At 39.6% G+C, this 68,862-nt stretch overlaps 2 protein-coding genes and 1 long non-coding RNA gene across 13 annotated transcripts; 2 read left to right on the top strand and 1 right to left on the bottom strand.

Moving 5' to 3' along the window:
* Positions 1-2,314: 2,314 nt before the first annotated feature.
* LOC106093102 (protein Smaug) lies at positions 2,315-59,616 on the top strand. 11 transcript variants are annotated; one of them, XM_013260091.2, is made up of 9 exons: positions 2,315-3,199; positions 3,320-3,435; positions 13,451-13,716; positions 29,860-30,920; positions 30,987-31,968; positions 32,084-32,774; positions 32,873-33,092; positions 53,103-53,835; positions 58,249-59,616. In XM_013260091.2, exons 4-9 carry the CDS (start codon positions 30,121-30,123, stop codon positions 58,288-58,290), a joined length of 3,468 nt encoding a protein of 1,155 aa, XP_013115545.2. In that variant the 5' UTR covers positions 2,315-3,199; positions 3,320-3,435; positions 13,451-13,716; positions 29,860-30,120; the 3' UTR covers positions 58,291-59,616. The 11 variants fall into 11 exon arrangements, with proteins under 11 accessions (XP_013115545.2, XP_013115546.2, XP_013115538.2 ...); XM_013260092.2 differs by having other exon boundaries at positions 53,118-53,835; XM_013260084.2 differs by lacking the exon at positions 58,249-59,616 and having other exon boundaries at positions 3,320-3,586; positions 53,103-56,892.
* On the bottom strand, positions 38,885-40,151 carry LOC106093104 (uncharacterized). Its single transcript, XR_009396665.1, has 2 exons — positions 39,987-40,151; positions 38,885-39,868 (listed from the first exon to the last, which is right to left on the bottom strand). It is a non-coding gene; the product is annotated as an uncharacterized LOC106093104 (long non-coding RNA).
* LOC106093103 (endothelin-converting enzyme homolog) lies at positions 47,079-49,249 on the top strand. The gene has a single exon (XM_013260094.2). The coding sequence runs from the start codon at positions 47,128-47,130 to the stop codon at positions 49,105-49,107; it is 1,980 nt and encodes a 659-aa protein (XP_013115548.2). The 5' UTR covers positions 47,079-47,127; the 3' UTR covers positions 49,108-49,249.
* Positions 59,617-68,862: the final 9,246 nt, after the last annotated feature.

Genomic DNA, 68,862 nt, shown 5'->3' on the forward strand with positions numbered 1-68,862 from the left:
CATTTTGCATATTATTATTGCATTTGTTATATTAAATGTTTCGTACGTATCACACGATGTGTAAAACTTTCAGAGTTTATATTTTTGAAATAACATATTCCATGTTGATCGTTTAATGGCAGTTTTTGCTGTTTGCTGTACACTACCTTGGTTATTATGTCTTGGCTGGTGGCAAAACAAAAATGTATTTTTGTTTTTTGTTACGAAACTTCCCCCCTAAATATAATCAATCCCACTGAGGGAGCTTGATTATAAATATATAGGTTAAGTTAGATTGAAGAAAGGGTGCAGATATTAATCCGCCCATTGACATGCACCTTAGCCAGTAATCGGCTTGTTGTGCGCTCTAAATACTAAAATCGTAACCTTGAAAAAGAAAATCTAAGTTAGGAATTCCGTGCTACTTATAAAATCCTTAATTGTTTTCCATGCCACGCCCCCATTGTCATTGCCATTGTATATGTCGTGTGATACCAACGAAACTAACTTATGAGAATCACTTTTCAAAATAGTACATGTAATTTTTTTTCGATTAGAGTGTGCTATATTCCTTCTGACAAAGACATAAAGATATCAGCTGTTTTTGTTGTCAGTCTATCCAAATTTAATTGTTTTCACAAATTTATGATTCAACCAACTTTCTCAAAACTTTAACAATTTTTACGCATAGAAACAGCTTTTGCTAAAATTTGTGGTTATGTCCTACGAAAATAACACACAGGTGTGATAGCAAAAATGATGAATCGCATGTAAGTTGATAATTTTGACAAACACTTTCAATAACATAGCCATACAAAAAGTGACGTGTCATAAGACATCTACATGACGTGTAACAGCGTCTTAAGGAACGAGTTCCTCTATCGGAACGGACCGAAAGGATCGATCTGCTCGATGATAAGATTTTGGCCCGGATCTCTGGCTGCAGGACCGTATTGTGGCCAGGCAGTCTAAAACAAATCTCAGTTCCTGGGTTCTCAATGTAAAAATATATAAATAAGAATGTCTAATTATGGGAAAACAGAGACACTGTTCAAATATAGAAGGCAGCGTCACTTGCCCAACAACAACGATACAAGGGGGTAGAAAAATTATTTGCATTGCCAAAATATTAAAAGATTTGTGATTACAAATGTGTAAATTATAAACTAAAATATTATAAATGTGGAAATATAAACAAAATGTTCAAAAAAACTTTAAAATCTAAACAAACAATTTGACATCAGAGTTTACAACTCTAAAAATTGCAGTATTTTTTTTCCGGTATCCCATCACTTCAGCCCAGCTGAAGAATTATATGGCCATGGAATTACTGCGCCAACGCAAAAAATTGCAATATGTTATCAGCGGGTCAAGTGACTCAACCTTCTTTAATGTGCCATCACACTACATGTTCTTTTCTTATGGCATGTCAAGTTGGGTGATACAAATGAAAATAAAACATGAAAATCATTTTTCAAACTTGCACTAGTATTTTTTCGATAAGAACGTTGCTCTATTCATTCTGACAAAAACATATAGAAATCAGCTGTTTTTGTTTTCAGTTGAATAAAAGCATCTCCAAATTAAATTGTTGCACAACTTTATGATTAAACAGCTTTCTCACAAATGTTTAGCTATAAAAAACCTACTTTTGCTCACATTGTCACATGTCAAACTAAAATAATACATACAAGTGTGATAGAAAAAATGTATATAAATTGGTAATTTTGACACACAATGAAATACCAATGATACATAAAAAGTGGCATGTCATACGACAAGAACATATAGTGTAATAAAGCCTTTAGTGAACACCATGGCGAAATAATTAAAGGTGGTTTCATTAGTACAACAACCAGAAATCATATTGTGCAATCCACCATCTTGTCATCAAGCTGATCGACGTTTTTGCATCACACACAAAAAAATGTGTGTGTGTAATACGTGTGCGTACATGAGCAGAGAATATGCGAGAAAGAAGATAATAACAAAGAGAATGCAAACAAAAATCTGACATCTTAATACCGTCAAACCTGGCCGGCTGTTAACAGCTGTTCGCGTGAGTCTATCTGTTCAAATCCGCCTTGAGTGCACATTGAACAGAGAAAAGTTTAGTGGTATCGTCGTGTGGTGGCGCATTCTCACGTTACGTTATAGTAACGTCGTGGCTTCTAACGTAGACTCCTGAGCCGTTTCCATCATTCCTTCATTCCACTATTCACCATTCCTTTTTATTTCCACTTTCGTAACACACACAAACGACGTATAAACGTAATTTACGTATACGTAACGTACATCATATTGCAACTGTCAACTGTCTCGCTGCGGTATCAGCCATACATAGTTCCAGGTTTCTAATTATCTGATCTCTCGCCAACTTTTCATCGAAATAATTAGCCAGTCTTGTGAAAATTCCCACAAATTTACTAAGAATACCTTATTGAGCAGCAACAATATGGGGATTATAAAATTTATGCCTAAACGTGACAAAGAACGCAAACGTGGTTGATATTCGCATTTTCGTGAAAAATCGAGTGACAAGTGAAAAAAGGTGCCACCAATAATCAGCAGATTGTATATCGCAGCAGCAGCAGCAATAGTCGAAACAAAATATAAAAATATTTCGTAAATTGTGTCTAAAATATCAAAAGTGAGAAAAGATTATTCTGTGGTAAACGTGGTGTGTCTGAATTGTTGTTGGTTCGCAATAATATTTGTTGTGTGCAAGGATTTTGGTGTGGCCTGAACGGACGAAGCATATAAGTAGCCTAAAACAAGCTGCTATTTTAAGTACAAAGTGTAGCGGTGTGGTGTTGAAGGGTGAAGTAAACGATAAAGAAAGAAGAAAATGATTGCAACAGAAAAATAAAGATGAAATAAAAAAATATTTTCAAGGTTTTGCAGCGCTGTTTACTGCGTTGGAAAGAAATCTCTTCTGGCACCCCAAAAAAGAAAAGCATACAATTTAGCACAAAACAACGACAATAACAACAACAACAACAGCCATCGACGACGACGACGACAAATTGTAAATCAAACACATCACATCTTCCTCTCTGTAGTCGATCAAATAACAACACAGCAACAAAGTTAATTGTTTGTGGTGTATTGACGATAGTACAAAAGTGATGTACATATGTGTGTGCTGTGAGTGTCTCAAAAAACACATAGATACAATAATCATCCGTCGATGCCGTCGTCGTAGTCGACGCCGCTTTCAGTACGTATAAAAACAATGTGTGCGTAGATTTCGATAAATGTCTTTTTGCTATAAGAAATTTAGCTTCGTATTTTTGTTTCTCCGCTGCGAGTAATGTGATGATTTCCTCTTTTTCTTTAGAATGTATACAAAAAATTAAGAAAATTCAAGAATGAACAAAAAAAATACTCTTGGTACACAATCAACCAAACAAGTGAATCAACCAATCGAGACAATATATATTAGCACAAAATATAGTAAGCAAGTAACAAAGACAACAACTGCGTTGACGCTGAATTAAGCGCTGCTGTTCGCCGTCGACATCAAAGTTGTCTTATTTAAATATCTGTTGTGTTCAAAAGTCGAAAACGGCAAAAACAAACTATAAAAACCGTATCAATTATAACGGTAAAGCAACAAAAGCATACGCAGCAGCGACGTCGCAGTATATATCAAACAAACTTTCAACCAGAGAAGATTTACGGTCATTTCAGTTTTAGAGAAAGAAGAAACGCTCTACACTCTTATACGATAAAACAAACACACACACATTAGAGAAGTCATGCCCCATCTATGACTCCCCTCATGTTTACAACAAAGAGAAATCGCTTGAAATGTCACCGCTCCCAACGCCCCCTTACCTTGTAATCGAAAAACTCTGCCACGATGGTAAGTTGCTGCCAGCATCCATACGATTTGTTGTAGTTTTTGTTTTTGCAAAAAATTTCCAGTCTGGACATTTGATGTGATGACCATGGAGTTTTGTTAATGAAAGATTGAGGAACAATGAGTTCTGTTTCTACAAACAGGGTAATCCATATATTAATATAAACCTGACACTTTTATTAAATAAAATGTTTGTTTTACTTTGAGCAGACCTAGCTCCTATGCATTGGAGCTCTCATTGGACGTTAAGACATTTCAATAATGGACTAGCTAGTGAATTCAGAATTCACACTATAAAATTTACCAATGCTGACCGCACATCGTCAGTAGACAGTTCTGCGGTATTGATAAGTTGTTGTTGTAGCAATTTATTGTGTTCTATCTTTCGTCTGTTTGATTCTGTTGAGTGTCAAGACCCAGGAACTCTGCGACTAAGATGGGGTGCGTCCACAGGGATCTGGGTCTGAGTCGAGTGGGTCTGGCCGGGCAGTTAAACAGGTGACGTGTATTGTGCGGTCCCTGGTTACAATCGGGACATACATCTTGCACGTCGGCATCAATCCTAACTCTGAAGGAATTGAGGCGGCTGCACCTGCCGGAACGTTATTGAGCCAGAACTACTCTGGTTTGCCGGGGGAGGTCGATTTCTTCAGGTGAAATGGGTGGCGGTCGTTCTCCAAGGACTACATTCACCCGGTAGCCAATTACCGCATCTGCTACCGTGTCTGCATGAATGTTGTTTAGATCTGCTTAATATGCCGCTTGATCTAGAAGTTCGCTCTTGTAGCGGTGAACCTCACGATCTAGATTATGTAGATCTACCTTAAGTCTTTTGGGCGTTGGATATCTATCCACAAGTTGATGATTTGGATGGTCTCTGCGATAACAGCCCAAAAGGTATTGCCTAGACAGCATGTGGTTATGTCTTCGCATTGGTAGGGTCTTTGTCTCCTGATGGAGGTGGTCCACATGAGAGCTGAGGAGACAGCCCGTCGCAGTTCAGAGGGCGGCATTCTGACAGATCTTAATAGTATTCCACTGCGTGTCACAAAGTTGACGAGACCACACTGGCGCGGCATAACTTACTGCAGACCGGCCAATTGCTTTGTACGTGGTCAACAAGGTTTCTTTGTCTGCACCCCAAGTGCTGCCAGCAAGTGACTTGAGGTCCTTGTTTCTACTTTTGACTTCATCGCAAATCGCTGTGGCATGTGGGGAGAATGTGTAAGAGCTGTCAAATGTGACGCCAAGTATTTTGGGACATTTGATGGTCGGAATAATTTCTCTATCAACCATTACAGTCAGCTCAATATTCACCTCACGCGTACTTGTAGTGAATAATGTGGATGAAGATTTGGTGGCGGATATCTTCAGATTTCTTGCAGCGAAATATGAGGCAAGTTCGTTGAGGTAGACGTTCAACCTATCGCAGATGTCCTCAATGGGTGGGGGCTTGATGCCATGATCGTACAATCGTCCGCATATGATACGATCACTATGCCGTCTAGAGGGGGTGGAATGCAGGATAGGTAGAGGTTAAACAGTGCCGGAGATATCACACCACCTTGGGGAACTTCCTGTTTCACTCTACGGTGCTTTGACTTCTTATCCCTAAATTCCACAAATGACTGGCGACCACACAGATAATTCACGACCCATCGTTTCAGGCCTGGCTGGAGGGACGTGTTGGCGATGTCCTCAAATAATTTGGCATGGCTGACCGTGTCGAATGCCTTCGATAGGTCCAGTGCCACGAGGACCGCCCTATCACATGGCCTGGGCTGATTGAAGCCACGGCAAATGTGTGCGGTGATGGCATGCAAAGCTGTTGTTGCGCAATGCATTTTTCGAAATCCATGTTGATGTTCGGCGAATGGAAATTCTCCTAGGAGGGTCGGGAGGAGTAATGCCTCAAGCGGCTTTGCCACTGGTGAGAGAAGGGAGATCGGTCTGTACGACTCCCCCAAACTCGGGTCTTTTCCAGGCTTCAGTAGCGGGATCACTCTGCCCATTTTCCAGACATCGGGAACTATAAGAGTGTTCCAAGACAGGTTGAGGACAGTGGTAAGGTATTCAACTCCAGTTGAATCCAGATTCTTCAACATCAATGTAGAGATTCCGTCGGGCCCAACTTCGCCCACGATAAATTGTGATGGCTGTTCATCGGCTTGGAGACCACGAATACGGCGAACGGTTCTCCTCCTTGCCCTGTCTCTCTCGTGATGCACAATAAATTGACGGTTGAACAACCTGGCGCATCTCTTCGGATCAGTCACGGTTATTTCGCCAAAAGTGACTGAGGTGCTGTCGTCCCGTCTACGAGGGGTTCAAGAGTGACTTAACAGTAGGCCACAGTTTGCCTACACCGGTGCCTAAGTTACATTGCTCCAAGTGTTCCAGCCACAAATTCCTCTTATGTTCGTTGACTACCCTGTTTATTTCCAGATTCAGTTCGCTGATTCTGTGGTTAGCAGGGTCCATACCACGAATCCCATCACGCTCATCCGCACTTGTGGTATTCGACCGGCTGGTATAAAGCGAGCGGCTGCTGCGGAATGTCTCGGAATTTCTTCTCGGTTACTAGTACATCAGAGGGGGGTGGCAGTTCACTGAAGCGGGATTGGTATACTCTCTGAAGCCAGTCCAATCGGCCTTCTTATGATTGATTATCATCCGGCGCTCAGAGGTTATGAAGTCGGGTGGTCGGTCGATGGTGAGAATTATAAGGAGGTGGTCTGACCCCAAAGAGATGACGGCTTCCCAGGATACGTCACTCAGGAGATCAGGGGATGCAATGGAGATGTCTGGCGAGCTGCTGCACCTCCTCGTAACTCCAGTGGGGGCATCCTCATTCCCCGTGCAAAACGTGGAGATTTCAATCTGCTCTGGCAAAGCTATGCCACGCTGGTCGTTACCTAGGGGAGAATGCCTTGACGTGTGATGCGCATCAAAGTTCCCTACAACCAGACGATTATGGCCAGATAGCAACCCACTTCAGTCGGGGTAGTAAGCCTGGCCACTAATCGGGACACAGCTACCAACCGGCGGTATGTACACGTTATATAGCTCTATCTCGGCAGTACCGGACTTGACTGCTATCCCCATGCATTCCATGTAGGGGTCACTAGCGCTATGCGCAGTCGAGATAGGTCTATATTGCACGGAATGGTGTATTGCGAAGGCCAGTCCCCCACCTCCATTCTTTGAGCGATCCTTGCGTAGCACATTGTAACCGTGACAACTGTGCAAGCTGCATGTGTTGGTCGGCTTTGTCTCCTGGATCGCTGCGACCAATATGCTCTTCCAACTCATGAAGTCCACAATCTCATCGATATTGCTACGAAGTCCGTTGCAGTTTAACTGCAAAAACGATACACTTCCCAGCACTGGCCTGGAAATATTTGGGCTGGGATGCTGCCGTTGCGTAGATTGCCGTACGGGAGAGGTCGGGGGGGTCACATAGTCCGACGACGAGGACGCAGCAGGCGACGACGACGACGCTTGTGACCCGCCGCTGCCGATGTTCGCACAGCACCTTGCGACATAGCCAGTATGACTATACTCCCGTAGTGAAGTGAGGCCAGAGCAAGATCGGAAATGGGTACTCCATGCACCGGTAACACCTCACCGACACCGACCGATGATGAAGGCGGTTCTGGCAAACCGAACAGAACCAGGGTCCGGGGTTCTTTTCAATCCCGGCACGGACCAGAAGCGTGCGGAGAAGGCACTCCGGGATGTGCCTCTCCCATGACGAAAAAAAGACGAACACGTACACTGAGGCGGCAGCCCTTGCCGATGAAGGTTCTATCGGGTCAATCCGGTGCGTACAACCGGCTGCCATGGGATTGGGTATTGAAAACTATTCCCTATGAGTCGAAAGAATGGCGTGGATCATACTACTATACACTGCAATATTGAATTGTCAATGCATGAATCCTGTAAATATGTTTTTACTAGGGACAAGAATTTTTGAATATTTTTATAAAAAAAATGCCTACATAGACCTATACGAAACTCATTGATATATAAGAAGTTTGCCCCTATTTCTTAATAGAAGTTAAGGTAAAGCTTAAGTGTCAGTCTGCAATTAGACTCAGACGTTTCCGTCAATTGTGAAACCACAGATACAGAAAAAGGAAGATGGCTTATAGTTCCTACCAGATCGCTTTGAAAAGACCAACAACTTGGGAATGTTCACATCCGCCAATTCAGACAAATTCTGAGAGAATTGAGAACCTAAAGTGAAACTCTTTCTGTCTGCCAGTCACACACACAACAGATGTTCTACTATCTATTCTTCCTAGACGTACTCACAGCTTCATTACTCGAAACCCTTAGTCTATTAGCATGTTTTAATGTTGGAATGTTCGCAAGCCGCACTTTGCGAGCATCTGTCATTCGTTGCCCTTCGGACCTGTATGCACATATTACTGCTCCCCTGGAATGTGTAAGGCAGTTCCTAGTCTCGCAAGCTTGCCTGCTCTACAATTTGCTGGGATATCTGTTTGGCACCAAGAATAAGTGGATTTTGAGCTGTTCAGTCATCTCATTGGGAGAACTGCGACAAACGACGGCTGATTTTGAATCCGAGGATGGCAAAATCTGTTGCTTTTAAATTCAGAAGTACGTTCCCCAGAGATTTAATGACTGCCTTGCTGTATGAGGAGGTGAGGTCACGGACGGTCTTAGAGTGTAAGAAGGAGATTAACGTCATATCTGAGGATGGCACGATCTGCATCGTTTGTTTGCCAGGCCATATCGAATTAAGGGAGACGGAAAGGGCAGACGATATGGGTTGGAAGGCCAGAGGACTACTATCAGTAAACTTGGTCAATCCGATGCTGTCCGAGCTAAGGGTTTAGGCGACGAACGGTCGATAGGAGTAGGATGACGTGAGAAGACGAGGCAATTACTGAAAGGAATAAAGAAGATCTGTATAGCTTTCGCATTTATGCGGAATAGGTGTGGCAAGTGTTATAATTTGTAGGGCATATAGGGAAGATGGTGTTGTTGCTGTAGCAGTGTATCGTTGTCGTTGTAATCACATTTGTATGTGGAGATGGCGATTTTCATCAAGCTCTAGCCTGTGTGGTGTTCATAGTTTATGTGGCAGTCTACCATCAGACTCACTTAGACGTTTTCGTCCATTGTGATACCACAGGAACAGAAGAAGGAATATACGTTCTAGTTCCTTCCAGATCGCTTTAAAAATTCCAACAACTTGCGCATGTTCACATCCACTAATTCCAAAGAAATGAGAACCTAAAATGGAACTCCTTCTGACTGCTATTGCGGAACACAAATACAGGTGTTCTATTGTCTTTTTTTTTGTGGACTCATAGCTTCTGCAAAAGTCGTTGCTGGTTCTCATAGTCATCCCGTGCCGGGTGTAGCAGTGTAAGCTAACGTTCAAATTAATTCGAAGTAGGAAAATAGATTGATTTCTCTGGCAGTTATATCTAAACTTAGACTGGTTTTGCCCATTTACAAACCCAACCGACCTCCATCCATGAAATTGATTTCTGCATCATTTAGGGAGGCTAGTTTTGTCTTTGCAAGATATCGTGCATTGAATGGGCGGGTGGGCCAAGGACAGACATGTAATTTTTGAAAGGGTCAGGAGTAGAAACATGGCAAAGACAGCACTTGGGTTGCTGGCAAAGAAGCCTCCCCCGGCAAACCAGAGTAGTTCTGGTTCCATTACGATCCGGCAGATGCAGCCACCTCAATTCCTACAGAGCAAGGATTGATACCAATGTGCGTGATGTATGTAAGCCGGGCGGCACCTGCTGTTGCATAAATACTGAGTGCCTATGATGCTCGATATGACAAGGCGAGTTATTTGCGACTTTAAATAACCAATGGCCATCATGTGCCTGCGGCTATCGGTCCTTTGGAGCGGAACGAGCTTGCTCACCTACAGTAGATTGACGAGGATCGCCACCTCCACATGAAAATGTGGCTAAAACAACAACAACAAAAGCTTGTTGACCACATAAAAACGCAATTGGCCGGTCAGGGCCAGTGATTAACTATGCAGCGCCGGTATGGACCCGCAAGCTGAGCTACACGTAATGCAATAACATTCAGATTTGGCAGAACATTCCCTACGTACTGCGACGGGCTGTCTCCTCAATTCTCGTGTGGACCATCTCCATCAGGAGACAAAGATCCTATGCTTGTTGAAGAAATAGGATTGATGCCGGCGTGTCAGATGTATGCTACGAGACAAAAATTTGATTCTCCCACAAAATTTTTATTTTGGCCCACAAGGAACACCAACATACCGTATAGTTGGAGATGCATGGAAATAATTGTTTTTTGCTCCACGAAAAAATGTTTTCAATTGTAAATCGTGATTTTCTTGTTAGAAGTGAGTTGGTCGTGATTTTATCGTGGGTTGTGATTTTCTTGTGAGTCATACCTAAGTATTTGTGTGAGTATCGAGCTCTGATTACTAGTGTGGGGGTCTTAAGTTCGGTTCTCACCAGAGTCTTTGGTATGTCGCTACTGTGGTTTCACAATCGGAGTGTGATTTCAGACTGCCACTATAACCTAACCTTACCTTAGTGTGGGGTGCACTCACGCACAATGGGGGTTTTGTAATCACGTTCACACACGACCACTTGTTTCAATCCCATGCTTGTACGTTGTACGTACTAGATTGAAGCGATGGAATCCTTCATCGGCAAGGGCTGCCGCCAACAAAATCACTTGTTTTGTCAGGAACTCGCCCACGAATCACTTGACTCACGCTCAACTCTAGTCCCAAGTGCAAATCTCTGCTTTGCAACATTAGCCTATTTGTAGTAATCTGACTTGCACTGGAAAGTGCTAAAATAAAAAAGTGTCATGTAAGGAGACTTCAAAAAATATGTGTCACTTGTGCGTTTTATTGCTAAATTTGATGTGCTACTTAAGTAGAGTGGTGGAAAAAATAATAGGGCAACAGTTACTTAGAATAATATTGCACAAAAAGAGTAAGAAAGCATTATTACTTCTGTACAAGGCTGAACCTGAATATTCGTAGACATGCTGGGCTTTGAACGGTGAACTTAAATTTGATAGTAAATTTCGTATAATTCACGGATATCTGTTATGGTGATGTTTTCATTAAATTCACTTAGTAAAAATAATACCAAGGCTTTTGGGCTGTTATCGCAGAGACCATCCAAATGATCATCTTGTGGATGGGTATCCACCGCCCAGAAGCCTTAAGGTAGATCTACATGTTGTAGAGCGTGAGGGTCAGCGCTACAAGAGAGAACCTCTAGATCAAGAGGGTCTAGACAACACTCATGCAGACACGGTAGAAGATGCGGTAATTGGCTACCGAGTGAATGTAGTCCTTGGAGAACCACCGCCTTCCATTGCACCTGAAGAAATTTACCTCCCCCGCAAACAAGAGTAGTTCTGACTCAATTACAATTCGGCAGACGCAAAGATTGATGCCGACGTGCAAGATGTATGTCCCAATTGTGACCAGGGGCCAAACGACACACGTCACCTGTTTAACTGCCCAGCCAGACCCAGATCCCACTGGTCGCAGAGTTCCAACAGAATCAAGCAGATGAAAGATAGCAAAACAATAAACTGGTACAACAACAACAGCCTTTCACCCGATGGAGTTCTCCATCGGCAAGGGCTGCCGCCTCAGGGTACAACAACAACAACGTCTAAATACCCGTAGAAGCCTGTAAACCATGGTTACATCAGATTAATGATTTGTGGGTCTTTTTCCACCACTGTGCCTAGATTTATTTTCTAAAAAATTCTTTGATTTGAGGATGTTCATCGTTTTTACTAATAACCGAGGCAAACATCTATGAAATGTGGTAATTTTAGAACTATAAGGTGCATTGAAGAAACGAAGCTACCAAATTCAATGTCAATTAAAATTTATATTATTTTTTTTAATACTTTTCCATAGACATTCTCCCATAAAAGAGATCATCTCTTGTGCATGTTAATAATATGACCACAATTATTGAAATACGTAAAATTTCACTTGGAAAAGGTACAAGATTGCAAAAACAAATTAACTTTGACCAGGTGATTACAAGATGGATGGTTGTTGTTGTTGTAGTAGCAGCACTGAGGCGGCAGCCCTTGCCGATGGAGGAATTCATCGGGTCAATCCGGTACGTACAACCGGCTGCCATGGGATTGATTACAAGATGGTAATATAGGGTTGCCTAAAAAGTAATTGCGGATTTTTTAAAAGAAAGTAAATGCATTTTTAATAAAACTTAGAATGAACTTTAATCAAATGTATAATTGCCATTTTGTTCGATAACCTTTTGCCATCTTCCTGGCAAATTTAGTATTCCACGCTCATAGAACTTCTGGCCTTTATCTGCAAAAAACTGAACCAAGTGCGATTTTATAGCCTCATCATTGCTGAAAGTTTTACCATTTAAGGAGTTCTGCAAAGATCGAAATAAATGGTAGTCTGATGGTGCAAGGTCAGGACTATATGGTGGATGCATCAAAAGTTCCCAGCCAAGCGCACTCAGTTTTTGGCGAGTGACCAAAGATGTGTGCGGTCTAGCGTTGTCCTGGTGGAATATGACACCTTTACGATTGACCAATTCTGGTCGCTTCTCCTTGATGGCTGTATTCAATTTGTCCAATTGTTGACAGTGAACATCCGAATTAATCGTTTGGTTCCTTGGAAGCGGCTCAAAATATACCACACCCTTCCAATCCCACCAAACAGACAGCATAACCTTCTTTTGGTGGATATCAGCCTTTGAAGTGGTTTGAGCTGGTTCACCATGCTTGGACCATGATCATTTTCGACTAACGTTGTTGTAAACAATCCATTTTTCATCTCCAGTTATGATTCGTTTTAAAAGCGGATCGAATTCATTGCGTTTAAGGTGCATATCACAAGCGTTGATTCGGTTTGTTAAATGAATTTCTTTCAATACATTTGGTACCCAAATATCAAGCTTTTTCACCAGTCCAAGACTTTTTATGTGATAACGAACGGTTGATTTTGGTATATTTAACTTCTCTCCTATCTCACGCTCAGTTACATGACGATCCAATTCGATTAATGCTTAAAATTTGTCAACGCCGACTATATGAAAAATCAGCAATTACTTTTTGGGCAACCCAATAGTATGTTGACATTTCCAAATCTGATTGTCATGACGCTTATCTCATTTCTCCTAATATTGCAAAAGTCCAAAATATTAAATTCTCTCTTACACTCCAAACAAATTAAGCGGCATTAATCACCAACAATAATACAATGCGTCCGCCTTCTTATAGCTCACACTTTACAGACTCTCTTTCTCCAATGAGATTTCGTTAAAAGTGGAGATATTTCATTCCCCCCACACATAAAGAAAAAACGAAAAAAAAAACAATTTCAAGCTTGAGTTTTTTTTTTAAATCTCCATCATAAGTTTTTGCACTTTGCTGCTGCTGCTGCTGTTGCTCAAACCAACTATTTGTGAACTGTGTGTGAAGTTTGTGTGTGTGTTTTTTGCCCAAGCCTCAGAAATTGTTTTTACTTAAATCATAAACAATAATTAACAAAAAAAAAGATCGAAATATTAAACAAAAAAATCGACGTTGTGTTTTGTCTTTTAGAATGTTTGTGCGTGTTTGTTGACAATTTTATAGACAAATGCTTTTTTTTAAAGCAAATGCATTAAAAAGGTTATCGAGCGCCTTGACAAAAAAATATTAAATTTTACGAAAAACCACAGTAAAGCTCAAACAAGTATACATCAAACTAATTAAGCATCGTTAACATTGTATTTATCCCTGACCTTGATTTCCTGGAGAAATTAATAAAAAAGAAAAAAAAACTACAGCAGACTAAAGGATGTTGGACTTGTAATTAAAACCAAATGGTGAGTATTAATAGCATTTGCGCCCATATTTCATGCATGTTTGGATTGCAGCGTCAATTTATTGGAAAGATTTACCGTTTAGCTATTGGAAGGAGTCTTTTTCACACTTGATCAGTATCAGTTGGCAAAAAGTGAGGTTATGTGCGGTAGTATAGGATGTCTTTATTACTGATGTTTTATATGGCACATTAAGAATGTCAAATACTTTTTTAAATTAAACAAAATATTGTCGTTTAATAATTCAGGTTAACTCAAAGAGCTACAAAAACAAAAAACTAAAAGAAAAGTAGTAAAAATGTCTTACACCAAAGAAGTCACACTGTTTCGAAAAATAGAAAAAATAGGTGGCGTAGTGCAATCTCAAGATGCTAAATTTGAATATAAAATATTTGAAATAATATTCGAAACTCAAGAAAATAAACAGAGACTTGCTGACGGTATTTGTAAGGTATTCAGCCGAGTAAAACTTTTCTATTAAATGGGGTTTCAAGCGGGTCTAGATAGCTATCACGCAGACACGGTAACCAAAGGGTTCAACGCTACCAAGTGAACGCAGTCCTTGGAGAAAGACCGCCACCAATTGCACCTGAAGAAATTAGCCTCCTTTGGCAAACCAAAGTAGTTTTGGCTCAATAACGATCTGGGATTGATGCCAGCGTATCAGATATATGTCGCGATTGTAACCAGCGACCACATGACACACGCAACCTGTTTGAGTTCCCAGTCAATCCTACTCGTCTTAGGATCATATCCAGCGACCACATGATACACGCAACCTGTTTGAGTGCCCAGCCAATCCTTCTCGTCTTAGGACCAGATCCCTGTGGACGCACCCCAATTTAGTCGCAAATTTCCTAGGTCTGGATATTTAACAGATTCCGACAGACGAATGGAAAATACACCACACAGCTTCAACAACAAATCAGTTGTGTGGCTTTGCAGCAGGCAGTTCGTCTTCTAGAATAAAAGGGAGGTCGACATCAAATTTGGCTATGGACATTCCATTAAGGAACAGGGGCAAACTTCTCTTACATACCAATGAGTGCTGTCCGATTCAAATTTAAGCCAAGTCCAAACGGCGTGCCGCAGTGCGACAACTCTTTGGGGGGAAATGTGTTTACATGGCTGCGATACCATTTTTATACCCTTCACCATAAGGTGGGGGTATACTACTTACGTCATTCCATTTGTAACACATCGAAATATTGATCTGAGACCCAATAAAGTGTACATATTCTTGATCTTCTTGACATTCTAGGTCGATTTGGCAATGTCCGTTCGTCTGTCGAAAGCACGCTCACTATCGCTTGAAATTTTGCACGAATACTTCCTATAAGTGTAGGTCGGTTGGGATTGTTAATGGGCTATACCGGTCCATATCTTGATATAGCTGCCATAAAATCCGATCCTGGATTTTGACTTCTTGATACAGCTTCCATATAAACCGATCTTCCGACTAAACATCATAAGCCTCTAGAGGGCGCAATTGGCTGAAATTTTGCACAACTACTTCTTCTATGACTATAGGGCGCAATTTTTATCCGATTTGGCTGAAATTTTGCATAATGACTTTCACTTTGGTCTGCAACAACGAAACCAATTATGGCCCCTATCGGTTCATAACTTGATAAAGCTCAAATAGCAAAGCAATTACTATTTATTATCCTTTGTTTGCCTATAAAGAGATATCGGGCAAAGACCTTGACAAATGCGATTTAGATTCGGCCCGGCCGAACACTCTTACTTGTTTTCAAATGACATAGTTTCTCACAAATGTCGCCAGCATTAGGTGGCGAGACTAACCTCTGCGGTACAGTGGCCTCCTGTGAGTCGGACATCATTCATTAATATTAGAGAAATATCCACTCCACCTATTCCTCAGTTAAATGATCATGGAAAATTTGCAGTTTAACTACGAAACATTCAGGGTTTGTCCTAGATAGTAAGAATGAGTTTAAGATGGTGTAAATAACGATGTGATGTCAAAAAGAAAAAACAAAACTATACACATATGACAAGTAAGAGTGTGGTGAACGGAACGAATTGTGCTCACTCCTGTAGGATGTGATCCGGGCGATCACGGAGGACGTCAAGTGTGAACACCTTTTACGGACTGTAAAGGAGGAATGGAAAAGTCAGTACTTTACTACTTTTTTCCACCCGAGGAGTACCGTAGTACCCCGCGACGGATTTAGTACCTTTTTGAAGCTCTAAGAATTTTTCAAACAACTCGGATGTTTTCCAACCTTTTTTTCTAAAGAGGCGAGTATTTCTCACTTAGCGAAATTTGCCACGATAATATAAAATAATCACTAGTTAGCCGATCGAATCAAATCCATCCGATTGTCGAATTTGCGTTATGCAGATCGTTATGCAGGGGCAATATCAGTTCATATTTAGAAACAGATGCCTCATGCACAAGTCATCTTATTTGACTTATTGGGCTTCTAGAAAGCTGTGGGAGAAGTACGGACCCCTGATACTTGGCCTCCGAATTCTATATGAGATTTGTGCTCGAGTCCCAGATATCTCTCATTTAAGTCCCATATTGTACCGATCGGTCTATATGGTGGTGGGGCGTTTCCCCTAGTCACTTGACTCGAAATTTGAGTATCTGATTTGTGTTTTTGGGTAACTATTGTTGTACAATCACAAATTCGTCCAACCATCTCCGATATATGTATATTTCGGATATATCGCAAACCCTTCGTCTTCGGCTTCCATTAAGGTACAAGGGATTCTTCTCCCTTATTACAGAGTTTGGTCAGAGAACCAAAACTTTTTCTTTACTTAAATATCCTTCACACATTGTGTAATTTGTAATCGGCAAGACAGATATATATTTTGTATACCTGAACCCCAATATTCGTAACACCTTTATGGATAAAATAAAAGTACTCTTTCGGCCCCAAAAAATACATTTTATTACCATTTCAAAATTTGTATTTTCCATCCCTGCTGTGCTAAAAACCTGGATGGTAAGACCGCGAACAGTCTTGGAGTGTAAGGAGGAGATGAGCGTCTTATCCAAATCCAATCACCTGATCATGTGTGAACGTGATTGAATTACAATTCTAAGTGCGTGAGCATAAGTCAGTTAAATCCTGCTCATGACTCGCGAGAAACTCACCACTCACAAGAAAAATCACGACACATGAAAACATCATGATTCACGAGAGTCACTCATTGCTGTCACGAGAAGCTTAGCTGCGAGCTACCGGGTGCGTCCACAGGTTGCGGATAGTAAAATGCTTCATACGGAGTAGCTGCAGTTGCAGTCGCGGACAACCGGCTCTTACACAAATACTGAGTGCCTATGATGCTCAATATGACAAGGCGGGTTATTGGCGCCTTTAAATAACCAACTTGTTCCCGGGGCGATCGGTTCTTCGGACCGGAACGAGCTGGCTAACCTACAGAAGCTTGACGAGGAACGCCCCCTCCAAATGAAAATGTGGCTACAGCAACAACCGTCCCGGGCTGTGTGTCTCTGATGACAATGAACACTACACGGGTTGGAACACTTGAGCTTCGATTTATGTGGTGTTCATCGTCATTACGAGAAGCTCCGCTGGAAGCTACCGAGCGCGTTTACAGATAGCGAATAGTGGAATGCTTCGTATACGGAGTAGCTGCAATTGCATACGCGGACAATAAGCGATATCGAGTGGAAAGTCTTGGTGAGAGGCCAGGCGGCCTCGTCTTTTACTTAAATACTCAGTGCCTATGACACTCGATGTGACAAGTGAGTTATTGGCGCCTTTTTGTTACAAGTGGTCATAACGTTCCCGCGGAGATCGGTCCTTTGCACCAGAACTTACCTATGGAGCTTGACGGCAAGTATGGCTACAACAACAAAATCATCAGTCCTGGCTAGGAATCTGCGATGGGTAAATACCCTTCTGATCTCAAAAAGTCAGAAATTAGTTATATTTAGCCGCTATATAGATCGATCGACAAACTTAAACTTAAAGGCAATACATTGGTATTTTTTCATTAGATTATAAGCCATTACGAGAAGCATTTTTCATGCGTTTTTAATTAAATTTGAAACAGTAAATTTTGGTACCCTTCTACACCATTTTGTCGAATATCGTCCAGATCGGACCATATTTGGATATATGGCAGCTATATGGACCGATGTGCAGACATTGGGTATTGAGCACATAAAAGGAGCATTTCTCATCCGATTTTGTTATGGCTTTTTTTTAAATATATGCCTTTGTACTTTTTTTAAACGTTCGCTGTATACCAGATTATTGGCTGAATAAAATTTTCGTGGCATGAGTATGAACAGTCAAATAAATTTATACCCAATTTTCATATTAGCCAAATTGCGTTGGTATAAAATGTTAAGGATATGTTCATATATGTGTGCATAATTTGTTGTTTGTTTTAAGAATCATTGTGTGTGTTTAATGTCATCGAACATATCTTACTATTTAAGGTATCAATAACAAACAAATAATATACTCAACGATAGTTGATAGAAGATGACAAGCTTATAGGTGTCAAAGCAAGCTAAACTGCCGAAACCCTATGTACGTGCATTACGCCAGAGTTTCCTGCACCGGAAAGGAAATAATGCATATTTAGAAAATGCAAATGACGCAAACTGCATCCCACTGAGAGCAGAATTCTGCTTGCGGCATGTTCTTAGAAAACTCTCATTTATCTATATTCACAAGCGCCACCAACCAGTCTATGTGCGAAGTTCAAATTCTTTATCTATATATAATTTATCTATGAGTTTATTTTCAATAAAGACAGTATTTTCTTTCTCACTATGAGTGAATTCTCTTTCAACAATATGCTACTAGAGGCTATGCTAATCGCCAGCCACAGCAGCTAGTCGCAGAGTCATGATTGATGCAAACAAATTTGTCTGAAATACGAATTTGCACATCTCGAAAGTATCAACAAATATCAAATAAGTTATGTACACAAGTTCACGTCCAAATACCTTAGCAATTTATATGTATGTACATTAGACCAGTCCTAATTTGCTTGCGGAATTTGTTATTTATATCAAACTGTAATCGTAAAAAATTAAAATTAAAACTAAAACTAAGAAATTTAACTATAGAGGGTATACTAGGTATATAGAAATGGTAAATGCGTAATGCTGCCGTAACCAAACAACGTTTAAACATATCAAAACATACAAAAGTAAAGCTATGCATAACCTACAATTCCACATTTCTACCACGTTTCACATGGGTTCAAAAAAAAAAAACACATAGCCTTTATACTTATCTCTGATATACACTAATGACCTCTAAAACCCACTCAGATAGAACCATAGAAATGTATAAACCAATCCCATTTTGTAATATTTGAAGTCGAACCGGACAGCTCCCAGATCTCGGTGGTGGGTAAACCAAATTAAGCAAAATTTCTTTTAGGGTGCAGCGCAATACATTTCAATGATTAAATCAATTAATTTTTTAATTGAAAATTTCAATTATTGAATGAATTAATTTTTAATTGAAAATGACAAAAATTATTAAAACAATTATTGAATGAATGAATTAATTTATTAATTTTTAATTGAAAATTACAAAAATTTCCATCAGGATCATAATTGAAAAAAGTTCAGATTCAATTAAAATCATAATTGAATCAAATAATTTTTTATCAAATCAAAATGTTAAATATCCAGATCTAAGAACTCTGCGACTAAGTTAGGGTGCGTCCGAAGGGATCTGGGTTTAAGTCGAGTGAGTCTGGCTGGGCAGTTAAATAGGTGACGGCAATCGTGTGGTCCCTGGTCACAATCGGGACATACATCCTGCACGTTAGCATCAATCCTTGTTGTGAACGGGTTGAGGGTGTTGCATCTGTCGTATAGTAATTGAGCCGGAACCACTCTGGTTTGGGGAAGGTGAATTTCTTTACGTGCAATTTGAGGCGGTCGTTCTCCAAGGATCATATTTACCCGGTAGCTATTCACCGCATCTGCTACCGCGTAAGCAAGAATGTTTTCTATACCCGCTTGATCTACCGATTCTATCTTGAAGCGCTGAACGCTGAAGCGCTCTAGATTATGTAGATCCACATTAAGGCTTCCGAGTGGTGGATACCTATCCACAAGATAGGTGCACTGCCAAAAAATTATAGTCGCTGGCAGTAGTCTTATCATTTTTAAAAATTAATTTTAAGGACAACCAAATAAAATTGCATTAGGTTTGGCCCTGTCGAACCTTGTATACCCACCACCATGGATGCAACATACATAAATTTGCCCAGAAATTTCATTTAACAAAAGCGGCCATTCATGGGGGAAAATTTGTACAATGGTCAATTTGCCTTGTCGTTTAGACGTCTTTCTATCCTTTTCACACAATTCTTAAGTCCACCGATTCTTTCGTTAATTAACGATGTTGGTTAGGTAAAGAATATAGGTAGGAAATCGCACTACAGGTTAATTAAATCTTAAGATGGAGGTGGCTACAAGATTTTACATCAACATTTTAGGCGCGTCTTCTTAAATCTAATAAAACTCAACCGCTTTTATCCTTTGCCTTTAAGTACCACATTTGTTTAGATGTTCTGAAAGCCAGCTGTTTTATGCAAACCATCAATGAGTTTATCTAACTGCGTAATCCGTTGCAAATCTTTACTGTTTACCCAAGCCAAGTTTGTAAGATCCACTCTTTTGTACAGTTGCACGTACCAATGTATATCTCTATAGGCAATGTTTTTGCGTCTACTACAAATTGGAGCTGCACACAATACATACCTGCCATTCGAAATACAATTAAATACACACCATTCAACATGAAAAGAAAAATAAATAAATAAATAATTTGTTTAACAAATTATTTTGTGCTTTATTAAAATGTGAAAGCAAACATGAGCAACCTAAAAATGGTGACAGAAGAAAAAATGATGAAAAAAAACATTAAATCCGTGAAGTTTTCCTAATAGAGTAGTCGTTAACTTTAATATTTTTAATGAAAATAGAAAGTCTAAAAAAGGAGCATATTTCTGTATATGTATTACAAATTACAAGCAAGAAAGACTTTAAAAATTAAAAACAAACAGAAATATAAGGCTGTTGTTTAAAAAATGTACAAAGGATGTCATAAAACTACTCACAACTGAATATGATTAGTTAAAAAAAATATTCCATGGAGATTTAACGTGTACAGAGCGAGACTTTCCTTTAATGAAAGAGAGCTAGCCGACTCTTGCCTAAATACTGAGAGCCTATGATACGTGCTATGAGAAGGGGGATTTATTGACCCCTCATAATAATCAATGGCCTTAACGTTCTCACGGCGATCAGTCCCATAGACCGAAACCCTTGGAGCTTGAAGAGGATCGCTATCTCGATGTACAGAAATATGGCAACAACAACTCAAAAATGTCGCCAGCTTTGCAAATTATAAAAATTTTCAAATCATTTATATGAAGAACCTCTGCAAAACTTCTCTTATATCAATAAGGGGTTTGCGATTCATGTGACATCGGCACAGCATGCGATACCTCTTCGTAGTGTAGTTAGCATTTGTGATTGAATAAACACCACAAAAACATATTTCGGATGATCTTGCCTTGTTGATTCGAACTAAGGATAACCTTTGGACCACAATGACATTCATAAGTCGCCAGCGTTGGAGGGGAAATGCACTCTAAAAATATTTGATAATCTCGTCAGCTCGTTTTTACTGTTGGCCATGGAAACTGTGTATAGTGGATATGGTGTACTAAAAGTTTGGCCAATCCTTTCTATAGAGAAACAAATTTTATGCATATTTTTTGAGTTATTATGAGGGTGGTGCTGGTTCCTATGACTTTTTTGTCTTGCAATTAATTTTCATATAAAAAAAAAAAAAGAATTTTTTTGTTTTTGACATTCAATATGAATTTGTGCCATACATATTAACAAAACGTGTAGCAGACAAACAAATAATTCGAAAAAAAAAAAACAAATTGAAATGAAATAACATAAAGCAGAAATTTTAAACAAACAAAAAAAAAACACAAACAATCCAACTATAGAACAAAACTAGATCAAGTGAAGACAAAAGAAAAAGTGCGCTAACAAAAGTTAATGGCAATGTGAACAACAACTAACCACCCAGCAAAGCGAATAATAACGAATTACAAAATTTTTGAACAAATGAAAAAAATCAACTTTTACATATACAAATTACACTTAAAATATCAAATCTTATGAAATCGCTAAAAAAGATTGGATCCATTTTGAGCAACGACACCTGTTAACCATTACTTATAACTGAAAGATGGGGTCTATTTTTGCTAACGACATCTGGCGTCCAAAAGGCGTATCTTTACCTATTGTATGTCTTTGGGCACTCAGTATTTAAGTTGGAGCCGGTACCGTCCGGCCTTTCACTGCTACTGCTTATGGAGCATTCCACTATCTGCAACTTTTGAACGTACCCGGTAGATTTCAGCTGTGCTTCTCCTGATAACGATGAACACCACACAGATCGAAGCTAATCGGCGCCTATTCCTCCTTTCCTATCCTTTCTACTAAGTGCTGTCGCTCTGTTCCGGAAGAGCAGAAGTAAACTTCTCACATATCAATGAGTGCTGTTGAGCTGGCAAAATATCGATATCACTAGCGATACTATCGAAATTTTATTTTTTGTTTTGAATATCGATTAATATTTTTTTTATCGATATGATCGAGAAAGTTTCACTGTTGCAAAATTAAAAAAGAAAAAGGGTGAACGCTTGCTATCTTCGGCTGGGTCAAATGTTATATATCCTCAACCGAAGATCACTTTGGTTCTTTGCACGGTTTCTCCTAACAGGCAGAAGCTAAAGAAAGAAAATGCTAGGTCATAACAGGGAATACCCATGGATTCATATATATTTGGTTTATACGGGAGCTACATTAGTTTATAAACCGATGCGAATCATTCTTAGCACAGAGGAGGTCATATGAGAAGTCATCATGCAAAATTTGAGCTAGGTTAGGTTAGGTAAGAGTGGCAGTCCTTTACAGACTCACTTAGACAATTTTAAGTCCACGGTAGCGACAGACCAAGGCTTCTGGCGGTAATCGAATCCACGACCCCTGCACTGGTAATCCAAACACGCTACCAACTCGGCTACCGGGTCTCTAAATCGGATAAGAATTGCCCCTCAAGAAATTCGAGAAGTCAATTCGAAAGATCGGTTTATATGGGAGCTATATCGAGTTATGAACCTATTCGGATCATACTTGGTAAGAAGTCGTGCGAGAGTCGTGCAAAATTTCAGCCACATCGGATAAGAATTGCCCTCTCTATAGCCTCATGAAGAATAGTCTGAAGATCGGTTTCTATATCTAAACATGGACCGATTGCGACAATTTACAATTTAAGCCGATCTACATCAATGATAAATATTTTTCTCAAAATTTCGAGCGGATAGCTATACTTTTTCAAAAGTTAGCGTGCTCTCGACAGACGGGCACACAGAAGGTTTTTTTTTTTTTTTTCAAAATATAGGTGATAAAAAAAATAAGTAAAAACGTGCTAAGAGCCGCCGGGCCGAATCTTGAGTACCCACCACCATAAATTCAGTAAAAAGTTTATCAATATTAACACAGTTTGTGTTTGAACTTTTTTATAACAATCAATCGAGAAATTAAGGCTTAAATCAATTTTTAGACCGGTTCTGGTCATAATTGACACGGATGTTGGAAGTCATAACTGAAGTCGTATAGGATGAAAACTGAGGTTAGAAGGACTCAAGAAGTCAAAACTGGGGATATGGCCCATTTGCATTCCACAACTACCTACATCGATATGAAGTATTAGAGCAAAATTTCAAGCGAATATCTTTATTCGTTCGAACGATTTCGTGATTTCGGCAGACGGACGGATGGATGGACTCACGGACATGGCTAGATCGACATAGAATGTCACGACGACGTTCACGAATATATATACTGTATAGGGTCTCAGATCAATATTTCGAGTTGCTACAAACGGAATGGCTATATTAGTATACACCCCAATCTAGGCGTTCAGCGTCAAAGGCGAACACGCTAACCGCTAACCTCTGCGCGAGGGGGCCTCCATAAACACACATTGTTTTATACATTTTACTAATTATTTTTATACGTTTTGAGCTAAATTTATTCGGTCTTGAAATTATTCATATAATCGGGTTTGTCCGTCTGCAGACCGTAGGGTTCTCTGTTTCTATTACAAATAGAAAACCTAATTTTAAAAGTTGGGCAGAAAATGTGTTTGCTTTAACAGCATTTGACTGATTTCCTAGATCGCGATGTCATTTGGCATCACACCACCTTCATCGGTAGGATCTGTTCGCAAGTACCCTTGATTCCACTCAATATAAGCGCAGTAGAGCGTGAACTTTGTCTGTTAAGAGGTAGCTATCACAAAAGTTATGTTTAGTGTAAACTAGAACATAGCAATCGAATAAAAATTGTGGTTACTAAATCCGAACATCGGAGGCCACCGTAGCGTAGAGGTTAGCACGTCCGCCTATGTCGCTGAACGCCTGGGTTCGAATCCTGGCGTGAACACCAGTAATTATTTTCAGCGGTTGTTACCCCCTCCTAATGCTGGCGACATTTGTGAGGTACTATGCCATGTTAAAATTTCTACCCAAAGAAGTGTCGCACTGCCGCACGCCGTTCGGACTCGGCTATAAAAAGGAGGCCCCTTATCATTGAGCTTAAAATTTGAATCGGACAGCACTCAGTGACATGTAAGAATTTGCGCCAGTTCCTTAGAAGTTTGCCCAAGTCCCTTAGTGGAATGTTTATAGGCAAATTTTCATTTTCACTACATCTGCACAAGTGTAAATCGGAAGACTATTGTATATAAGAGCTTTATCTAAATCTAGTTTGGTTCAATGTTGCTAAAACATTAAAGCACAAATAAAAACAAATTTTTGGCTTTCTGTACTTTGGCCCAGAAAAAGGAAAGACAGCCCTACTGATAAGAATACCAATCGGATTGTTATTTTGTTTGCTGGGATAACCATCTTTTCATTCACAAACATTGTAGTTTTCTTTTTTAGAAGCAGATTTTCTGGCCCTAGGGTCTCTGGAAAACACATGCTAGCTGGATGTGGAAGATTCGGTAATAACCATCTTATGCGTCATTGTAATTACTCGAATCCGCTATTTGAAACAAAACGATTAGTTATATTGGATATTTTGTTACTTTTGCAACTATTGTCAAGAATTGTGTATTGGGCTGCATGTACGCTTGTGTGTGTCTCTTAAATTACCTCAAATGTAGTGTAAATGGTCTAGATTTGATTTTGGATTTTGTTAAATGGAGATAATTTATCTTGCAATGCTAACGTGCTTTAAGTGTGCTGCAAACTCCACATGTGTTTTTATAGTAAACTATTGTAGATTCCTTTTAGAAATTATTACTGAACTAGTCTAGGGTTAAATTAAATGTTTATTTCAATAGTATAAAGAATTTAAAAGGGAATAATGTTAAAAAGAAACATTTAAAGTGAGAATTTGATTTGTGCGTCCGCTAAGGTAGTGTGCGTCCAGAGGTATCTGGGCCTGAGTTGTGTGCGCCCTGCTGGACAGTTAAATGGACAATGTGTGTCGTGTGGCCCCAGGTCATTATCGGAACACACATTCTGCACGTTTGCATCAATCCTTGCTTTAGGCGGCTGCATCTGCCGGATCGTAATTGAGCCAGAACTACTTTGTTTTGCCCATGGAGGTCAATTCCTTCAGATGAAATCAGAGACGGTCGTTCTCCAAGGACCACATTTACCCGGTTGCTATTCATCGCATCTGCTACCCTGTTTCTCTTTTGTAGCGCTACACCTCTCGCTCTAGATCATCGACCTTAAGGCTTCTGGGTGGTGGATGCCTATCCACATATATTTTACTATGATCCGATTAGGATCGTATTTAGCATGGAGGTCGAAGATTCCATCCAAGTCATGATTCCAAATTTCAGCAATATCGAATAAAAAATGTTTATTTTACGACGGAACATCGGGAGGTCGCTCTATGTAAGTCTATTCAAATGCAAATTTGCCCATGAACAGGGGCAATCTTCTCTCACATATCAAAGAGTGTTGTCCGATTGAAGTTTAAGCTCACTGATATGGGGACTACTTTTTATAACTGAGCCCGAACGGCGTGCCGTAGTGCGACACCTCTTTGGGAAAAAGTTTTTACATGGATGGCATACCATTTTTCAAATAGCATAGTTCCTCACAAATGTTGCCTAATGCTGGCTGGATAGGTTAGGTTAGGTTGAAAAGAGGGTGCAGATATTAATCCTCTAAATTCCGTGCTACTTACAAAAGCCTTAATTGTTTTCCATGCCAGTAGGTTCATGTCTGGTATAGTATTCCCACCTAAGTGCCGGTAGGACTATATCAATGATTTGACTATATCAATATACATTTCTATCATATAGAGCACAACTTTGAAATTAATAGGCCAATGGGTAAACAATAATTTAAACCAATACTCTGCTCGATAGCTTCATATTTGAAGATTGTAGACTGATTGAAAAAGACAGACATACGGTCATCGACAAATAGTCTTTAACGATCAAGAATATTATACCCTACACCACCACTGTGGTGCAGGGCATAATAAATTCGTGCATTTATTTGTAACGCCCAAAAGGAATAGAGGTAGACCCATTGACATGTTTACCTATCGACTCACAATCACTTTCTGATTGGATTTAGCTATATCCGTCTGTCCATGTTAATTTGCGTATTTTTATCCATTTGTCTTAAAATTTGGCACAGTTTTAGTTAAACTTTTTTTTTGCATAGAGACGAAGCCCTTTAAATTGGAAAAATCGGTTTAGATTTGGAACAATCCAATTTTGACTCCAAATGACTGGCGACCACGCAGACAATTCGCGACCCAACGTTTCAGGCCTGGCTGAAGGGACGTGTGGTTGATGTCCTGAAATAGTTTGGCATGGCTGGTCGTGTTGAATGCTTTCGATAGGTCCAGTGCCACGAGGAACCTCCTATCACATGGCCTGGGCTGATTGAAGCCACGGCAAATGTGCACAGAAAAAAACGTCAAAAATTTTTCAATTCAAAATTTAATTGAAAATAAAATTGTTTTCAATTAAAAATTTAATTGATCAATTATTTTTATATTTAATATGAGTTTTTTCAATTATATTCGTTATTGAAATTTTTGCCGTTTTCAATTAATAAATTCATACATTCAATTAATTGATTCAATTACGTTTTTAATTGAATCTAAACAATCATAATCAATCAATTATACAATCATAGTCAATCATTTTTTTTTAATTGAATCTTAAAAAATGTTCAAATATGATGCTTAAGTAAATTATATTAAAGGCACTTTTGTTCTCGACAATATAAAGTGAAGGAGATTTCAAAGGGCCACACGTCCCCCATTTCGACAAATTGGCAACACAATGGCAACTGGTTCTACGTGCCGGATTAAGAGCGAGAGAGTTTTTATTATACGGGTGGCCACGGTTCTTTTTTTTTCTATCAGCCAAACCGCAGGGGATGTCCCCTATGAATACAGTGCATTGTGTTGGCGAGAGGAAATTAGGAATTGGAGGGAGGGAAAAGGATGTAGTGCTTATTGACATTTGTCTTAATTCTTTGGGTGTCAAAGTGGGTGGGGAAAAACATTAACCGGAAGTCGATTCCACATACGAACGGTTCGGGCGAAATAAGAATTCTCTCTATAAGGCATTGTGCGGTCCGCTGACCAATCAATTACAAACGGGTGTGAGTTCCTGGAATGTCTAGTATCCCTGACATATATCCTTACATCAGGAATAAGAAGACGAATATCAGACGAACACACACAATGAAAGTACCGATAGAACAGCGCCAAACAACCCACATTGCGATGATCATCAAGGAAAGTAGTAGAGTTGGATACCCCACTGTCCCTAATCCACGCCATCGCTTTCCTCTGTACACGGTCCAGTAGCTCCAGGGATGATTTTGAAGCTCCAGCCCACACATATGAGTGTACTCCATTTTCGGCCTTATGAAAGTGGTGTGGATGTTAAGAAGATCAGACGGAGTGAAGTAATTCTTACACCGTTTAAGGAAGCCTAAACACTTGAATGCGATTCATTCGACCCCACACAGAAATGGCCAGCAAATCATGGCAGAGTGTATCATCCATAACCCGCTTCTTGTCCTCAATCTCTCGAAGACTCGGCCTAGGGTCGAATGAGTACGAATGACAGAGATTACTGTCATCCGCAAATGAGTAGATCAGATTCAATGTCTGACCCAACAGATCGTTGATGAAGAAAGAACAGAGCCATTTATGCTCATTGGAAGTGAACCCATCTACAATGACTCGAATAGTGCGATCTTTGAGAAAGCTTAAAATAAATCGAACAAAGCCTTTAACGACACCAAATGCGACAAGCTTTGATAGTAGTGCACCGTGCCAGACCCTATCAAATGCCTTGGAGATATCAAGAGTCACAACCTTACTCTCACCAAACTGGTGGATTGAGGGACTCCAACGTTTCGACAGAAGTGCCATGAGGTCGCCCGTAGAGCGATTTCTGCGGAACCCATACTGTTGGTCGCTAAGAAGGCCATTAGGCTCTAAATACCTCACAAGATGGTGATTAACCATGCTCTCCATCACCTTGGAGAGAGCGGAGCATATCGCAATTGGCCAATAATTTGCAGGGTTGCCTCACCCTTCCTAGGTATTGGCTGAACGTTCGCAACCTTTCAACGCGCCGGGAAGGCAAGGTTGAAAAGGTTGCGTAATGGACGAGCGAGCGTCGAAGAACACCTGTGTAAGACAAGTGTTGATATACCAGATGGGCCCGGGGATTTATTTACGTCTAGATTCTCAAGAATCTTTTTAACTCCACTAGTTCGGAAAATATTTTGGGGTCATGACGCCAGATACATACCCGGCAGGGAAGTGTTCCCTGCAAATATATCAGCCAACAGGTTAGTCTTATCAACCAGGTCAGTGATCGTTTGATCATCCTTAACAAGAGTTGGGATAGATGAAGAACTACCCTTTACCCTTTTCACGAACGACCAAAAGCTCTTACTTCCTCGTGTAAAAGCAAGAACCTCAGTACGCAGATGGTGTTGTTGTTTTATTGGCTTATGATGTTATGGGTATGTTAGATTTGTTTTTGTTAGATATTTGTTATTATTATGGTTTGGTTTTGTTATTATTGATCTGTTTAAATTGCCCAAACAATGCACCTCAAGTTCATGTTCCAGGAGTTAAACATCTGTGCACTTAATATAAAAATTAATTGGAATTTAAAAAAAAATAATTGGATCAATTAAAAAATTAATTGAAAATTTCAATATTTTCAATCATTTTTTAATGGAGTAATTAAAAAATAAATTGAAACATTTTTATAATTGAATATGCAATTGAAGCAGTTTCAAATGAAAAATTAATTGGATCAATTAATGGGATTTTTCAATAAGGCTCGGGAGGAGTAGTATTTCAAGCGTCTTGGGTACTGGTGAGAGTAGGAGATCGGTCTGTGAGACCCCCCCCTTGCTCGGGTTCGTTCCAGGCTTTAGTAGCGGGATGACTCGGCCCATCTTCCAGAACATCAGGTACTATACGAGTATTCAAATATAGATTGAGGACCGTTGTAAGATATTTGACTCCAGGTAGATCCAAATTGTTGTTATTGTAGCCACATTTTTATGTGGAGTTGTCGATCCTCGTCAAGCTTCTGTGGGTGAGCAAGCTTCTTCCAGTCCAAAGAACCGATTGCCTTGTCATATCGTGCATCATTTGCACTCAGTATTTGTGTAAGACACAAATACTGTACAATGCAAATACGGCGTCTCAAACGCAAACTGTGGATACACCCGGTAGCTCGCAGCTAAGCTTCTCGTGACAGCAATGAACACCACACAGATCGGACCTCAATTTTCCAGCCTGTGTGGTGCTCACAGCTATCCCATGCTGGGGTAGATCCAAAATCTTCAGCACATCAGTGTAGAGATTCCGTCGGGGCCCAACGGACGGCTGTCCATCAACTCTCGGGATGCTCAATAAATTGGCAGTTGAACAACCTGACTCGCGAAAACACCTGTTCTTTTTTGTGTGAATCATTTTGTCTTACTTTGTATTAAATTTTTTGTAACTAAAATGCTTAAAAATCGTATTCGTATTTATATTTGCAGTTCTCTCTACCAACCACGACCTGTTTGCATCCAGCTGATGACAACAAGAACTAATAACCACTAAAACAATGCACTCAACATAGGCTATTGTCAATACAAATCTAACTTTTAGCTATTATTTATTGTAACCTAAAGGCAATTCGAGAAGAAAAGTCCTTTTTTACTCCAACAACTGTGTCAGCGACTAGTTAATCAGTCGAAGGACCAATACAAATTACACTTGGCTAAAGCATATCCATTGAGAAGAGAAACGGCATCAATATGAAATACACAACAACAAATACTGAAAATCAAAATACGACAAATGGTGGCATCAATAATAACAACAGCAACAACAATAATAGCAACCCCAATAACATCATCATCAATAGCCATAGTCATCATAGCCACAATAGCGTTAGCAGCAATAGCAATCCAGTAGTGCTATCGTCTCCGACGACAACTACAAACGCATCCACGACCAATGGCGGTAGCACCAATACCACCGGGAATGCTTTATTTTGCGAACAAGTGAACACGGTCACCAATCTCTTTGAGAAATGGAACGATTGTGAGCGCACAGTTGTCATGTATGCGCTATTAAAACGTTTGCGCTATCCCAGTTTAAAGTTTCTACAATATTCCATTGACAATACCTTGACACAGAACATGGGTTCTACATCCAATCTAAGCACCGTTGTCATTGACATGAATGCAAATAACCCCTCATATTTGCAGAATTTGCTGAATGCCTATAAGACTTTCCATTTGGGTGATTTGGTCGATACACTGTCCTCGTCATCGTCCGACAAAGATTCCATGCCCTCATGCTATGGATCTGATTTTCAACTAACGCACTGCGATGAGAGGAAACTGTACGGCAAGAAAGAGGATATACTGCATGAGGTATTGAATATGTTACCTCTCTTGAAGCCAGGAAATGAGGAGGCCAAAATCATATATTTATCATTGATACCGTTGGCCGTCAAGGATACAATACGACAAATTGTACCCGCAGAATTGGTTCAACAGATATTTTCATATATGCTAATACATTCGGCTATATCGAGCGATGATCGAAGGTGAGTTGGTAGACTTTAATACATGTGTGTTTTCCTTTTTCTATATGGGCATTTCATGATTTCCAGGTCCCTTAATGGCTGGCTACGTCATTTGGAAGAAAACTTGCAGTCATCTAACAACTGCGCATCATTTAATGTGGGCATACCACCCGTGCCAACCGTGCAAAACTCAAATTTTATGCCAAACCAAAGTAGTCTGATGGGCGGTTTGTTGTTGGAAAATCCCACAATGACCACATCGGGTTCGTCGGCTACTTCATCGTCGTCATCGGCTTTGTCAATATCTTCGACCGCGTCTAATGCTTCGGTGGCTTCATCATTTGGTAACTTGACACAGAATTGCAATTCGACAGCAATATCATCGCAATCGATAATGGGATCGCGCAATACAGACTGGCAAACAATTCAGCCTCCGAGTAGACAACAGCAGCAGCAACAACAACAACAACAACAGCATCAACTACAACAACAACAACAAGGTAAAACAACGGACTGGTCATCGCTGGTGGTCACACCAAACAGCAGTGCGATTAATAATGCGGTTGGCAACAGCAATCCTCCTGGCGGTGGCAATGTTGCCAACGGTGTTAGTGTTGGTGTCACTGTCGGCAGCAATAATGTTGTTGTTGTTGGAACCATAGCCGATCAACTCTGTGATAATTTGAATGGTATAACTCTGAATGAACTAGCATCTAGTCAAAATAGTTTAGGACTCAACATTGGGACGAGCATAGTCGATTCGCTTGGTGTGGTCGATACCAACAATTGTGCATCACTGGTCAATGGTTTAGCAGCAGCGGCAGCCTCGGCCAATGCCGCCTCGTCGGTGGCCACCACACCCAGCCTCTTTGGCCCACAAACAAATCCGATTATTAATATAATTAATAATAACAACACCTGTAGTAGTCAATTGAATGGCATCGATGATCATGACACCTCATTCTCAAAGAATGGTACTGAAATTTTAGACTTCGATCCCAATGTTAACTCATTGAATAATTGCGATAGTTGCAGTAACGGAAGCAGTAGTAATCTTGGCCAGTTGCCGGTAAGTGCAATGCAATATGATTTCGATAACTTCTAAATGTTCCTTGGAGCGCCACCCCTTTTCATTTTTAAAAATTAACATTTTTGTTTCACTTTATGTTCAACACTTTCTTCAGCCCCAAATGGGATATGCCTCTATACTAATGAGTAATTGCGGTGACCATTTAGATATAAACCGCTGGAGTTTGGATAGTAAATTTGCCGCTTTAAAAACACGACGTTCCAACAGTCTTACCACTCAAACCATATCCTCATCAGCATCATCCTCTAACTCGTCGGTGATAACTGTTAATGACAATTGTTCAAATTCTACCGAAAATTTGGCGCAATTTGCGAATAAGCCACGCAGCTTTTCTCTTTCGATAGAACATCATCGTGGTTCATTGACCAACAGTGGATCGGATACACGTCTGGATGATTTCAAACCGAACTACATTAAATTTCAAACGCGAAATGTCGGCATGTCTAGCATTGGACTATGGTTAAAGTCATTGCGTCTACACAAATACATAGAGCTCTTTAAGAATATGACGTACGAGGATATGTTGCAGATAAGCGAGGAATATTTACAAAGTTTAGGTGTAACCAAAGGTGCTTCCCATAAGTTGGCTTTGTGCATTGAAAAACTCAAGGAGCGTTCCAATCATTTGGCCAAAATGGAACATGAACTGATGAGTGGCCAGCTCAAGCTGCAGGCAGCCGTGGAAGAATTGGCCAATATTGTATTGACGCCCATGAAGCCAATAGAATTGGTGGCTGCCGGCGATGATAATGTTGCTTTAATGTTTTTGAAAATTGTAGATTTGGGTAGGTATCCAATGACATGTTTATTACATATTAAACATTTTTTCACTTAATGTGTGTGTGTGTGTGTGTGTGTGTGCGTGTGTTCTCTTACCATACAGTGTGCACAATTGCCCAGAAGGATCCCTATGCGGTTGTTGATGACGATAACATCAGTGTTATATTATGGATTTTGGATCGTTCCATACACAATGAGGCTTTTGTTAATCACGTTAATCAATTGAAGGAATTGAAATTCAAGCTGTCAAAATTAAAGATGTCTTTAACACCCAAAATGCATCATGCCAAAAACGGCAGCAACGGCAATTTAAATAAACCCAGGTGAGACGATAGCCCAATGCTTAATTTTGTGCCAAACAACCAAAAAATTGTTGTAATTCAAGATATTGACAAATATGGTGATAATTATGATAAAATTGTAACCGATTTAATCCGGATAGTCTGCAAAGTTTTGTTTGTTTTTATTCTGCTGATGTTTTTCGTTCTGCGTGCTATTTGTCACGTATTTTTTATACGATTTCCAATCGATCTCAACAATGTCGTTGGTGTTGGTATTATCCATGCTTATGTTGTTGTTGTACACTAAGGCGACAGCCCCTGCCGATGAAGGACTCCATCGGGTCAATATGCTACGTACAACCGGCTGCCATGGGATTGATCCATGCTTATGATTTGCAACAGTGCATGTATTGTGTTTTCATCTATTATTCATTGTCTAAGTTTTTGTTAAATATCCAGATAAAGGAATTCTGCAATTATGGTGAGGTGCCGTTCACAGAGATCTGATTAATTTTTTATCGAGCCCTTACCGAAGAAGGACTCCATCGGGTCATTTCGATACGCTCAAACGGCTGGGTTTGATTATTCATTGTCAAAGGTTTTGTTAAATATCCAGTTATAGGAATTCTGTAATTTGGATGAGCTGCCGCCCCCAGTGATCTGATTAATTTTTTTATCGAACACATTTTTGTTTTCATTTAAATTTTTAGTTGAAGAAAAAAATTTCGCGAAATTTTTGTTGTGTATTTTGTGTCCCAATACTTAATTTGCTTGCTGAATTCTATTAAGTATCCAAGTCTAGGATCTCTGCATCTTGCACGTTGCATAAGTTCTAGTCCCACAGGAATTGAGACGGCTGCATCAGCCAACACTACGGTGGTTCGCCGGGAGAGATTAACTTCTTTATGTGCTATTGGCGGCGTATATTCCTCAAGAACTTCATTCCCTCGGTGGCTATTTACCGCTTTCGCGCTATACCTATCGCTCTAGATCATATGGATCTAAACTGATGGGCGGTGAATACTTATCCACAAAATGGTGATTATTCCGGCACGGGATAACTATGAGCATCACACAGGCTGGAACTTTGAGCTCCAATCTGTGTGGTGTTATACGTTATCACTTAGCTGGGAGCTACAGGGCGCGTCCACAGGTTGCGGATAGTAGAATGCTTCACATGGAGTAACTGTAATTGCGGTCGCGGACAATCGGCAGTAACGAGCGGGGAGTCTCAGTGAAAGGCCGGACGGCACCGGCTCTTGCTTAAATACTAAGTGCCTATTATGCTGGATATGACAAAGTTATTACCACCTTTAAATAACTAAACGTGGTGGCGTTCCCGCAACGATCGGTCCAATGGACGAGCTTGCTAACCTGTAGGAGCTTGAGAAGAATCGCTACCACCACATGCAAATGTGGCTACAACTACAGTAGATACTGCTTGAAAAGCTAATAATTGTGTCTTCGCACGGATCTTTGTCTGCTGATGGAGGGGTCCCAGTTAAGAACTGACTAGACAGCCCGTAGCAGATAGTAGCACAGATTTCTAACAGTTATAGTTGCAAAGGCTGTCAAATGTGACACCAAGTATTTTGGCATAATTGGTGGTCGGAATCGTTACGCCATCGATTTTCCCATTCAACTGCTTACGTACTTCCGCTGTCAATGGGAGGAGTACTCAAAAATTGGTTGAGGATATCTAACAATGTGTTGCAGCGAAATAAGCGGCAATATAAATGTGGTCACAGATGCCGCTAATGTGTTTGTACGATTCCGTCTGGGAAGGCGGAGTAGAGAATAGATAGATTCCCCACCTTGTGGAACTCTTACTATATGGAGATTTAACTTTTAACTCTTAAGCGATTTAGGACCGACTGGGGGGAAGGCGTGCAAAGCAGTTTTCGTGCTATGCACGCCATGATGTTGCTGCTTAGCCATAGAAGTTCTTTAACGAGCCTCGAGAGGAGTATTGTCTCAAGAGTCTTGGCTACTGGTGTGAGAAGGGAAATGTTCTGTAAAATTCTCCCTTGCTCTAGTTCTTTTCAGTTTCAGTACCTGGGTCACTATTCCCATTTTCCAGACATCGGGGACTATGAGAGTGTTCAGGAACTGGATGAGGACAGATTCCAGTTTGCACGCTTCAGATGTTAGGCCTTAATCTGGGACACAACTGCCATCCGCCTTATATACACGTTGTATAACTATATTGGTAGTTGTTGTAGCAGTGTGTTGTCCACCCCATAGTTAGGTAAAAGGACACGCGTCTGGCAACCGCATTTGCCTATCGCTTCACTCGAAGACCTCTGATCCATTGTGTTTGTCCCATAAAGAAAAGATATAGGGCAGAAGAGGAACCCATTAGAAAAATATGAATACAAATTAAAAAGCGGGAATAGAGACCGAAAGAAGTCTTACCGACTAGAGGGCCGCCCGTTAGCCATTCTAGATCCTTGCAGAATTCCAGAATGACTTGGGGCTCGAAAGACTGTAGAAAGCTCAGTGAAGATAAGAGGTGTTCATTCGGCACGGGGCACTGGGACAGCAGATGCTGACTGAGATGACCCTACAGAAATTCTCATCCTCCCGAGTCCTTCGCCATGTCAATTCGCTGACTCCAACTGTGGCCGGCCAGGACTCCCACCAACAATCCAAGGTGATGCTTCCCCAACTCGAGAACAATCAACGTCCTCGTTTCGGAGAACTTCGGCCTTGGCAACCCTGCAGCCTACAACGACTGCCCACGCCGATTCAGCACATTCGTCTTTCGTAGGAATCCTCCATCCCAAAAGCCTAACACAAAGAAGGTTTCAACATCAGCGTCGCACTCTCAGAGTGCTTCCGCGACCCAAACCTGGCCAGCCCCTCCGCCGTTTCGTTACCCGCTACTGGTAACCCCATACATTCCGTGAAGTGGAACGATTCTTACGCAACCCATTGTAACATGACAACTATGCAAGCTGCAGGTGTTAATCAGTTTTGTCTGAAGGATCGCTGCGACCACAACTCGTTCTTCCAACTCATAAAGTCCCCCATCTCAACAACCATGTCTGGGAGACTTTTACCATTAAATTGCAAGAATTCATTTTCGGCACTGGGACAGCAATATTTGGAGTGGAATGCTGCGGCTTTACAAAGCTCGACGATTAAGGCGCGAAGGCTGACAACGTGGGAACAGCACCTAGCAACCTAGTTAGTATAACTGTTCTTCCGTAATGATGTCAATCGGAGTACATGAATAATATATCACACGCGCGCTCCACGAGACAAAAATTTTAATTACGCAGCACAATCTTCCATATATTCTTACGACTCACGAGAAATTAAGACAAATAGTTGACAAACAAGCAAAAGTGTACTAAGTTCGGACGAGCCGGCCGCTTGGGTACCTACCACCATGGATTTGCTAAAAATCAACCTTGTTTGTATTTGCATTATTTTGTAACAATCAATGCGGGTATTGATTGCGCCTTCTATGGTCGCAAGAAGTCATATCGGGGTATCGGTTTTAAAGTTCCTATATCTACTTATAAACCTATCGTTGTGGGTATTTGTGAGCACAAGTGTACTTAACGTACCAACTTTCAGCCAAATCAGGCAAAAGCTAAGGCTTTCAGAGCTCAAGGAGTCTAAACCTGATATCGGTTTCTATATAGGGCTTGGCTTGAGTGTTTTAGGGCATAAGTGTACTTCAAATTTCAAGAAATCAAATTCGGGGATCGGTTTATATGGCAGGCTATATCAGTATGTACACATTTGGATCGTACTTGGCACTTGGCCAAATTTAATCCAATTCGGATGAAAATTGAGTCTTCTTGGGCCTTAAGAAGTCAATTCTGAGTATCGGTTTATATGGAGGCTATATCATTTAATATATCGATTCGGGTCATACTTGACACAGATATTGGAAACTATAAAACAAGTCTTTGTGCCAAATTTCATCCAAATTGGGAATGAGAGAATCAGTTATATATATGTATATATATATGGGAGGTAAATCTACATCTGAAGCGATATGGCCCACTTGCAATCCTCCACGACCTATATCAATATGAAGCATCTGTACAAAATTTGAACGGCTTTCCTGTTTTCAACAGATGGACGGACATGGCTAGATCAACTAAGAATGTCAAGAAGATTAAGAATATATTGGGTTGCCCAAAAACTAATTGCGGATTTTTTAAAAGAAAGTAAATGCATTTTTAATAAAACTTAGGATGAACTTTAATCAAATATACTTTTTTTACACTTTTTTTCTAAAGCAAGCTAAAAGTAACAGCTGATAACTGACAGAAGAAAAAATGGAATTACAGAGTCACAAGCTGTGAAAAAATTAGTCAACGCCGACTATATGAAAAATTCGCAATTACTTTTTGGGCAACCCAATATATAAGGGCATAACTCATTTTTTTTTTCCAAAATAGCGTTTTTTTTTTTCCTATATTCTGGAAGACAAGTGTCAGATGCACCTTTAGGTAGGTGCAATTGCAAATAAAACATTTATTAAGATTTAAAAAAGCCTAAGTCAAGTTGTTTCCTTCTCCTGTAAAAAAAACAGAATATTTATTGTAGTAATATTAATTCTGGAAGACAAATGTCGTATGCACCTTGCCTCAAAATTTTCAGACGGATACGTTACAATTGCAAATAACAGATAATAAAATCTCCACCGGGTCAATTAACATGATAATTTGTTTGGTTTGCTTGTCTGCACTTACTTTTATTTGGTCTTAAAATCTTTTTGAGATTATTAACAGCATATTGTACAGCTTCTCATTGTTCACTCCCCCCATTACGACGAAGAATGCATCTACGACAAATAAGTACTGAACCTACAAGCGGGAACAGACTAATAGAATTTATAAGATCTATGCAAAAGAGCAAAGCCGTAGGCGTGGATGACATCCCAGCTGAAATGTTGTTGTTGTAGCAGTTTGTTGCGTTTTATCTTTCGTCTGCTTGATTCTGTTGAGTGCCAGGAACTCTGCGAATAAGATGGGGTGCGTTCACAGGGATCTGGGTTTGAGTCGAGTGGGTCTGGCAGGGCAGTTAGACAGGTGACGTGTATCGTGTGGTTCCTGTTCATAATCGGGACATACATTTTTCACGTCGGCAACAATTCTTGCTCTGTAGGAGTTGAAGCGGCTGCATCTGCCGGAACGTAATTGAGCCAGAACTACTCTGGTTTGCCGGGGAGGTGAATTTCTTCAGGTGTAATGGGAGGCGGTCGTTCTCCAAGGACTACATTCACCCGGTACCTGTTTACCGCATCTTGATACCGTGTGTGCATGACTGTTGTCTAGACCTGCTTGATATGCCGTTTGATCTAGAGGTTCTCTCTTGTAGCGCTGAACCTTACGCTCTAGATCATATCTATCCACACGTTGATGATTTGGGTGGTCTCTGCGATAACAGCCCAAAAGGTATTGCTTGGACAGCATGTAGTTATGTCTTCGCACTGGTAGGGTCTTTGTCTCCTGATGGAGGTGGTCCACATAAGAACTGAGGAGACAGCCCGTCGCAGTTCGGAGGGCGGCATTCTGACAGATCTGAATATTATTCCACTGCGTGTCACAGAGCTGACGAGACCACACTTGCGCTGCATGAAACGTTAAAGCGGACAGCGATAGAATAACCTCTTGTTTCAGGATATTTGCAATGCAGAGACGATTCCCTCAGAATAGATAGAATCAATTATAAGCAAATTTCCTAAGAAGGGAGACCTCTCTAAGTGCAACTGGCGCAGAATAGCCCTCCTGCTGTAAGAAAGGCCTTCAATAAAATCATCCTTAATCGCATTGTCGTCCCCTCAATCAACTTTTAAAGAAACAACAGACTAGATTTAGAGCAAATCAATCGTTTATCGATAATATTAATACAATGAAAATTATAGTGGAAAGGGCATTTGATTGAATCAAAGGGATGTATTTGGAGTGTTTTGGAAAATATAGGAATACCACAGAAAATTATAAATATAATTATCAATAGCTGAGACGGCGACAAATGCCGAGGCAAACTCAGTGAACCGTGATGTCTGCTATAGCCCCTATTATTCATCACTATGTTGGATCGCGTGCTAGAAATTTTTGTAAGCTCTAATATCAAACGAGGAATCAACTGGCGCCATAACGATTGTCTGGAGGCCCTTGAATGCGTCGAATATATTAACCTGCTCTCACTCAAAAAATGGGTCTCAAAATCAACATCAAGAAAACGGAATCGCTGAATACTAAATCATCAAATGGCACGGCTTTCATTATTAATGGGCAAAATATAGCAAACGTCGACAGTTTCACATACCTGGGAAGCGTTCCTTCCACAAATGGAGGAGCGAAACAGGATATCCTTAGCCGGATCCAGAAGGCGCGTGTAGCATTTATCAAGCTTTAAAATATAAGGCGTGCGAACAAAATAAGCATTACAACTACATGCCGAATTTTGAAAGCATGCGCGAAGTTAGTGCTTCTTTATGGTTCAGAAACATGGCAGAGATGAAAGAAAAACTACAAAGCTTGTAATGGACCGGGGTCATTCACAGACCCAAAGGGTTGCAAAAAGAGAGAGCTTATTATTCATGAAGCTTCAAATTTAATCCATTTCTTCAAGTCAATGAAGTATAATGATTTTTACAGCTTCTTTCTTAACCTTGCAGTACCCACTTAAAAATACAAATTGTGTAGACTTTCAGTTTCTTATCGTTTCATTAAAAGGATGTCAGCAGCAAAACTCATTATCTAACAGATGGCGTTGTCTCGGCCGATGTTGAGCGCTCAAAATCATCGTGGTTGTTGCAATTTATAGGTTATAATTTCGTCCATTGGCTGATATTTCCAAGTCAAAGGGAAAAATGAATATTGTAATTAAAAGTTGTACAGAAAATAAATATGTTTTTAGAAAATGTTAGAAGTAATAAAGGAAAATTCTTAGTTATATGCTTACACTTTAAATTTTAAGGAAACACTTTTAAATCGAGTATATCAGAAAAGTTTAAAAGTAGGCGCATGAATTATATCAAAAAGGTTTTTAAATTGGTGTATGAAAAGTGTAGAGCAAGGCGTATTTATAAGGTGGCCGCAACGGCGATTTGCAACAACAAAGCATCTTTTTTTTAAGAACTTGATATGTCAAAATTTTTATACAGGGCGAAAAATCGATTCGCCGTGACATTTAAAATTTACGGCAAATTTGCTTCAACCAATCAGAGCAAGAAGAAAGAAGTTTATTAATATTTAAGTGTCAAGCTAGAAAAAACAAATTATAAAATGTTCAAACTTCCTATAAGCTCCAGAGGCTTTTCCCACAAAACCACCAAGATTGCAGTTTAAATAGTTTGGTATATTAGGTTATTGTAGCGATAAAATAGCTTACAAATACAGCCCAGGGTAGTTCTGGCTCAATTCATTTGGGCTACAATTGTTTCCAAGATGTTGGCGTGTGTCTCGATTATAACTAGGGACCACACATCACAAATGTCACATGCATGGTAGTGCACATGAAGATTCCTCCTGAATTGAGTTCATACTATTTGGAAGGGCAGGATAATTGGCGTACCAATAGCAATGGGCAAATAAATGCAAAATTTGCCCATGAACATTCCACTAAGGAACAGGGGCAACCCCCTCACACATAAATCAGTGCTGTCCGATTCAAGTTTAAACTCAATGATAAGGAGCCTCCTTATTATAGCCGAGTCCGAATGGCGTGCCGCAGTGCGACACCTCTTTGGAGAGAAGTTTTACATGGCATAGTACCTCACACAAATGTTGCCAGCATTAGGAGGGGAAAACCACCGCTGAATTTTTTTTTTGATGGCCTCGCCAGGATTCGAACCCCGGCTTTCAGCGTCATAGGCGGACAAGCTAATCTCTAAGCCACGGTGGCAATGGACTCAAATAGAAATATTGTGATTAGAGCTCAGTCGCCACAAGGACGGTTTTTGTACCCCTTTTTGAGGCTCTTGCATAATTGTGGGATTTTCAAATTTGTTGGCTACGAGAATGATTTAATCTTGGTGTGTAGTCGTTTAGAGTGCATATAGTATGTTGCCAAGATTGGCCAATGGATTTGACGTTAAAACCCGAAAGATAACATGGTGTGTTCAGGGAAACACTCCTACATGTGGAGCTGCCGCTCACAACTGATAAGGATCCTTACAAGCCATTGCAATGTCAAGACTTTGACGTCGCGCTGGACACATAACGGACTTACGCATTATTTGTGGGGATGAGGAAGAGTTATAGACGGTTGAGCATCTATTGTGGCATTGGCCTGAAATTACGGGGGTCGGTGCAGGACAATGTCTAAATGAATACCCTTTTTACTTGTCTAAATTGTTTCCGGGCTCATAGTCCTTTCGCCATTCTTGACTACAATAGGGGCTGATATTTATAATTGTCCATGGTTCAAGCAGAAAATACAATGTTGTGCAAAAGAGTAAAAGTGAATAAAAATAAAAAAGCATGTAATAAATAAACCATATATTGGATCGAGGTAATCATTAAAGTTTACAAATTGTTCAAATGTTTGCTTTATATACTTCTCATCAAGAACCAAGACAAAATGTATGTTAAAGATTAGTACCTGAGTCTAGTTTGTAGAATTAAGGAGAGACCTTTTTGCTGCCTAATACTAAACTCTTCGCACTGTGTTTCGCTCAGCTGCGGGTCTACATTGGCGCTGCATTGTTTACTATTGATAATTGGAGGTGGTGATATTCGTCTGGCTGCTGTAGCTAAGCGGGCTCGTTCCGGTCCAGAGGACCGATTCCCGCGGGAACATGGTGACCATCGGTTGTTTGGGAGCGCCAAAGGCTCGCCTTATCAAATCGAGCATCGTGGGAGCTGAATGTCCGCCACTGCAATTGTAGCTACTCCGTATGGAACGTTCCACTGTCCGCGGCCTGGTGGCTCGCGGCTGGGCTTCTCGTGATAGCGATGAACAACACACAGATCGGAGCTCAGGGTTCCACCCTGTGTGGTGCTCGTGGATATCCCGTGCCGGGACTTAGGTTTCGGCATTGGTAGGCTGTGGTCTACTGTTAAGTCTCTCTTAAACCCCGTCAGAAGTGATAACAGGAGCGGAGAGTCTCAGTGACAGGACGGTCGGCACCGGCTCTTGCATAAATACTGAGTGCCTATGATGCTCTATATGACGGTAAGTTATTGGCGCCTTTCAATAACCTGTGCCCATCATGTTCCCGCGGCGATCGGTCCTTCGGACCGGAACGAGCTTGCTTACCTATAGGGGCTAGACGAGGATCATCGCCACCTCCACATGTAAACATGTGGCTACAACAACAACAACAATAGGGGCTTGAAATGGCAGAAAGGAGGGAACTACTCCAGCCCGCCTGGCTTCCATTCTCGTAGGAGAATGATTCAATCATCGAATCATTCTCGTGGGAGAATGATTCAAACGTCTGATTCCACTGCCCTAATTCCGCGACCCCAAGCGACAAAAACAACAATAAAATTAGGGCGCAATTTTGGTGGTGGTACCGTTGTCGATGGCCAAAGAACTTTCTACTCCATGACTTGTGATGTCTCACAGTTTCTTTCTGAAGCAATTCAGTTTTCACGCCCCTACTGCAGACCGCAAAAGAGTCTCACACCTGTTACAATTAGCGGCTTAATTGCAGTTGCTAGTATAAATTAACTTAAACCCCTTCACAGTCTCATAAAAATTCCAATGCACGGGGAAAACTTTGGCAAAAAGAGAAAAGTGAGCGAATCACTCGAGCTGTACTAGCTTGCTTTCTTCATAAATCACTGCCTCCGAAATATTCTCTAAATATGGTGGCCCAGAACCATATCTAACGAGGAACTATGGAGAAGTACTCCACAGCAGAGTATCAACACCGAGATCAAGGTGAGGAATTATGGCTGGATCGGACGCACATGCTGCACTAGCCTAGAACCCACAAAGGGTACGACGACGTGGAAGACCACAAGCGACATGGCGCCGAACTGTTTTAAGTAAAACCGCCAAATTGACCAAAGAATTAAGACTAATAGCTCGTAACAGAGATAACTGCGAATCTTTCGTTGAAAACTTAAGCTCCTTATTTGGAGCATGGAATAAATAATAATTGTACAGCTTTAGTCTATTATATTCAGAAGCATCGAACAATGAATAGCGTAGGTCTTAGCTCTTACACCGGCAATCGCAAAACTAAATGTGAATTTGAAGTAGGTTTATTCGACAGATTCTTTATAGAACAGTCAAATAAACCTATTTTGAGGCTTCATTAAGTTTTCGTTTTCTTCTTATAAAAAACGCCACAGTGCTAACTGAAATTTTCAAAAACTTGGAAATAATTAACAGAAGGTTGGATTTCCAGACCGAAATAAATGAAAAGCTAATAGAAAAGTTGAATGCTATTGCAATAAACATGTAAATTTGAGATGTTAAAATGTCAGTTCCACGTATTGCAACTTGGAACTGTAATGGTTTGATAAACCGCGTCCACGAAATAAAAAATTTTCTTAGAACAGAAAAATCGATATTCTTTTGTTGTCCGAAAGCCATTTCACAAAACAATCATTTGTCAATTTCAAAGGCTATAAATTGTACAATGCTTTACATCCTTCTAAGAGACCGAGGGGAGGTGCTTCCGTAATGCTCCTTTAAAGCAGGAGCATTATTTTCATCACCAAGACATTCGATCAATTCGGGAGAGTATATGGATATCCTTAAAATTCTTGGTAATCACTTTATCTTGGGTGGAGATTTCAACGATAAAAACATACTGTGGGGTTCCAGAATAAAAACTGCAAAAGGAAACAGCTATACAAATCATTCCAATGTGAAATATATTCAGGCAATGAACCAACATACTGGCCAACAAATAGAGAACTTATACCTGACCTTATAGATTTTTTCATATTGAAAAATATTTCAAAAAACTATACAAGTTCAAAATTCAACATCATTATCATCATCTGATGATTCTCCAATAATAATGAACGTCAGTGAAATTTCTCTAAAAATGCACTCTCAACCAGCGTTACCGTTGGAAATTTTCAAATAGTGGCACAAAAAGTGTCATTTGTAAAAAAAAGTGGCAATTTGTTGTTTGAAAAAAGGATGATGACTTGCGGATCTGCACCTGGAATGTCCGCACTCTCTATAGAGAAGGTGCAGTATACGCGCTGGCAGATGTATTAGAGAAGTACAATGCAGATATTACCGCCTTACAGGAAGTGCGATGGACTGGGAATGGCGTCACTACAACACCAATCGATGACAAACTATACTATAGCTGCCATAACACGAGGCATGAATTTGGCTGTGGATTTGGGGTTAGTCGGAGACTGAAACACCTTGTCTCCAGCTTTACTCCGGTGGATGAAAAGCTAGCCACAATCCGCATAAAAGCCAAATTCTTCAACATCAGCCTTATTTGTGCCCATGCCCCGACGGAAGACAAAGACGAGCAGACCAAGGATATTTTCTACGAGCGCCTAAAATATTAAAATCGTTCTGGGAGATTTTAATGCGAAGATAGGGAAGGAAGTCATTTTTGGTCTTCACGAGATAACCTCCAGTAATGGGTTGAGGCTTATAGATTTCGACGCGGCAAAAAACATGATAGTTAGTAGCACCAGATTTCAACATAAAAATATTCACAAAGCCACATGGTTGTCACAAGTTCAAAACACGAGGAACCAAATTGATAACGTTGTGATAGATGGAAGGCATTCATCCAGCGTATTAGATGTACGATCGATCTGAGGAGCAAATACAGATTCGGATCATTACCTTGTTGCAGCAAAGGTTCGCACCCGTTTGAGCATGGCGAGAAAAGTACAATCTGACACTGCACGGAAGCTGGACATTGAAAAGCTGCAAACATTACAAATGGCAGCGGCATACTCCACTCGACTGACCCAATTGCTTGATGAAAGCACTCCTTGTTCCGATGATATATTGGCGCTATTGCCCACTCCATGTAAAATGCCGCGAAATCCGTACTTGGGTAGCGGAAGCCTCCTCCCAGAAACCTATGGTACGACCAAGAGTGTCGAGATGCTACTGAAGCCAAGAATGCAGCATATAGAGCAACCCAGATGAAGGAGAGGTATCGGGAGAAAAGGAGAGAGGAGAAACGTCTATTCCGCAGAAAGAAACGTATATTCCGCTTGTTACGGTAACCCTAACAATCTTCTGTTTTATTGTAATAATCTGGCAACTTCATGGCAGCGCAGCTGGCTCAACAGTTTTTGTATTTCTGCACACACGCTGAGCCATGTTGTAACCGTCAACCAATACACATCTCTGAAAGACAATTTCATCATTCTTGCTTAATTACCTTTTATTTTTCATTAATATCATTTAAAGTATTGTTTAAATAAATAAATTGATTGTTATGTTTTAAACATCGACTTTCTATTGATCGACCATCTCGTAAGAACATAACACCGCTACACGCTGATAAGTCGTATGCATCAGTTTATCTGCGCAATCTGGCTCGAAGAACGCATACCCTATGATTGGAACCACAGCATACCGTACACAAGAAAGGAGACAAGACGGAATGTGCCAACTACGGAGGAATAAGTCTCCTCCCCATCGCATACAAGATACTCTCGAGCGTACGGTTCAAAAGATTAAAACCTAATAGGTTTTAGGGGCCCTGCGGCTTTAGACCTGGTAAATCCACCCTGAACCAGATATTCACACTGCGCCAAATCCTGGAAAAGACCCGAGATGGACAAATCAACACCTACCATCTCTTTGTTGACTACAAAACCGCTTTCGTTACTCCTTTACGTTTAAAGGTATTTCAAGCCATGTCTGAGTTTGGTATCCCTGCAAAATTAATAAGACTCTGCAGGATGACGCTTGCTGACACGCGTTCCTCAGTAAGAATAGGAAAGAATCTCTCCGAACCAAACCATACCAAACGAGGTTTCAGACAAGGAGACATCCTATCGTGTGATCTATTTAATGTCCTGTTGGAGAAGATTATACGAAATGCAGATGTGAATAGATATGGCATACTAATCATAAGAGAACACATGCTACTCGACTATGCCGACGACATCGATATCATAGGTCGGTCACCGAAAGTAATAACTGCTGCCTTTGAGAGAATCGAAAGAGAGTCAGTGAAAATGGGTCTGGCAGTAAATGGAGATAAGACGAAATTGATGGTTTCAACTCCCAACCGATTAGATAAAGAAAATGAAGGAAGTTGGGAACCACAACTTTGAGATAGTCAGTAACTTTATCTACCTCGGCACCGGCGTAACCGAAACGAATGACACCTGTATTGAGATAAAGCGAAGAATAATACTGGCAAACTTTGGACTAAGTAAGCAGTTTAGAAACAAGGCCACTTCTCGACAGACGAAGATTACACTTTACAAGACATTGACACTACAGATGAGGCAGTGCTTGGAGTATTTTAGAGAAAGATTCTTCGTAAAATATATGGACCAGTTTGCGTTAATGGAGAATATAGGCGACGTATGAACCATGAGCTGTATGACGACGATAGCATAGTTACACGCATCAAAATACAACGGCTGCGTTGGCTAGGTCATGTTGTCAGAATAGATGAAGCAGCACCAGCAAAGAAGTCTTTTGAAGGCAAATATAAATTAAACCACAAAAGGGGTTCCTATAAGTAAAGAGCAAAACATGTCTTTAAATTTATTTTAACGATGAGTGTGAATGACATTTCATCATAATTTTTACACTTGTTCGTTGGTTGGTCGACATCTCGTACCTATTCTAGTAGTCTAGTATTTACTACTAATAATAGCACTGTTTTATCATTGTTCTATACCAGATCAATAGCATTGTTCACGAGGGAAGTTCCATACCAAAGCTGTGACGTTTTCTGCGCTATATTGTACCCCGGCCAACGGCATCACTGCACATTATGGCGTTGGCTGCATTCGGAAAAAACCTCTAATCTGATGTGAGCTTTATTAATAATCCGATTAGCAATTTGATCGTCTGTAATAAATCACACATATATAAGTGGTTGGACTATTACGAACGATAGCATTTGTTATTTTTCAATCGAAGCTGCCACAAGTAAAGCGGAGCATCATTATCATAACTTAGAACAATGGGTGTTAGGCGTATATTAGCATTCCAGCTGTTGATAGTCGTGTTTGCTGCTAATCAGGTGCTTTGTAACCTCATTGAAATAGCTACACCTGCCCTAACTAGCTCGGAAAGTACTATAGATGGTAAACAGCTGAAATCAATTGAGGGTTCAATGGACTTGACCACTGATCCATGTGAGAATTTCTATCAGTATGCCTGCGGTAATTGGGATAATCTACACACGGATACTTCAAAATACCACGATTCGTATCGTATGATTGAGTATTACACCAACAAAGAATTGGCCATATCTTTGGCCGAGAAACCGCCCGCACAAGAGCCAAAGTTTATGGAAAAGGCGCGGGCATACTACAAATCATGTGTGAATATGAAGCAACTGAACCTAACGCAATATCTGAAATGGTTGGAGGAAAATGAGAATCTAAGAACGATCATAAACCCCTCAACCTATGCCCCGCGTCAGAATGTTACCGGTCCCATGTTTTGGCTAAAATATTTGGGTATTCTGAATAAATACGGCCTAAAGGGTGTCTTTTTGGAGGAGACTTATTTCAAGCGCTTGGGTATTCTTAAACTTAATCGACCCTTAAGGAATAGTGGATTTGTGAAATTAAATTTCCATACCTTCAAAGTGTTAACTCTGTCAAGCTTTGGCTGGAAAAACCAAACTTTGAAAGACAAATGGACGCAGTTCTCGCACTTTGAGCAAGACTTAATTAAGCTCTACTCGCTGGCAAATGATACAAACAGATCATTCAATTTAGACACCATAAAGCAAATTCCTTGGCTCAATTACTATGTGAATTGGTTGCTGTACAATACCCAATTTCCTGTAACAAAATTGAGAATCCTTATTAAGGACATGTCTTACATGTCGGCCCTGTTCAAATTACTGTACGCCCACGACGATGACTTCATATGTGAATATCTCCAAATTCGATTCATGTGGAATGTTCTGCTCAATGGCAACCTTAAATTCACCCCCGAAGAGTGTGCTCTAAAATCACGTCAGTATATGTTTTTGGCCATGGACTGGTTGTTTGAGCGCCAACACCCGCATTTAATCAAAAGTTTACCAAAGATCTATGGAATGTTTGACAACATCAAGAGCCATTACAAAAAAGTCTTACTAGCAAATCCAAATGGCTTTAACGCCAGCATAATGAATTTTCTTTTGGACAAACTAAGCAGCATTAAACTGCAAGTGGGCCTTTTACCGCGCAACAACACAGTTCAAAGGCTGGAAGACATCTACGATGCCTTGCACATGAATGAGAGCAACTTTTATCAAAACCATCTACAATTGCTAGCATACCAAACCAATCACAGCATTTTGAGTTATATACCGTCAAAGAGCCATTCCGAGGAATACATTGAGCATGCGAAGAAGATCTCGCCATATTTCCATAGACTCTACAACATTGTGGTGGTGCCCATTACCACCCTTCAACTGCCAATTTACGATTCGAATTTGAGCGATTTATATATTTACAGTTCGGTTGGTTACATATTGGGTCATGAAATCACTCATGGCTACGACACTATGGGCACTCAGCGCGATGCAAATGGTCTGACCGTAGACATCTATCATGACATGATTAACTCTAATCGGAGATTTCAAGAAAATTTATCTTGCATTCGTAAATTGAACAATGGCAAAATTGATGAAAAAATAGCCGATGTCACTGGATTTCGGGTGGCTTTTCAAACTTACTTTGAGCTGAATCCAGAGGCTCGTCTTAAAACTGTTGCTTTGCATGGAGCAAATGTAACACTGGATCGCTTATTTTTCCTGAATCATGCCCAATTCAGATGTAGGTCAACGCAAATTCATTTATTTGCCGATAAAACCCATGGTACTGCCGAGGATCGAATTGTCGATGCGCTAGCCCACTTTCCAGAATTTGTAAAGACATTCAAGTGTTCCAAGTACACGGATATGCATTTAGAAAAAACATGTCAGCTATGGAGAAAGTAGTTGAAAGCTAACCTAGAATAGTTATAGCTATAACAGCGAGAGAGTACAAGAATTTTATTAAGATATTTCTAATGGTTGCAAATTAATATACATTTTTTTTAATAAAAGCTAAGTTACGAACTTTCATACAAATTGCCCAGGAGCTATTTAAGTTATAGCTTAATGATAAGGGAACAGCCTCTCCTCTCCTCTCCTTCAAGTAAGCTTTTAATTATGCTCCCCCTCGAACTCCCCATTGAAGTTATGGCCCAAAGACGAAAGGTACCTCTATCCCTTTTTGTAAGTTTTCGATTGTATCCGAGGTATTAGTTATGTAGCATTGTTTTATTTATACGGGACAAGCTGAACCGGGCGTGTTTTTGGAGTGTTTTGAAGGCTGTCTCACTTAACTAACTAAATCCGCAGATTGGTTTATATGGGAATTTATTCATTTATAGACCGTTTTAGATCATACTTCCCATGCATGTTAGAGGACATAACAAAACACTATGTACTTAAATGCAGCTAAATCGTATAAAAATTGCGACCTCCAGGGGCTCAAAGATCAAATCGAAAGATCGGTTAATATGAGAGCTATATCTTGCGGGTGCGGGTCCTGCAGGACCGTATTATGGCCATACAGTCGAAACAGAACTCAGTCCTTCGGTTCTCAATGTAGACCCCTAGGCCCACTCTGTCCTCCAGCTTTGATCAATCTGTGTTGCATGATCTTCAAGTGTTGTCTCAGGTATCCCATCGGAAATCTCTTCCATTCCTTCCAGATTTCCTATCGTCAACTCGAATAAACAGCGATGGTATGACTTGCTTCTATCCTCTGTCCATTATCCCCCCGGCATGGGATAGCTGTGAGCACCACACAGGCTAAAACTTTGAGGTCTGATATGTGTTCATCACTGTCACGAGAAGCTTAGCTGCGAGCTAACCGGCGCGTCCACAGGTTACGGATAGTAGAGTGCTCGGTAGTCGCGGACAATCAGCGGTACCAAACGGAGAGTCTCAGTGAGAGGCCGGGCGGTTCCGGCTCTTGTGAGAATACTGAGTGCCTATGATGATCAATATGACAAGACGAGTTATTGGCGCCTTTAAATAACCAATGACCAACCTGTTCCCACTCCCTCGAATAAAATCCTCCTATTGTGATTGAATAGGGAGAGGCAAAATTTGGCAACACACACCAACCACTATGGGACGCGTTTCGTCTTACCCAATAACCCAGCTCGACAACCCTGCTTATTAGCTGTACTCTTTCCAATGCATTTATTTTTGTGTAATGGCAGACATTCTGTCTGTGGTAAATTAACAAAACAAAAATCATGTGTGGTACGGAAGAAGTGTAATTTCGCAATTAATACGATTCAAATACAACAACTTCTAACCAAAGACGAAACGCGTCCCATAGTGGTTGGTGTGTGTTGCTATCTTTGGCTTTCTTTTCCATTTGCATCTCCGATCATTGAGCTCCTCTCGAAAGAGAAACAAACAAAAATTGAAAAAAAGAACATTAATTGGAAAAAGAAGTTATAAAGGTTGTTAAAATAGTTTAAATTGGCGAAAACGTAGTACTTGAAAATTTAAGTTCACTGAAGATAAATTTTAATCCTGGTCCAGATGGAATTCCATCGAACATTTTAATGCATTGCGCTGTCGGACTTTCATATCCCCTCTGTACACTTTTCAACAGTTCATTAAGGCATGGATATCTGCCGGAATTGTGGAAGCAATCTTATATAAGACCGTTATTGAAAGCCGGCGGAAATCGCATTTCAATTTTGAATGCTATTCCGAAGCTATTGGAGAAAATTTTGACTGACACTATTTCACATCAAGTCTTTTTCATATTGTCTCCCCGGAAATCGAAATCGACGATAGCAAATATTTTAGAATTTACTTGTTTGCTCAACGATGACTTTAGGGAACGCTACTAAACGGATACTATCTAGACCGATTTTAGAAAGTCAAGTCAAGTGATAAAGTCAACCACAACCTTCTGTTAAGAAATATAGACCTCATTGGTTTCAGTCCCTCTTTACTAAAGTGGATCAGATCATATCTGACTGGACGTACTCAACGAGTTAAATTTGGTACTGCAGTTTCCAAATCAAAGGGTAGTCATCTTGACCCTGTGCTGTTTTGTTTGCTCATAAACGATCTCTCTTTTACTTTAAAGCACTCGAATATTTTGATGTATGCAGACGATGTGTGTGAGATCTTCAGATCGACGAGAGACTCTGATGAACAGTGTTATCTTCAGTGTGACCTTGATACTCTTTACGAATGGTGCGAACAGAACTTTATGGAACTTAATATTTCCAAATGCAAACACATATCATTTTCAAGAATTACCTCTCGTAAAACTAGCTACTTTTTTTGTTTGGGTTCCAATCAACTTGAAGTAGTCTATAGCTTTAAAGACCTTGGATTTCTTCTAGACCAGCGCTTAAACTTCCGTCAACACATCTCTGTGGTTGTAAACAAAGCACGTGCTCTTGGCTTCATGAAACGCTGGAGTAAAGAACTTAATGATTTCTCTGTGAGGAAAAACTTATATACGTCCCTAGTCAGAAGAAATCTCGAGTACGGTTCATTGCTATGGGATCCGTACTACAATATTCATTCTGATTTGATAGAAACGGTTCAAAAACGATTTCTATTTTTTTTTCTCCGTCGAATTACCTTTGTATGAGTACCGATTAAATCGTATAAAGCTTCCTAAAAAGTCGGAGAACCATGCTAAATATTACGTTTTTGACAAAATTAATTCATGGTCAAATAGATTCTTGCTTTCTTTTAAGTCGAATTTTCTTTAACGTTCCTATCAGACCTACCAGATATTTTGATCTTTAGAAAATGAAAATTTATTATAGAACCAACTATGCCAATAATGAGTGCTGCCCGATTCTACTTTAAGCTTAAAGACAAGGCACCTCTTTTTACTATCCGACTTCAAACGGTTTTTAGATTTCTTGTCTTTTATTGCCAATAAAACTGAAAAAAATTATTCTAACCTTCTATGGGTACATGCCACATATAATCTGGGAGAACCTAACAAAATTTGTGCTTGTTTTTGATGAAAAACAGAAAAAAATTTCCGTACATAATAAATTCTTCGTAAATAGTAAGAAGTGGTACTATTCTTTTTATAAAAACAGTTGAATTAATATTTTTTTTTATCCTAACTCCATTTCCCCAAATTATTGCCTAATTTTCTCTTTTATTTCGATTCAGAATACCCACTAGGGGAAAACCCCTGGAATATATTGTATTTCCCTTGTTCGAAGTTTGTTTAGAATAAGAGAAAATGGAGTAGGGAAAAAACTACCAGGAAATTGTTATTCAGAATGGGGGAAAAGGGAGTAGGGAAAAAACTCCCAGGGAATTGTTATTCGGAATAGGGCTGAATAAAACCTCAAAAATTCATCCTACACCCATGCATGCTTTTGCAAAAAAAAAGTAGTAAAGGATTCTTTATTTAAAAACCGCAACAAATTTCACTCAGTGTCGTATATTGGGTTGCCCAAAAAGTAATTGCGGATTTTTTAAAAGAAAGTAAATGCATTTTTAATAAAACTTAGAATGAACTTTAATCAAATATACTTTTTTTACACTTTTTTCTAAAGTAACAGCTGATAACTGACAAAAGAAAGAATGCAATTACAGAGTCACAAGCTGTGAAAAAATTTGTCAACGCCGACTATATGAAAAATACGCAATTACTTTTTGGGCAACCAATATAAAAGTACTACAGGCTCTAAGTAAAAGCAATAACTGTCGTACGAAAACGCACGACATGTCATTCAACATTTAACACAATGCTCTACAGCTGGCCAAAGTCCTGCATATAATCCCAAAAACTGAAGACGTCACTCCAATTCCCAACAGCTTTACAAAACACTAAAATCTTAGTAATATCACATTATCGCCATATTTGCAATTGTTTCAATTATTTATTGCTCAAAAATGGGTTTTTATTGAATTTTGTCAAATAATTTTTGTAGCTTTCAATTTTCCAGGTGGAATGGCAAAACTCGCAAATGCGACCAAAAGAATGGTAGTAATGATCGCATTAATCATCGTAAAAACTCCAATGATATGTTGAACTTCTCGCTGAGCTGTTTGCAGCAGCAGCATCACCACAATCAGCAATTTCAGCAGCAGCAGCAACATCATCATAATCAGCAGTTACCCGACTATGAGAAATATAATCATGGCAGTAATAATAATAACAATAGCAACAACAATAATGCCAACAATAATAATCAATACAAAAATGCAGCATATCAAAATTATCAACACCAGCATTTCCCTGCTTTACCACAACAGCATCAGCATCAACAGCAGCAGCAACAACAACAGCCGCAGAGCCAGCAACATCGGCGTTCTCTCAACAATCTGATTGTGGTATCTGGCGGAGTGCAACAACCGCAAAAGATGATTTTTCAGCCGGGTCAAGCGATTCTATCGACGACAAGCGCTGGTGGCGGCAATGATGAAATGTCAGCAATGGATATCATCAATCAAAAACAACAGCAGCAGCAGCAATCGAGGAAAGCCAGCCTAACCTCAATTAATAATAACAATAATAATTTGGATGCTTTGCAGCAGCAGCACCAACAGCATCACCAGCCACAACAATCCATTGCTGGCCCCCAACACACCTCGTCATCGTCAGCGGCAGCCAGCGCCGCTGTCGCATCTGTGCCAAAGAAAACAATGGCTGCTGTCGTTATGGTTAGTACCGATGATCTCATGCAAAACTCTGCCTCTGGGGCAGGAGTAAATGCCACTAGTAGCATTGTTGTCCTACCTCCAACACCTCAATCACAACACCCACCCCCACCATCCACAAATCAATCACACTTATATTGTTGCCCTCAAAACGGTGGTATTGTTGTGAATTCATCTTCCTTACCTACGCTGAGTGAAAATTATACACTCCTCCCCCCTGCCCCCACCACAACAAACAATGCCACAGATGTCAACGCAACAAAGACATCTGTCACCTCCAACTGCATCAGCAATTCGGTTAATCTGAATGATGCCAGCAGTTTAGAACAATTGGAAACGCTATGTCTTCAAATGACCGAGCAAGCCATTAATTAATTAGATTCGTATGCCCGTCTGGACGGTTTATCTCTTTTTATATGTTTGCATAGATTGTTTGTCTTTAAACTGTTAACAATTTGCTGAATTATGTAGTAGTTAAATAAGACCATAATGTTGTTGTTTTCTGGTCTACGCGGGGTTTATATCGGAGCTTCAATGAACGCACACACACACACACACACATAACATAACAACTTTGTAAAAGGGCACCCATGCTTGTATGGCGGCCATGACTTTACAAAAAAAAAAAATAGATTAGTATTTAAAAGGACGCTAATTAAAATCCCATAGGCTTGATGTGTAGTCCAAAAAAAATGTTTTGGTAATATTGGAATGGCTATAAATATCGTTGTCAAATTTCGGTGTAATGGCTATAAAAATCGGTTTCAAAAAACGTATTTAGTAATTGATTTAGTCAAAGGCTTTGTAGCTCTTAGTAATTCGGCAAGAGTCCGTGCCGTTCGTCCTCTCACTGACACTCTCTCCTCGATACCCGTGTTTTTGGCGACTGCAGTTGCCGCTGCTCCGTATACTACGGGGCATTCCACTATCTGTGGTGGCTTTCAGTTGAGCTTCCAATGATAATAATGAACATCATACAGGCCGGAGCTAAAAGATCCAGCCTGTGTATACGCAAACGCGAATGTCATGCAAATTCGGGGTGGGGTATGCTGGGGGGTACTCCCCTTTCCAAAACTCGCCTTAACGAATACATAGGCCGATCAGCGCAATGTGGGATTCAAATGAGAGGAGAGTAAGAAAACATTTGGGGACCGCCTCTCCCCGAAAACTCTCCTCAAACCAAACATATTTAACGTCTATAGCAATATTTACGTCAAACAAAAGGTATTTGGGAGTAGAGTACGAATTTGATATCCACTTTCGGATTGAATATTTGGGCCGCCTCTACCCCCAAACTCTCCTCAAACCAAACATATTTACCGTCTATAGCAATATTGGCGTCAAATAAAAGGTATTTAGGAGTAGAGTACGAATTTAATATTTGCGATAATCGGAACCAATGCTCAGAGAGGTCAACTTTTGTTCCACACAAAGAAGCTGAGCGGTGTGGGCCCCGGTTCAGCTGGTCTTAGAATAAAATGATCCTAAAGCACATTGGTTAAGTCATTGCAAATTGGAATTATGTGGCGATATTTCGGAAACAATCACGATATAAACAGATTTGTTACTGTATATTGTTTATGGGTATATTCCAAAGTAAAGGAGTTGGCCCATCTCCTTGAGGTGTCTCGTTACTGACAGCTGTGTATGTCTACAGATACCAAGCTTGATAAACTTTCTTACGGTTATCTTAACGCTTAGAGTTGCCAGCTCCTTTATCATATGTTTGCGATTATATATGACATGAGAGCCTTCCATGTAGGCGACTAGATAACAAAGGTCTATTTCTGTGCCCTTACTATCGACGTGCTGTTGTTGAACAGCCGATCTTTAGGAATCGTTGCCCTTTAATATGTACACATATGTATTTGGATGCTTTGCTCTCTAGAGTATTTAGCTTAATATATGACAGACTAGGGACCAAAATCTTTTGCTTTGTGCGTCATCATCCCACAGATATATGCGACATGTCAAAGTTTCAGCCTGTGTGGTGATCTAAGTTATACCATGCCGAGTTTCCAGCTCCTTTAGCTTAGTGGATTTCAAGCAGTGCTACGATTGTATATGATAAGGGAGAGGCTTCTATGTATTCGACTAGGTAACGAAGGTCTGTTTCGTGGGAGATGCCCTTGCTTTGGACGTGCTGTTGTTGAGATAGGCGAACCTTAGGAAACTCTGCCCTTTTATATGTGTGTATCAACGTCTCTAGAGCCTTTAACTTAAAATACGACAGACGAATGGGACCAACATTTTTTGCTTCTAGCTCCCTTTATCCCACAGGTATATACAACATCCCATTAAAAGCATATTATATTCCCTATAAACCTGCGAGCCAGTGATACTCGGGCTTGCCGATTTTAACGAGTCTAAAAATCTTCTCCCCCAAAAGATACTTGACCCAAACAAAATTTCCTCAGTCATTGGCGCCTTTAAATAACCAATTGCAACTCTATTTCCACGGCGATCGGTCCTTTAGACCGATTCCTCACCTACAGGAGCTTGACAAGAATCGCCACCTTCACATGAAAATTTGGTTACAACAACAACAACAATTTCCTCAACAATCCCCGACCATTACATGTTAGTATATTGGAGCTTGGTTGGAGATTTTTCCGGTAAATGTGTGTAGAAATAGTTGTAGTGTTTCCTCATTAGGGATTGTCATCATATCATTGAGCTTAAGAACTTTATCCAAGATTTGTTCTAAACATTATTTTAAACTCATTCCTATGTCCCATGGCTTTCGCAGGGCATGTGTCGTAGCCACATTTGTAGGTGGAGGTAGCGATCCTCGTCCAGATCCCTGGAATTTCATGGTCATTGGTTATTAAAAGGCACCAATAACTCGCCTCGTCAAATTGAGTATCACAGGCACTCGCCATTTAAGCAAGAGCCGGTGCCGCCCGACCTCTCACTAGGACACTCGATATCGCTGATTGCAGTTGCATCTACTCCGTATAGAGCTCTCAGCTGAGCTAAACACCACACACAGATCGAAACTCAATGTTTCGGCCTGTGGTGCTGCGCTAACTATCCCATGCCGGGCCTTATTGAAGAGTGTTCTGCCGTTGACGTTTTTCCTATTGTGACCAAAAAATTGACATTTGAATATCATGACTGATTTTAAATTTTGATAAATTTGTATTATCGGTAACTATGATAGCAAGATACTAAATATATAACCTAAACCTATTTAGTCAAAATTTAATTCCAAAACAAACATAAACATAATGAACCTTTTACTACTACAAGGGCTGCTATATAATTAACTGACCTAGCCAGCACCAAATATTGTGAGATGCAGTCTGACATTTCCGTTGGAAAGTTTGAAATTTTCTAGCATAATCCTACTCAGAACGTTTTGAGGCACGACCATCATTTGACGACTTGACTCATGAGCATTGTTTTGCGACCATTTTTCAAAACTTTCGGTGTGGATTATCACGACAAGAGTGCATTGATGAATTTAAATCTGTGTATGGCGATGTATTAACCTCTATGGCACTATTAAAAGCGGGTTAATGAATTCAGTTGTGACCGACACTCGCTCGAATTCCATGAAAGTTGTCCAAAAATGGCCGTTGTACCAGAGAACATTGATGCCGTGCGTGAACTTATAGTGCAATATTGTCATGTGACATACAGTGAGATAGAGGCATCCTTGGGCATTTCTTCCACCAGCATGCATTCGATTTTGCAAGAACATCTGCCCAATTCGACAATCGCTCAAAAAAGGTGCTTTAAAGAACGTTTATAAGATCGTCATGGATCTATGTGTATCAGCCCGAAACAAAACAATAATCGACAGTGTGAGTCTTCGAAGACGAGCCAAATTTAAGGAAAGTTATTTCTAGAAGAAGCACTTCGAGGCAAATATCCGCCTGCTTCTTTGGCAAAACTTTTCATGTAGCGACTGTTCCGCTTTAGCAACGTAGGACTTTCAATTCTGAGTGGTGGTACACCACAATTTGTTTGCCTATACTCTGCGGAGAAACTCGAAAAAAAAAAACGAGAGAAGGCGAAACATTGTTCACCATGACAATACGAACTCTTACACATGGACTCAGCCAGCGCCTTTTTGACCGACTAACACGTCAAATTAATGGGTCATACACCGTACAGCCCTAACTTGGCACCCAATGACTTATTTTTATAATTCGTTCAAGAAGAATCTTTTGGAGTTGCCTCAATCGCATTGAAAAATTTGACTGAGCGCATGCTGGAGGATACTTTGACAACAAGAAAAACATGTTTGATGATAGATATTTCCATTTTCATTATAAGGCCAGAAATTTTTATAGCAGCCCATGTAGACACTATATATATGTATACTTGTAGCAAATCAAAAATTCTAAATTCAATATTTAAAATTGTTTCTTCTGTTTTCCCCTATTTCCACATTCTCTCTTCTTTTAGGAAAATTTGGCAAAATTTGATCAACACTTTACACTGTTCTAAGCAAATCTATTGCAAAAAGGACTGACAAACATAAAGATATAGAAAAAAAGTACCATTTTATCTCATCCATTCATCCATCCATACATCGTGTTCATTACAAAGATCGCCATCGGTATGCCTTGTAATAACGAGCATTCATTTTTACTCATCATTCATTCCTTTGGAATTACTATTGGCGTCAGCATCATAACATCAGCATCGGCATCATCTTCATCGTGGTTATCATCGATTGTTGAAGCTTTTGACATGACAATGTTTAAACGATACTAGAAACACACAAAAAAAACTGAGACTTTTTCAAAATTAAATACTGTTTTTTTTTTTAATTAATCAAAACTAGTAAATGCAATATTACGCGATTTATATGCAAACCAAATTGAATGTAGGCAAACAGTTTAAAATACCAAAAAACAAAATCACACAAAAATGAAATGAAAAAAAAAAAAATAAATAAAAACAAAAACTAAAAACCCCTAAAAAAAGAGACTGACTTAGATAACTTTCCGCCATGAACAAAAATACAAATTAACCAATAATGAAAAAAGAAAACAAAAATAACAACTAGTGGAAAGAATCCAAAAACGTAAGTTCAAGAAAAACAGTAGTGGTGTTTTCAATTATAACAAATCAATAATCCTTCAACAAAACTGAATAAGGAAATAATAACAAAAAATTCTCAAATACAAAGAATTGATTTCAAATCAAAAACAAAAACAAGTTGTAAAACAAGCCAACACTAAGAATTTTGAAAAATGAAAACAAAACTGAAACTAAGAATATATTTGCTGAAGTTTGACTTTGAAAAAGTAGAAAGGAAATTTTCTTCTAGAAAACAAAAAAACACAAAACCTTTAACAATTTTTCCCCTAAAGGAATGTAATTGCTGAATTAATAAAATTAACATTTGAAAAAAAAAAACAAAAACAAAACACACACAACATCCACTAGCATACACCTACAAGCACACCACACACAATGATTTTTTTGATTGTCAACTACTACCACATGAGGAAAATTATAATAAAATTGATTTGACACAGATTCAAAGAAGAAGCGTAAAAGCAGAAATAAAACATAAAATATATATATTTAATATATCGACATATACAAACCATAAACATTATGATGATGTGAGAGAAAAACAAAAAACAAAAACAAGAAATATGAAAATGAGACAAGGACTCTTATTATATAGCAACTATAGAACAAATTATTAACCCTCCGACGGTTGAGCCATCCGTTGCCCTTATACGAAGTACAACTTTTTGTATGGAATTTTATAAAAAAAACTCATTTTTGTACATTTTTTTGATTTATTATTTTTTACCAATTATACATGTATAATGAATGTTAGAACAATTTTTTTTTTTTATATACATATATATAACATTATTAATTTTTTATGAGTTTTATATGAAAAAAACCAAAAAAAAACCTATTGTTTTGTGGATTGTCCCTCGTCCAATATATTAGCTGTGCAAGTGTAGCATCGGTGCTCTGCACAAACTGAATTGTTACAGTAATGGCAATAGGTCCTTGTTTTCCGCTGCCGTCCGTACTCAGAACGGCCTAGACCACATTACGGTCTGTTCGTTCTAGACGCAAACGTGCTGTGCAGCTTCTTCTGCCGGTCTTGAAAATATCTAAAAAGAACAAAATTATGTAGTTATTCTCCTTTTGAACGTTTGAATTGTTTTTTCTTACCTATGCATCAAATGCTTCCATTGCGTTCCGTATGCGAATGTTCAGCGCCGGTTCCTCTTTGTTTGGTAGTGCCAATTGTTTTATCAGCATCAGTTGGAATGGCCGTCGTCTGTCACTTCTTTTCATCTCGGCTTGCAACTAATGCAGCAATTTCCACCATATTATAAAACATGGCCAATGGCCAGCGATTTGTTGAGCGCTTGCATGTATATGTGCCAAGCATCTGGTCCATTGTATCAACGCCGTTGAATGTTGGCGTTGTAATCCAAAATAGCAAACGGTTTCTGCTTTTCAGTGTGCATGTCCAAACCCCAAGTATAATGTTGTGTCGACAGCAAAATTTCCGCTTTGCTATATTGTCTTCGTTGAAGCCGAACTATGTGCTGTTGACAGAACGGGTATGATTTTTTTTGGAATTTCCGCGGTACACATGTCTTTTCTTCCTGATCAAAGTAAGCGCCAAATCCAAAGTTGTAAAAAAATTGTCAGCACAAATTATTGTCGGCATGTATTCAAATATCCATTTGAAAATTGAAGTACAACATTCTGCCCTTGATACACCTCAATTCCCCAGAGTAAATCATTCCTTTGAAAGGATAAAATGATGTTGAGTCGCACAACCACCATATCTTTATACCGTACTTGGCAAGCTTGGATGGAATGTATTGTGTGAAGCCGGTGCGGCCTCTGTATGGGAATAACAGCTCATCAACGGTCACTGCATCATGCGGAGTGTAAGCTGCTGCCAAGTTAGACTGCTACATTTGCCAAATATCATCAATAGCTGCAGTTTTGCTGTTGATTAGTCACTGCTGCAGCGTACATCCATTGTCGAATCTAAGGCATTGTTTTATGCACGTCATACGATCTAATGATAATGCAGCTTTATATATTGGAAAGTGCGTTGGGCCCCATAACTCTTTAAGAGTTCAGCATAGAAAATAATAGCCAAAAAATCATCGAACTCTTTCAAAGTGATTGGTTTCCATTCCTTTGTGTTAGTTGGATTTGCCAAATTCCATGCAGCGTTCACTTCCCTGCCTTTCCGATTTGACTCGGGTATTATGATGCACGCTATGTCTTTGGCGATTAGCGAGCGGAATATGATAAAAGGATTGCTACTGGTCCCGGAAAACAAGTCAAAAAGACAATGCATTTATGAAGGAGTTCTTGAAATTTCAGTACAAGGGACCCAGCGTATAGAAACAATAGAAACGTAACTATTGGTCGGATCGCTTTGAATTTTTGGTTTTTTTTTTTATCGATTCTAGATAAAATTTCCTTGGAATACATGTGGGGATCGGGTATACTTCCCATGGACCATCAAGGAGTAATTTTAGTTTGAAAATGAAAAAGGGACCCAGGGACCTTCTCACCAGCCGGAGGGTTAAACCAAACAATGATATCGTATCGTCCAACTCCAAATCCTTAATACAAAACCAACCCACATACATACGTTTATCATAATCATATATACGTATACACACACACATATATATATATATATATATAAATACATATATTGTATAACTTGAAAACAAAACTTAATATTATATACTACTATGAATGCATATACAATATATATTAAACCCAAAATCCCTTTTTCTCCTTTCCCTATGGTGTAACAAAAAGTTTTGCTTTATTTTAAAGAAAAGAAAAAAAAAACAAAAAATTGTTGGTTTGTTCTTTTGTGTGATTATTGTTTGTAACTTTTACATATTTATATATAATTAATTATACATACATTTTTTATATAAGGGTTTTTTTTTTTAATTCAAACTTGGCAGCCTGTTTATACATACCTACATATGTAGAAAAAATATTTATTTTGTAAGATTTATGTTTTTCAGTTTCATAGCGTTCTAATTTGTGTTTCACTAGGTTCCATCTCCCCCTAGAGTGTTAAAGAAAATCAATCTCAACTTTTGTAATGTATGACAGTTTTGCAAGATCTATGTTTTTTTTTTTTTTTTTGTTTTTGTTTTCGTCTAATTTAATGTTGCTGTTTGCTGGCTGTCAAAGAAATGTGTTTTTATTTTATTTTTATTTTGTGTCTATTAAGGAGCTGTGCACCCTAAAAACTTAGATAATGATTTTGACAGTCAATGCCTAAGCCAGGTTTTAGGTTTTGTACCACATATTTATATGCTTGTTTCTGTCTGAGGCTTAACAACAGCTCATTTACACAACATGTCAAGGCGCGAGTCCTTAGTATCGTATATTCATGCCAGCTATGAAGTATTCAAGACAAACAAACAAAAAACGAAAGTTTACATCTAGTTTTTGTACATAACTATGTTTTTAATTGAGAGAAAAAAAAAAAGAAATTGACAAAATAATATAAAATTTGAAAATTGTGTAATCGGTTCTATCACTTGATGTAACCTTAAACTAATGTTTAAGGCTTCGAAAGAACAGAAATTTTGCTTACAAAATTAACATTAACTACGAATTAGTTGATAGGAAGAAATCCATGTTAAATATTAAAAATATTATTCATATTATATATATACATATATATATATATATAATTTTAATTTTATATAGAAATCATAATTTATAATAAAATGACAATGTTTAACAATTTTAAAAAAGCATGACATTATACATTTTATTTTGATTTTGTTAATGTTTGGTAAACAAATGAGAAAAATGTGGAAGAAATTCAGGGCCAGGCTCTGGGGTTGAGGCATTGCAAGTTAGTGTTATGCAATAAGCAAAACTTCAAAGGGGGTTTGCAGTTCTGAGATCAACCTTTTTAGGGCCCCTTATATAAAGCCTTAACCGAAGACCCAAAAATTTTGCCATAAACCAAAGATGGTGGGTGGCTTAGGTTAGGTTAGGTTGAAAAGAGGGCGCGAATATTAATTCGCACCATGCCTCTATGGGCATACACCTAAGGCAGTAATCGGTTTGTTGTGCGCTCTAAATACTAAAAAAGTAAACTCGAAAAAGAAAATCCAAGTTAGGAATTCGGTGTTACTCACAAAATCCTTAATTGTTTTCCATGCCACGCCCCTAAGTTGGTTTATGTCTGGTATTGTGTTGCCACCTAAGTACCGGCTAGGCAATGACGTAGGAAATGCTTCAACGTCTCATCATCTTCCCCACATGCCCTACACATGCTATCACTTGCCCCAACGATTTTGCATAAGTGAGCTCGTAGTCCTATGTGTTCCGTTATGATACCAAAAGCCATACTGACCTCCTTCTTACTTCCTTTCAGTAATAGCCTCGTCCTCTCACGATCCGGATCAACCCATAGGATGTTCGCCGACCTACCGACTGTTTCGCTGTTCCACAGTTTTATATGCGCATTCGTCGCCCACGCCCTTAACTCGGACTGCTTCGACCCGTCAGGCTTTGGGTTAACCAATTTATTAACGACAGTTCTCTGGTCTTCACTCTCGAATCGTCTGCCCTTTCTTTCCCTAACTCCGTTATGGCCCGGCACCCAAACGATGCGAATTGTGCCATTATCAGAGAAGGCGTTAATCTCTTTACATTCTATGATTGTTCGTGATATTACCGTAAAGATGTTCACACTCGATGTCCTCGCGTTAGCACCACACCACCTCACGCATGACCGTGCAGGACCGTATTATGGTCAGGCAGTCTAAAACAGATCTCAGTCCTTGGGCTCTCAATGTATACCCCCAGGCCCACTATGTCCTCTGGCTTTGATCTATCCGTGTAACTAGACTGTGCCGCTGGCAGCAGTGCCTCGCACTCGACCTCAAGTGTGATCTCAGGTATCCGATCGGAAACCTCTTCCCCTCCTTCCAGGTTTCCTATCGTCGCCTCGATTATACCTCGATGGTATGATCTTCTCCCATCGCTTTAAGTATCATAGCCGCAGCGGCTACCTAACATTTAATCTGTATGGCAATAGGTCGGATATCTAGAATAGTCTCCAGGACCCTTGTGGGCGTGTTCCTCATCGCTCCGCCTATGGCAAGACAATATGTTCTCAGAACTTGTTGTATTTTTCCCGTTGTACTTTTGGTTTTCTTTTTTTGTTTTTCTCCATAGCAGTCCACCAAACTGGAGGTCACTGTAGCGCAGAGGTTAACATGTCCGCCTATGACGCTGAACGCCTGGGTTCGAATCCTGACGAGACCTTCAGAAAAAATTTTCAGCGGTTGTTTTCCCCTCCTAATGCTGGCAACATTTGTGAGGTACTATGCCATGGAAAACTTCTCTCCATTGAGCTTAAACTTAAATCGGACTGCACTCATTGATATGTGAGAAGTTTGTCCCTGTTTCTTAGTGGAATGTTCATGTGCAAAATTTGCAGTCCATTAAACTACTGGGGCGTAAGTAAGTATTGGTCTTATCACGCTTCTGTAGAGCCAGTGGACTATCCTCGGTTTCAGGTCCCATTTCAAGACAACGGCCCGTCTCCATAGTGCCAAACATCTGTGGGCCTTCTCAGTAGTATGCTCCTGAATGTGACACTTCTTATTAAGTTTCGTATCCAAGATCACTCCTAAGTATTTGACCTTGTCAGATATCGCAATCGTTGTGTTGAGGAAACGTGGTGCTTCAAATGGGCCCACCTTCGTCTTCCTCGTGAACAGGCATTTTCTATTCTGGGGTAACATTGAGACCCCTGGGTCTAGCCCATTCATATGCGATATGCATGACCCTGATTCGTATCCTTACTTCTAAGAAGTATTATAACATCATCGGATACAAATCCCTCCTGAGTCAGCGTCCGTAATAGGTTATTTATGGTAGTCACCTAAAGGAGTGGCGATAAAAATGCCACCTTTGGTGAGCCCTGTGCCACTTTCTCCCTTATATTTATGTCATGGGACCCGCAATTTTTCCACCTGTTCCTTAGCATATGGTTTATCCAGTCTCTAAGGACCGGGTCCACCCGGTACTGGGGCCGAATTACCGCATACGTGAATGAGTAAAATTGTTTGAAAATTTTTGTTTTGGCATTACCGCATATGAGCACTTTCGACATTCAAGATTATGGCATTCGTTATCGAGGACATAGTCGAGTATCAGCTGTTCGAAATTCACTCGTGAGCTCTGGAGCAATCGAATAGAATTGTTACTTGATATAAATAGTTAAAATAAAAGTAAAAATGTAAGTTTTTGAGTGTCATTATAATATGAAATAAATAAATACACACTTTTTCGTTTTTAGGAATAATTTATGCAGAATAAATGGGCTACAAAAGGTTGATATGACTCAATTCATGGCCATCCAAAATTGGCAAAAAAAAATCCAAATTGTAGACAAGGAAAGGCAACATCTAAAGACGAAATTATGCCAAATCTTGGAGAAATGTAAGAAACTGCCAATTGCAGCTTTGGTGGAACGGTGGTGGACATGAGCACTTTGAAGTTTAGATCAAATCAAGTCAAATCAATCAAAGTAAAAGTCATTTATTATCGTTAAAACATGTTGGCCGCAGTTTTGGAGCCGAAAGCAAGCATACATTTCGGTCGCAGACCACGGACCAAGAATGGCAAAAAATGCATGTTCTGAACTTGGTCCACAGAGTGGCTGTCCAATTCGCCACATGCCAATCCGACAGATTTTTGTATTAAGGCCACTTTTGAAAATCTTTACTACAAAATATGCCCGTATGGATGCGCTGAAGAAATACATTGGTACTGGAATAGGCCAACATACCAGCAGATTACATTCGTGCTGCTTGCAATTCGTTCCTTTAACGACTCGGAATAAATGATGAAGGAAAATGCGGTCATATCGCTCAAAAGTGAAAGGATTCAAAATTATTTTCACATATTTTCCCTACTTTTAATCAATAAAAAATATTTTCAAACCAAAAATGTGGTCGTTTGTCAGCTACCCGGTAAATCTAAATAACATGAATTTGTTATTAGTAATATACAATGTAAATGTTTTATTTAGATTATTTATGTACGCTTTATTCGGCAGTGACATTGGAACACTTTTATCTATCATTTCTCTGCGAATAGGCACAAAGTTATTGTCCTCTTCAGAATCAGAGGACGTCAAGCACAACAAAAGCAGTGTAGGCATGCTTTTATTATTTATAAATTCACGTTTGTTTCAAAAAAGCCGGGTAGATGTTAATTGTCATTTGTGTTGTTTTGCTTTGCCACAAACATATGTTCAAATCAACTCTAACGTAAAAATTAACAAGTAGTCATTTTAAAAATTTCGATACGACAGCTTTCGAATGCGGTAATACATCCATTCGATATGTGACGAAATCTCATTCGATACAAAAGCGTACTCGATCACGCATGCGGTAATTTGGCCCCTGGTCTAAGGATTGGATCAATATGTCGGTCCGCACATTATTGAACGCTCTCTCGATGCCAATGCAAACCGCCAATGTGTATCGTACGCAGAGATGGCCTGTCAGAAACAGTGACGTATATGACATACATTTCCGACGTATATTACATACGTCGAAAACGTCGTAAACCTAGCCAAAAAACTAGGTTTCTGACAGAAAAAAAATTCGAACGAAAATATGTCGAATTTTTGATCTGATTAACTAAAAATTTTGGCATAAGTAATTTTTTCCTCCTGGAGATGAACAATATTGAAATTGGAAAAAATCGGTTAAGAATTAGAAAAAGCTACCGTAGGTTTACACGATTTTTACCAATATTGTTATAAAATGAATGACATCTGAGGTAGTGTCAAGTGAAATGGTAGATGGCGTGTTAAGTATGCTAATGTGAGGTAATGTCAAGTGAAATGGAAGATGGCGTGTTAAGTATTTTATTGAATAAGTAATGTTATTTTTAAGTATTGTTATTGAATAACATAATTAACACTCCATGTACCATTTCACTTGACACTTCCTCAGATGTCATGCATTTTTAACATATGTCGTTTACAACAGCTTTCAAAAAGCAAATTAAAACGGGAGAAGCAAATAATTTTGCAAAAGGATACAAAATAATTGCAATTTCTAAATATAATTGATGAAAACTAATAATTTATTGATTTTTTGCTTCACAAAAAAATCCTTAAACGTTACTTTATAAATTGACTTGAAGTTGCGTATATTTCCAATTTATTGTGTGAAAAATGTAAATGCAAAAATTAAAAAAAAACTTAATATTTCTTTTATTGCGAAATTTTTTTACATAAATATAAACTCTTCTATATACAACAAATAAGTGACAATAATATTTGTTAAAAATCAAACTTTTGCACTGAGTTATTAAGGTTTATGACGTTTGCGACTTTTTCTACGTTTTATACAAGTATACGACATTTTCGACTTTTACAACTTTTTGACAGTCGGAAACCTAAAAAATCGTCTTACGGACCATCTCTGATCGTACGTCTTAGCATCGAAGGTTTGTTCTTTTTTATGCACAACTTCGTGCAGGGCAATCTGCACCGACTTTTCCTTGACATAGGCATGCTGTTTGTATTAGAGCAGTTCACTGGATGTCCTACACTTTATCCACAATGTGTTCCATGGTTTTGAGTAGAAAGGATGTAAGGCTTATAGGCCTGTAGACTTTTGGTGTCGCATAACTTGCCTTGCCGGGCTTGGGTATAAACACCATCCTTGCCTCCTGCCAGGCGTTCGGAGTATATGCAAGTCCTGGGCACGCTGTGAAACGCTGTGATCGGCCTCCTTTTGTAGTAACGCCGGAAATATTCCATCAGGTCCGGGTGACTTAAATCATTTGAAGCTCATCAAGGCTTTCTTGACCATAAATTCAGTTATGAAAAGCCTTCGATCAACCTCATTATTCCAAGATTCCGGTGTCTCCGTGAGTCCTGTCGTATTCTGTGGAAAATGCGTTTTCTTCAAAAGCCTCAACATGTCCTCCGTTGTTTCTGCTCTCTCTCCCATGTCGTCTACTAACGTTTCAGTTTGGACATGGGTTTTTGAGAGAAACTGTTTCAACTTGGCGGCTTCATTAACGCTATCGACCTGGTCGCAGAATAGCTTCCAGGGGGCACGTTTTGCCGCTCTGGTAATCTTATTGTATTCCTTGGGCCGTGTGTAATACACATCCCAATATACTTCCGCTATTTTACGACGTGCTCTGTTAAAAAGTTTGCGGACCTCAACAAACAATAACAATGTGGAACTTGTTGTATTTTCCTCGTTGTACTTTTGTTTTTCTTGTTGTACTTTTTCTCCATAGTAGTCCACCAAACTGAAGGTCACTGTAGCGCAGAGGTTAACATGTCCGCCTATGACGCTGAACGCCTGGGTTCGAATCCTGACGAGACATTCAGAAAAAATTTTCAACGGTTGTTTTCCCTTCTTAATGCTGGCAACATTTGTGAGCGGAAGAAATTCAGGGTCATGCTCTGGAGGTAAGGCATTGCATTTAAATGTGATGGTATAAGCAAAACTTCAAAGGGGTTTGCAAATCTGAGATCAACCTGTTTAGGGCCCTTTATATAAAACCATAACCGAAGATAGGTGGGTTAATTTCATGATCAAAAAACAATTTTAGTCGAAAACCCCTAAAATTTGAGATTCTAGGTTGTTGTTGTATCATTTTGTTGTGTTCTATCTTTCGTCTGCTTGATTCTCAGTGTACGTGAAAATTCTAGGTGGTGAGCCCAAGTGTTAGGGGCCGCCTCACACCCTTATGAACCACTCCAATGGAAAACTAAAGTTCAAGCTAATTTGCATGTTTTAGGATGGATCTTGTGAATCTCTTTTTATTGAATTATTTTTTTTCAATACCTCCGATGTACTTGGAGTTGTTTATCTACCCAATGATCTTGATGTAGATGCATGGTTAAATCAAAATCTGTTGGCATTGACATCCGAACTTCCCCATATCTGGTTGTTATTGTTATTGTAGCCACATTCTCATGTGGAGGTGGCGATCCTCGTGAAACTCCTGTAGGTGATCAAGCTC

Source organism: Stomoxys calcitrans, chromosome 1 (assembly GCF_963082655.1).
Source record: "Stomoxys calcitrans chromosome 1, idStoCalc2.1, whole genome shotgun sequence".
NCBI lineage: Eukaryota > Metazoa > Arthropoda > Insecta > Diptera > Muscidae > Stomoxys > Stomoxys calcitrans.

Bases quoted from the DNA above. Each gene is read 5' to 3' on its own strand.
- LOC106093103 (XM_013260094.2), top strand. From the start codon at position 47,128: ATGGGTGTTAGGCGTATATTAGCATTCCAGCTGTTGATAGTCGTGTTT.
- LOC106093102 (XM_013260087.2), top strand. From the start codon at position 30,121: ATGAAATACACAACAACAAATACTGAAAATCAAAATACGACAAATGGT. The intron at 32,775-32,872 runs GTAGGTATCCAA...CTTACCATACAG, and splicing joins TTTGAAAATTGTAGATTTGG to TGTGCACAATTGCCCAGAAG. The intron at 33,093-53,102 runs GTGAGACGATAG...TAATTTTTGTAG, and splicing joins GGCAATTTAAATAAACCCAG to CTTTCAATTTTCCAGGTGGA.